Source organism: Corvus moneduloides, chromosome 8, assembly GCF_009650955.1.
Source record: "Corvus moneduloides isolate bCorMon1 chromosome 8, bCorMon1.pri, whole genome shotgun sequence".
NCBI classification, from domain to species: Eukaryota; Metazoa; Chordata; class Aves; order Passeriformes; family Corvidae; genus Corvus; species Corvus moneduloides.
Window position 1 is genome coordinate 5,145,652 of NC_045483.1, and position 72,089 is coordinate 5,217,740.

At 39.6% G+C, this 72,089-nt stretch overlaps 1 protein-coding gene across 1 annotated transcript; it reads right to left on the reverse strand.

The window, feature by feature from the left end:
* Positions 1-3,129: 3,129 nt before the first annotated feature.
* Positions 3,130-51,713, reverse strand: PLPP4 (phospholipid phosphatase 4). Its single transcript, XM_032116451.1, has 8 exons — positions 51,572-51,713; positions 34,665-34,773; positions 30,302-30,392; positions 26,948-27,011; positions 25,574-25,698; positions 10,312-10,482; positions 5,910-6,098; positions 3,130-4,579 (listed from the first exon to the last, which is right to left on the reverse strand). Exons 1-8 carry the CDS (start codon positions 51,625-51,627, stop codon positions 4,569-4,571), a joined length of 816 nt encoding a protein of 271 aa, XP_031972342.1. The 5' UTR covers positions 51,628-51,713; the 3' UTR covers positions 3,130-4,568.
* Positions 51,714-72,089: the final 20,376 nt, after the last annotated feature.

Sequence of the window (72,089 nt, forward strand, 5' to 3'; positions counted from 1 at the left end):
CGCTCACTGATATAGAGGATGTTTAAGGTGCATTATATTTGTCGAACAATGCTGCAGATATGAGTTCCATCACATTCACTCCCTAGACAAGTTTACACCTCTTAGATTAGAATGACATTGTGACATTGCTGTAATGTTCTTTCCCCCTTCCTTTTTTTGCAGTGTTATATTGCTTTCAGCAAGAACCCACATCTGAAACTTTCATTGTGGCTTCAATCCGTTGGACTGGAAATGAAGATGAAATGGGTTTTTGTGTACACAAACACTCTGTAATGCTGATAAGGGGCGATGTGAACAGAATACAGACAAATACAACAGAATTGTGTATTCAGCCTGACTGGTAAAGGAGATATTTTCTCAACAGCCTTTTAAGCAGCAATAAATGATTTGTAAATATCACTCTCAACAGAGTGGGAACTCCTTTCTCCTAATAACCCAGACACACACAAAAATATTAATAAAAAGGAGATTTTTGGCAATAATCTGACTCTTGGGAGCCTTCAGAGTCACCTACCCTCTGTGTCCAGCAAGGAGCACTGGGCAAGCCAGTTGGGACTAATAAATCAAACTTTCCCTTGCTTAGATCTCTTCCAACAATTATGTGATGGGCTTGGATCTTAATTAGCAGATCTTCTCTCTTAATCTGAATGGTGTCAGGTCACTTTGAGAGTGATGCTACTTAGAGTGTTTTGAATTGTTGTTTCCAAAGCAGGTGTGTGACACTGCACTCACCAGACCCCCACAGCATCTCCCAAAGCAGGTGTGAGTTTCCTCAACCTATAACCTGAGAAATGGGAAAAACAGAAATCTGCTTTTGCTCCAGCTGTGAACCAGGGGGAGAATTCACTTGAATTTGAGAGTGGAAGTGCATTTGGAAACTTCCCTTTACTTACTACCCTTTCTCACTGCAGTGCTAAGAATTGTAAGAGCCTAAAAATTCTTAAAAATGCACTTTGGCTTAAGAGGGAGAAGTTCTGTGTATTGGACAATGGCAACCCGAGTCCTCCTGTTGGAGCTTGTCTGGATTCAGTCAGGCAATTCTGCAATGACATCTGGTCCTTTTTAGAGCTGCATTCTGTGTTGTGGGTGAATGTTGCTTACACAGAAGTGCATTAATTAGACTTGCAAAGTCTAATTAAGATGAAACAGAGGGAGACAGACACCATCCAGGAGAAGGTGTGTGCATGTCACCATCAATTCTCTTCTCTTCCTCATCACCAGGAGAGAGGCTGCTCTGGAGATGGAAAGAACCAGGGACCAAAGGAGCTCTGAGAACACAGTGGTGGGTGTGAGTGTAATTAAAAGACACAATTACATCTGTGAACAAGAGGCCAAATAATCACAAGCCGTAGAGAACCACTGGAATAAAAACCGGAGCCTCCTTGTGCCCAGCCCCATCTACTCCTAGAAATAAACTTGTTTCAGACCATGTTAAAATCTAGTAGCTTGACAGAATAATGCATGGCTGCCATAAAGCTGCCAGTGAAATTAAGAGCTTTTTTGGCAAACTAACAAAGAGACTTAGTCCAAAGGTTTAAGGTTTATGGAGCTGCTTCAATGGTGTTTCATGCTTGACTTTGTGCAGTCCTCCTGAACTGGCTGAATGCATCCCTGCGTTGTTTTTATCAAGTCAAAGCACAGAGACTTTTCTATTTCACGCCCCATTCATACCTTGCTACACAGACTACATAATGTGGGTTATCCCAAATGCCTCTTGCTTTTCCCTTGGGAAAGTTTTTTTTTTTAGAAAATAATAATGGGCAGATCTTCAATTCTGTAACTTCAGCATACAACTGTTGCAGCTCAGATGTCTTATTATAGTTATCTGGGTTCAAACACGGTCCAAAGTTGGCCTGAACAGTCTGAATGCTGATTTTTTTGGTTATTTCTGCAAGTTTAAGCAAAAATCCCGTACCATCTGCAAAAAGAATCTCAGTTCAATTCAGCGCATCAGGACTTACCCGCTCAGTCTTGTCATTTTAATTTTATACATGTTGAGCAAATTTTAATTTAATGGCAAAATGATAATGATTTTCCTCTGTTCAGAGCAAGTTCCTGAGCAGGGAGTAATTTGCACACCTGTAGAACAGGAGTTCTCTAAATAATAAACTTAATTAAACTGGGTGCATCCTAGCGGAAACTTCTAATTTAGTTTCAGCCTCTTAGGACAGCAATGTAGGCATTATGTTTATCAGGTGAGTATGGAGTGTACTCTTAGATATCAGATGAGACTCTATATCTTGTAAAGATGGGTAAGAGTTATAAGAAATATGTTTTCAGATAATGCTTGTGGGTGCTACTCCTGACTGTCCAACAACATGATCCTGCTTAGTAATTTTAAGAAAAATTAAAAATTTAAGACTGTGAGCAAAACCCGTGTGAAGACTTTATTCCACCTGTGAAATGTGTGATGTGCTCGGTGATCCAGAGCAGTTCTCCCAAAGTCATTAGAATTTTAGTACCATAAAACAAAAGTGCAGCTTTTTCAATAGCGTTGGGGCTTTTTCTGCCCCCAATCCATAGCAAAGTATTTTTTGCCATGGATAGAAAGAAGGAAAATGAAGTTCTCTTTTCACATTCAATAGAAATAATTTGTTCTATGCACAGGGAAAATAAAATAGAGGGCCAAATTAGAAAAAGCAACAAAATCTGAATGAATCAGCATAAACTCTCTGTTCCTAACCCAATGCCTGAGATTTGCATTCACCATGGGGACGTTTTACTGGTTCCCAGTCTCATGGTTTCAGGATATCCCTGCATTGTTTGATTTGATATTGTTCTCCTGTTCTAGTCTAACCACTTTTGTTATTAAATACAGCACTTCCAGTGTTATTTGAGATATGGAATGGGACCAGGAAAGGGACCCAGTTTAGCTGGGTAACAATTACAAAATTTCAGCCTTTTAGACTTAGACTGTACCTTTTCCTGGAGGAAAGCCAAAGAGCATTATTTTGGTTAAAGGAGGGAGACTGTTCCATTTTAATGGCATCAGTAATGACTGTTTATCAGTAACACAGTTGCTTCAGGGCTTTTTAATTTTTTTGTGTGTGATGCTCTACGTGGTTTATTAATGAGAATAACTTGCTAAATTACATCCTTCCCAAAAAAAAAAATGATAACAAGCAGATGTACAAACCCACATTCATGTGTTGTTTTATTGGTGCATTACAACATTACATTTCCTTCACATTGAGAAAGCATGAGATTAAAGTACATTGATCCACAAAAATGCCTTCCCTACACTGGCTTCGCACTGGTGATTTCGGCACCTACAGATCCCTCCACAAGTCTCATTCCATTAAGTCTTTCGTAATTTTACTTACATTTTAACCAAACCCTTTACATTGTCTGCTTTATGACTTTCCATTTAATTATTCCCATTAAAATGTGTTATTCCTTACTGCTTTTCCAAGCTCGCCAGTTACTCTCACGGTTTCAGTTTTTATGCTGTATTACGCTTCATGTTCCAATCCTTTAACGGCCACTACTCTCTTGAGGGCTGTATGAGCTTTCCCCATCCCAAAGAAGACAGCTTGTTTGTATCAAAAGCCATTAAAATACTGGGAATGTGTACAGCACAGTTAGGAGGCCCCACTCAATTTTGAGAATAAGCCAGATCTATATAAAAACATGCAAAATGCTCTATGCATCAGTATTAAACTCCTAATTTTGATTGAAGTTTTGGGTTTTTTTTTAACATTTGCATATAACCTGGAAGACTAGGGTTCCTGCTGAAAGAAAGAGCTAATGGCTAAGCCTTATCCTGACTCTAGGGCTTTCAGTAATCCTCCCACATGAAGTAATAGAAAACTATATTTGTTACAGAATTCTGTAGGATGGTTTAAAAACTTTGTAGGAGGATTAAACCTCCATTAAACTCTGTGGATTTCTAGAATAAGATCTCAATCACACCAGAGGACTGTTCTGTCAAATCCAGTGCAAATGCCAAATAATTTTGCTTTGCTGATGCTGGTATTGGGAATTACTGTATATTCACCAGGAAAACCACAGCTAAGTTCAACCGCCTCTGTTGCAGAGCTCAGAATTCTGTAACTGCCAGTGAAACATCTTCTCTGACACAGCTAAACTGGTACCAGCTTTACAAGGCCTGATTTCTACAGAACCTCTGGGGCTCACGCCTGTTACATTCTGTTCCTTGATCTCATTTCCTATTTATAGACATTTTCAAATACCATATAAGTTTATACACAGCAAAGTTGCATCGTCTCGTACACAGTTATTAGGTTTATTTTTAATGGGATCCTAATTTACTTGCTTTTTATAAAAATTCAAGTGTTGCCAATCAGGAAGCAGCTCTTCTCAAAAAAAATCTACAAAGCTTAGCTTTGAGGAAAGTAAATGACAAGCCTTACATGAAGACATTGAGCTGTTTGAATCACAAAATGTCTACAAGGCCAATGCGTATTCCAACAGGAACACAGAAATTATAATCATGGCAGCAGTCTCCTCCAGTCTGAAGCACCGTAATTGTGGTCGTTGATCAACGTTATCTTGATTGCTCCAAGAAATGTTCAACTGCCAGGGTGTGGAATATTTTGCCTGAATTTTCACAGGAAACCTAAGGAGAAAAAACCTGGAATCTGACATTCTGCCATCCAAAAGTACATCATTTCACAGGAATGGGATGTATACTGCATAGTGCATACATAACAAACAGAATTCTACTGATAATACATTAACTAAGGTCACACCTATTAATCTTCTCCATACCAACAGTGGTTTGATTCAGGTGAGTTCCAATTCAGGTACCAAGCCAATCTTGGCAAACACCATGGCCAAGAGCATGGTGAGCTGAAAATGTGGGATGGGATTAGTGGAAAACTGTCTCCAGCCTTCCTCTGGATAGGTTACAGTGCTGGAAACCACCACAAGCATTCGTAGTTGTGCCCAAAGTCACAAATGAGAACATTTGCATTTCTTTAGATCACCAATGCTGCAGTGAGTCACTACACAAGAATGAACACGGCACACCGAGATCCACAGAAAACTTTGTGTTTCTTTATCCTCCCAGTTTTAGGGGTTTTAAACATTTGTTTGAAAGACTTCAGCTTGCTAAATGCAATGGCTGTTCTTTTCTTTCGATTTGTCTTGACGGTAAATGCTGCAAGAGCTCTCAAAAATTGCTGATGATGTAATATCAAGTTTCTAATCCATCCTGTGAACATAACATGTTGTTCTAAGTTGATAATTTTAACAGCATGGAATTTCTTGAATGTGAGAATCATCCTGTGGAACTACTAATGCACGAGGCTTGGCTCTTACAAGCACTTCATCATCCACACCTTTCACCTCCTTAGTCATTCGTAGCTCAGAATGATCTTGGCAAAACTTGACAATTAATGCAAAGTTCCACCAGACTGTGGAGATTTTTGTTAATGTCAGAATGCAGCAAGATAAATATAAGGATGACGCCCTAAATTATCAAGTTACAGATGTTGAACACCTGATGAAAATTGCTCTGTGTACTCACTACCCATCAAAATCAATGAGTGCTGAAGATGACCAGAACTTTGCAGAAGATACTCAGTACTTCAGAAAATCTGTTTCCAGATCTATTATATCCTCAACCACATCTCAAAATTACTCTCTTAACCATTCTCCACATGGGATTGTTTTTAATAATGTCCTTTCCCCTTCCCTCAAGTAGTTCTACCTGTTTGCAGTAGACTGAAAACAGATAATTCAGCAAGTCAATATGAACTGAAAATTTAACTTTAGAAGTATGATGGTATAATGGCATTAAAAATAAAATATTTAACTTCCCTTTATAAAAAGGAAAGAAACAAAAGAAAAAATGTACAGTAAGGACCACCATTAAGAGACCAGTTTGGAGGAAATGTCAGAAGACTAAAAGTTCATTCTGCACATTTCTCAAAGTCATACGGGACCTTCAGTTATTCCCTCCAGAGGCAGCCCAGTAGCACTGTCTGCTGTAGGTCTCTCTTCTTTCTTCACTGAGTTCTGATCCAGCAGGCTGACGTAAGATTTGTGACAGGCTGTATTGCCCAAAGGAGGGTAGTGCTGTCTGTAGCAAATATAAGCAAAAATGAGGCCAATGATCCCTCCAACGAAAGCATCTGGAGGGGAAAAAAGCAACAAAACCAGAAGCATGTTAGCAGGGAAAGGGCAGCCAGTAGTGACAACTGCAAATGAAAGACATTTGGTTGACGTGAAAGTGTTTCACACAGGAAGCGTGAATTTTGAATTTTCCTAAAGAATGTGGAGCCAAATACCACAATCACAGGGGGTACACAAAATCAGTCCTTTGTTGGGGACATCTCCAGCATTTTGAACACCCAAAATTTAGATGGTTGGCTATGTTTTGGGAGATGAACACTGGGAATAGAATCGCTTCCATGGGGTATCAAACACTCCTGATGTTCCAGATGACAGCTGACCATAGGTAGGCAACCCTTGGATCTTCTCCCACTTAAAAGAGCAGACTGACAAGAACAATTTCAAGCTGGATGAATTCTTACCAAAACCACCTGAAAGGTCGAAGACAAAGCATGTCTGTTAACTGATTTAACACCTTTTGAGTATCTTTCTTTGATGTCTTTTACTATCCCATACTCCTACCAGAAAATAAAGTAAGATAAAATAAGGCTATTGGACGAGATAGTTGCACTCTCACATGGACGATTTTAAGTTTTCTATAGAACACTGAGAGGATTCCTTCTGTTTCTAGTTCTGCCTCCCCCTAAAATACTCACCTGATCCTGTGTTTCATTTACAATCAGCAAGAGACAAATTTCACTGAAAATGCACACTCTTTGAAAGCCTCAGATTTACATGAAGAATAATGAAGTGAGGCAAAAGGCACTGGTTAAAGTATGACCTGACAACACATTTTATTTTAACGAGGCTTACTCAGCACCATATCACCCGTGTATACCAGTGTTTCCATTCTTTCAATTACTGAGAAACCACAGTGTAATAAAAATGGTGAATCATTGAGTTTACTGGCAAAGAAGGGTAAATCAATACAAATTAATTTTGTCCAAAGTCCTTAAATACAGATTAAATGCCTTACTTGGCCAGTTTGATATATATTAGAAGAAAGGGGCTGTGGTTCAATTTTCAATGGGTAATAGATGGTTTGTAATCATCAGAGGAGTGAGAGTCCTTTCATCAGGAATGGCTAGGGCAAGAAAACCTGAAAAAATTAATACTGAGGTTATAAATTTAAGAAATGTGATTATAAGCCACAGTTGAGGAACAGGACTAGATGAAATTACCTAGGAGATGTCTTCTAATCCTATGTTCTCTTCCTCCACATGAAAGAACATAATGAGTCTATCACAAATTAATGTAACAGAGGCTCAAACAAGAATCTAAAAGGTGATTGTGTGCAGACAGTATTTGCAAGCAGACACAAGCTTATTCTACCCACACTGGAAGCTGACTGATTTCATCAGCCTGTGCCTATCAGACTATAATGGTATTAAAGGTACTGAGGACAAGAATTTCACTGTACAGCATCAATCAACTTCTAAAAAACTTAGTTATTGTGACAAGATTAATTTTCTATAATCCTGTGCTGGGTGCAATTCTCAGATTACCCTACTTTAACTGTGGTTGACTGAATATTGTCCCAGCTGCTTTTTTATTTTGCTTAACAATCAGGTCAAGCCTATAATTACTATTTTTAATTATGGAGAAACACCAGATTTTTGCCAGACTTTTATAAGTTCCCTGGTATTTTAAGATTTGCTGAGAACTTGCCCAGATAATTTTTTTCAAAACCTTTACACAAATTATGCAACTCTGGGCCTCAGCTTGGGCACCACAGTAGCAGAAATTCCCTACATGATTTATGCCAAAGATTTCTAACTTACTGACCTTAACTGGGGGTAATAAGCAAAAACTCAGGTAGCTATTTTAACTCCTGTTATTGAAAAAAGCAATTCTGTCTTATGTTTGATATCATGGTAGAAATAACTTTCCTCATTTTTTTTTTTTTTTTTTCCTTTGTCCATGAAGGAAAAAGAATGTTCTTTCAGCCTCAGTACTTAACTTTACTTTTTTCCATACAAAATTTTCCCTTATTCCATGAGTAAATTAACATTTTCAGAATTATAGGACTACACAGGGACATAGGAACTTAAAAGCAGTTGATATATTCAGGATTCACAGTGAAATATCCTAATATTCACCAATACCAATACTAAGGCCTTGAATATTACTCTCTGCAGCCAAATTGAAGGGAGCTCATAAAGTTCTCACAATATTAATGTTCTGAGCACACTCAATGGATTTTTAATATAGGGGTACTCCACTCCATCTTTCACCAGCACTATGCTGAGTCTTGGACTCAAAACTGATGGTCCTTTTTCATTTCCCACAGCATAGTTAAAGCTCCATCACAAAGCCACCATAAATAATTTACCGCAATTAGCTGACTCTGCTGAGCATGAAAGCCAAGGCCCGAGGTTCTGTGCTGTGTACAGAGTGAACAAGTCTCTCCCTTGGGAGCACAGTTCTTTCAGGGGAAAGCAGAGGTCACCTGCAGGATAACGTCTGCCAGCACTGTTCTTGGGAAGAGATAAATTTGCAGCTCCATCTCCTTAAAATTCAAAGGCAGAATAGGAGCAGCTGTGATGAACCGAGTCACAACCCCTCGGGTGCAGTTTTCCTCCACCAAGTATAAAACACCCCATCATAACCTGCCTCATAACACACGTTTCAGTCCATAAATAATTCCTACTCCTGGCAGGAGATAGTACACACTGTAAACACGTGCTCCAAACTTGAGAGTAAACCGCTACTCTCCACATTTTTTTCAAACACCTCCTTTTCTCTTCAACAGAGAGCTCAAGCCAGCCAAGTGTCAAGTGTTTTCTCTCCCTCCTGCCAGCCTGGTGAGGCAGCACCTTGTGCTCAGCAGTTTCATGCTGGAGGCTCTCTCCAGCTCCAGTGCCACTGAGAAAAGGAGAGTAATGAGTCCTGAAACAAGACAAGGCTCTGCTGGAAACCAGGAGACTCCTTAGAGAACATGTCAAGGCTAATGGCTGGTGATTAAGCAGCTGCAGGAGAACAGCAGGAGCACAAGAGAGAAAGAGAAAGCGTGGCTGAGCCAGGCTCTGGTGTGCTGGCTGCTGGGTGAGAGGGGGATGCAGCCACGCAGCACTTGATTGAAACTACGTAAAGGAACCAACAGAATGCTGTGACTTTGTACTGGGACTCGGGGCCAGGTTTTGGTAGCAGAGGGAGCTGCAGGGGTGGCTTCTGTGAGAATCTCCAGAAGCTTCTCCATGTCCAACAGAGCCAACCCCAGCCAGCTTCAGGATGGACCTGTCGCTGGCCAAGGCTGAGCCCAGCAGGGATGTGGGAGCACACCTTGGATAACAGATTTAAAAAATGGGGAAAAAAAATCTGGACAACTGCAATGGCAGCTGGAGAGAGGAGTGAGAGTATGTGAGAGAAACAGTCCTGCTGATGACATGCACGTCAGTGAGGAAGGAGGGGAGGAGGTGCTCCAGGCACTGTGACAACAACTGCTGAGTTATCTTTCCCTCAACTCGTCTCGACTCATGAACCTTTCACTGCATTTTCTCTCACCCATCCAGCTGAGGAGGGGAGTGACAGACCTGGTGTCCAGCCAGGGTCAACCCAGCACAGTGCTGGAAAACAGGAAACAGCAGGTAACCAGAATGAACCAGGTAATTGAAAGGAGCAGAGAGGACCTTGAGGAGAGCTCAATTTGCAAAGGCAGGAGTGCTGTACCAGCAATGCCACAGAAAGCCAAGATGACCTACATAACAGCATCAGAAATTCTGTGCATGGTATTTCTCATAGGAACGTAGGCACAATTAGGGAAAAAGTAATTACAAGCTGGTTTACTTAGCAGAAGACAAGAGTAAAGCAAGGAAGCTACAAAGGTGGTCAAGAGGGTCAAGAAATGGTAAAAGAAATGATTGATGGCAGGGTTTTCTGAACTGTAACTCAGTAATATGAGTGTGTAATTAATAAATAGCACAGCCTTCTACAGCAGTTACGTCTCACACCTGAATTTTAAAGCGCTCTGAGACAACAGTGACAGATGCAGCTGATTTGATGGGTGTTGCACTCCAAAAGTGCCTGCTGTGAGGCAGGAGGATGCCGTGGCAGAGACCTGAAGCTCTGAAGGTCAGTGCTAGCTATTTCAACCTTGCATCAATCCAGGAGCAAGGAAAATCTATAGCACACCATTGTGTTGTAACTCACATGATGTAAAAAAAAAAAAGTCAAAGAAATAAATGGCTAAATAAGAAAAAAAAAGTAGGAAAGAAGGGTACCTCCATGTCTCACCTTGCCAGTGATGTTTGTAGTCACACATCCGAGACAGGGCGATCATCATGGCACAGTAGAGTGGCAGAATTGCTGCACAGAGCCTCCAGCTCTTCCCACGGCCATTCTCTGTGAAGCAATGCAGCTTCCCAGCCAGGTAGAAGGTGGTGAAGCCCAGGCCTGAAAATGCAACTGACAAAGCAAAACACATCACTACAGTAAATTGTCATTAGCACTGGTTTGGTTGGTTGGGTGGGGTTTTTTTTAATTAAAGCAGTCACGATCTTACAAACTTTAAGAAATCAGATTTTTGGGGAGGTGAATGGGAAAAGACATTCTCTCCCACAAGATCCATGACATATATATATATTCTCCATAGCAGGGGTGTTACCTATGGAGCAATGCAAGCAACCAGGCAAGGGAGAAGCAAACTGATTTTTTTCTAATATATGTACTCAGTTTGCACATAATTTGACATGTCTGCAAACACTGTGTTGCCTCTAGACATTCACCTATCCCATGAAAATTTAATTGGTTTTTCCTTCAGCAATTTACCTTTTTCCTCTAGGGGAGACATCAGACACTCAAACACTAAATTAAGCATTTAAGCAAATTTTTAACTTGAGTCACAAAAGCTTTTTTGTGCTGCAACATTCAACATATCTTTCCTATTCTAAAAAGTTAAGGTTCAAAGCAGAAAAGGATTTAGACAGTTTGCACTGTAATTGAATTACATTTAAATGAGATTTTTAGGTTCCATAACCCAGTTTCAATAGCACATGCATAACTGGCAGTGATGACAGAGCTCAGGCACCAAGTTTATGCACTGAACTTCTTTCCTGTTGTAGCTCTTTATGTTCCAGAGAGACACTGGACAAGGGCACGACTTGTTTGCATCATTTCATCTTCCAGCTGTGTAAATGGAGTGATCAAAATGAAATCTGTCTTGGATACATAATATCAAACATGATCCTGAAGCGAAAACTTTAAAATACTTTTACTCTAAAAATACTTTTGTCTTCATATTTCTATTTTTCATCGCAGGTTATTATTTTTCAGGTGAACTGAAGTCTGAAGACAGTATTCCCAGGCAGAAGAATCAATTGCTTCGTGGTTTCATTTTCAGGCAATCTACAATGCCCAGCAATTTAGAGGGCTTAAAGGAATATTGCCCAAACTCTAAAGTAGGTGTTTAGTTCACACAGAGGGATATTCAGGATTACTACCATTTACCAGGCAATTTTACCAGCAATTGTCAGTGTGGTACACAGCAGCAGCAGCAGATTTAGCTAAAAGGCCTTTGGAGAGAACCTGGTGATATTTTAAAAATTTGTGGGGTTCTTTTTGGGGTCTGCCACATTTCCAGAAGGAGGTGCTCATGGAAGAACATGGAAGTTCAGCAGGATCTGTGTTTGTACCAAACACCAAGGCAGATCTTGCCTTAGGTGGTTGATGTGTTCCTCTAAACTAAAAGGCAGGAAGAAGAGACTTACAAACACTCCTCTAGGGGAACCCACACCTAATATAAGAGGGAAAAGTAATATATAATACTCTAGCTTGTGGCTGTGGAACTAATATTGTGCAGAGAAGCCTTACACTGCAGAATTTCAGATTGTCTTCCCTCACCCTGCAGTGTGCATGTCCAGAAAGACCTGCTTGACACAACAGTCCCAGTGCACGCAGAGTCAGCAGCAAAAACCATGGAATTAACAGCAAAATGCTCTGGCATGTGGGATATCCATTATAAAAGTAACTGCAGAATTCAAGACAACTCAATTGCTGTGCACTTCATGTGGGCAACTTTGCTTGATGACTCTATTTTGAAGATGTCAGTCAAGAACATTAAGAAAAACAATTCACTCTTCAAGAGTCCTGGGCCTAAAGGTGATATTTGCACTGAAGAATTGGTCCATCAGTAGAATATATCTGAGCACTTTTTCCTGCACCAGCTGGAGCCAATACATCACTGCATCATGAAGGAAATGCAAATATACACATGCCCTAAAGGGTTACAGCCTGCCTCCTGTCCTAGTAAAAACTATTAAGAAGACAGATCCCAAAGATTCAGCAAAACAGTACAAAAACACTTGTAAGCTGCCTTCTTCCAGAAAATAAATCAAATTCTCTTTATATTAAGTAGGGAAAAGCAATGTAAAATACCAACCAGACCTTATGGAGACATTGATGTAAATGAAAAGAAGAAAATCACTCTGAGTTAGTTTAAAACAGTGTTAACACAAGAACCATGTCAATACAAATTCCAGACACAAATATTTAATTGATTTTAAATGTTGTAAGAGGAGAAAGGAATGAGGAAATGAGATATTTTTAACAATTGGTGTGGCTAACTCAATTCAGAGTCCTGATGCCACAAGTTGCTGAACTCAGGAAAGTCTCCTGAGACAAGCCCCAGGTTCTGTCATTGTTAAAATGCTTTAAAATGCATTATCATTATTGGAATAAATAAAACTACATTAGACTCAATTGTTCAGTTTGGCTCTATGCCATTCTTTTAAAAAAACAGTGAGTTCACAGGCGAAATAAGGAGGATGACAGCATCTGGTGACACCACAGATCCCATCCTGACACCTGATTTCCTCCAGACAGGGGATTTAGGTGAGTTAAAAAACCTGTTTGTACAGACCAAACCAATTACCAAGTTGAAATGCATATGGTGAGAAACTGTAAACAAGAATCTGATCTAAAGCACCCCAAATAAATTATTCATTTAAAAATGTAATTGCTTTTGTGAGTGTTTTCTGAAATTTAAACTACCCCAGGAGGATCTTCAGCTTCTCAAGTTTTAATGGATGCTTTGCTAAGCACACAACAAATGCCTTTTTTACATTAAGCAGTTTTTGAACTAAGAAAAACCCCTCAACTTACTTAGGTGACATCAAATTACAAAACTGCAAAACCACCATTGGAATGGCCCTTGTCAGGCTCAGAGAAAATGGCCCATCTCTTTGTCTGCAATGCTTTATTCTTGCAGTGATTACTGTATATTTCGCAAATGCAAACACAGACTATTCATCTCTGGAATTGCTCTGCAGCCTACTGAGGAATTCCAGCAGCTAGGGCTACTTCTGAATGTTTTCAGTTTCACACTGTTCAAAGACTGTAATATTTATCTTTTTTGAAGGAAAAAGTATGATACCAAATGAGTGCATAAATTTTAATGCTGAAATTCAATTCAAAGAGCATTTTCTAGAAGTACAATTCCCAAAGAATGTTATGAGCTTCTTATCACAAAATATTTTTACTTTTTTTTTTTTTTTTACAAGTGGGACAGTCAATCACCTTCCCTTTGGTTTAGCTTTATTAATTTATTTTCACAGAGATAGACAGTTCAGCAGAGGCAACATGAAAAGCACATCACAAAATACAAATATATGCAGGGACTTGGGAAATAAAAAAGAGATGTTGGAGACAGAGACATGTTAGAACAAAAACAGACTTATATTATCTGAAAAGCAAGAGCGTTAGTCATTAGATTGTTTTTGCACCGCTGTCACAGTGAATTCTTATGAACCTTTTGGGGTTTTTCTGGTGACATGTTTTTTTATGTACCTTTCCAGATACCTCATCTCACCTGAAATACCTAAAGTGGCCTCAGGATGCATCTCATTGCCACCAAAAAATGAGAACTAAGTTTTGATTTGTTCAGTTCATGCTGTCTTTTACAAAAAGTCCTAAAATTGAACCTTTTCCATGGCCTGCTTTTCCACTTCTGTGGATAGAAACCTTGAACAAATCTCCCTTCTCTGAGAACATAGGAGAGGGAAAATTAAACCAGCTCAGATCCTGCAATTACTTTTAAGAATTTCTCTTTTTAAACACAGTATCAAGGCACAAGCTTTAGATCACTGCCTCTCCAGCTCTAATACAAATTACAGCCATGTGGGCATTTATGAGATATCTAACAACAAATAATCACTACCAAGAGCAATTTTTTCTTTTCCAGTTCAACACTGGAAGATACAAAGTCCCACCCACTGGGATCAGGGTAACTTCTTGCTCCCTGCTTTGCCATGCCTGTGCCATCATCCTGGATAAGGATCACATCCTGTGCAACCACTTGTCATTCCATTCACCATGCCAAGTATTTGCATCACCCATTCAGGGATGTGCACGTAAATTAAAACTTGTTTGAAGGAAATTGGCCCAGGCACACAAATTAGCATATAAAATACAGTTAGAAGACAGGCTGAAGAGTATCTTTATGGATGGAATTTTTTTTACAGTGGAGGATCAGAATGCTTCTGTCAAGCTCATGGTCAGCAGTGTCAAGGAGTTTACTGGATTATACCAGTTTTAGTACTGCAAATACATAATCCCCCTAAACACTTCAAAAAGAAGCTGGGGAAACCCCAGGACTATGCCCAGCCTGAGCAGAAATAGATCTCTGCTTCTCTTCTCATGGTGTGAGACGCAGCAGGAATAGGAAAATGTGATTTATTCCTGCAACACTGCAAAGTGCAAAGCAACGAAACCTGAGATATCCACCAAGAGGAATTTATCACTGGGGTTTTATGTAGAGAAGTAGAGTTTGAACAAGGGGAAGGCAGATGACTTCGAGCCTTTTCAAGCCCACTTTCAAAGTGAACCAGGACGCCAAGGAGAAAGAGGCTGCACAGCAACATTCACTGTCACTGAATTCAGTGGGCTCCAAACTTGCCAAAAACTCTCTTGAGAGAGACTTTTAAATAACTCCCTTGAGAAAATCAGGGACTGGACAGTCGGACATCTTCATTTCCAATTCAGTCTAGAACGAAGAGTTGCTCTCCATTCTGGAGTATGCAGTAGGTTTCGGATTAATCTCTTTAATCATGCAAAGAAAAAGGAGAAAATATAATTTTTTAAAGTGTTAAATAACTGAATTGCTCAGCATGGAGAAGAGAAGGCTCCTGGTCTAGTGGGAGGTGTCCCTGCCCATGGCAGAGGGTGAAACTGGATGATCTTTAAGGTCCCTTCCAACCCAACCCCCCCATTGATCCTACATCCTACAGTGTAAAACAAATGCATAGAAAATGTTGGCCAGGTGGGATAAATCCCAGTGAGGAACCACTGTTTTACACTGCCAGGATTCATGTATTAAAATCCTTTTGGTTTTGGTTTTTTTTTGTTTTTCAATTCAGGAAAACAGGAAAGTCTTTTGGAGGCCTGCTTGAGACATACACATAGTCTGAACCTCAAACAGGCTTGAAAGAGTTGATTTATTATTAAGGCTGGAAAACTAAACTTTAAGGAGTTCATTTCACAAGCCCCTCATGAATTCCAACAGCCCTTGTTGTTGAGTATTCACAGCTAATTATGTCAGAGAAGAGGTAGAAGCATTAAACATCACAAACATAACCATTCCTGAGTATACTTGAAATTTGAATTAAGAAGCCAATAAACCACACAGGACTTTTTTTTTTTCCCTTGCGCATCTAAGAAATCCATTTCATATTTCCCTGGATTCTTTTATAAAAGGATGAAATATTTTAGTGGGACAGTGCCATACAGCTGTTAATTAAGAGATTTATCTTGAAAATAGGGGAGTAGCAGCAATTACTGCCAAAAACCTGTGGCTTGTAGCTCATTTGTTACTTAAAATGTTCATTTTCAAGTGAAGGAAATATGATTATCCTCCATGAAATTGCTAGCTAAAAATAATTAACAGTTCAAATTTAGATACCCAACTATAATTACAAGTACTGAGGTAATATTTTATAAAAATTATCACGGGATAGCAAACATTTCTATTGAAATTCAATTTTTTCACTCTGAAGCACATAAATCACTTTAATTTTTCAAACAAATGGATGTCTTTTAACATGTAAAAATATTTTCATTCTTACAACTGACTAATTTTAATTATTTAGCAGAAAAGGGGAGGAGGAGCTACTTGTCCTTTCACTCTAATGGCATAATATTTCCCAGTCAACTTTTTTCTTTGTAGTGGCACAGCAAGAAACACCACAAATGCTATGTTCACTTAATTAGTGCTTCATCAAGCAAGTCTGGTGCGAGTATAAACTATATAATCAGCTTTAATATCATCAGAGAAGGCAACTCCTCGGGGATAATACAGCAGTAATGCTTTATACAGTGACAATCACTGAGTGGAGCAGTCAATTGTCAAGAGACAGAGACTATGGAATATTAAGAACCAGCCAGTCACCAGCAAAGGTGCTGGGATGTTCTGAGAGCTGTTCTTACCTGGCTAAGAAGACAATTCACCCCCAGTCTGCTGTCACAAAATTTGTAACTGGTTTAGAGAAGGAAAAAACCCCAAGAGGCTTCTCTCTTCTTCTCCCAAAACCAAGGAGGGGACTAGACAGAAACCTAACGTAGGAGTAATCTTGGCAACGTTTTCTGCCCAAATAAGCAGAGTCCAGCTGGGAGGAATGGGACACAGCCGAGCAAATGCAGACACTGCTCTGTGAACCTGTTATCAGGACCATAACTGTTAGAGGTAAATTCACATTTCCAAGGAACACCATAGAACAATACATAGAATCAAGGCCAGATCCACCAATATTCACGTCCAGATTATTCTCCTGCTCATCATGTTTAACACCTACACATCACCTGCCCTGCTGCAAGATGCATTCTCTGCACACAATGATATTTTTCATTGGGATTCCACCCTCCTTGCCATACTAAACAATACCAGAAAGTGATATCATATCCTATTGTTTGATAGCATAAATATCTTTTAACCATTGGCTATTCACTTTTTTCTTATTTACATCAACTAGCAGTTCCATTTTTCTAGACAGGATCTTCCTGTGCTCATCCACACAAACTTACTGAATTCAAGCAGGTAATGAAGGAAGACAGAGCAGGGAACTTGGGGAATGGAACAGAAAATAACAGAATACTTCACTTGGACGGGACCAACAATTGTCATCTAGTCCAACTGCCTGACCACAGCAGGGCTGAAGCTGAAGCAAATTATTAAGGGCAGTGTCCAAATGCCTCTTAAACAGTGACAGGCTTGGGAAACGCTGCCCACCTCTCTGGGAAACCTCTTCTAGTGTGTGGCCACCCTCTTGGTAAAGCCATTCTTCTAACATTGAGCCTGAACCTCCCCTGGCACAGCTTTGAATCATTCCCACGTGTCCTGTCACTGAAACCCAGGGTGAAGAGATCAGCAAAGACAGGCTAATAAAACGGAGAATAAAATAACTTATCATATGATAGAGAATTTCTGGCATGACAGAGCAAGTGATGCTTTAAATATTTTGTGATATTTAAATATTTTTAAATAAGATTTCATACTACTCAACAGTCATACTAAATCATATTTAGTCCCAAGTGTCTGCAGAAATGCTACGATAACATAAACATCTGGTCAATCATTCTGATTTCTATCTGCTGATTAATTCCCTCAGTAAAACCATCCAGACATTTCTTCCTTCCCCCCGCCTCCCCTGTGAGTGATTTTTTAAAAAATTCTTCCCATGCTATTTCATCCACAAATCCAACTTGCATTGCCTTCCAGCATGATCAGAAACTCCCAAAATAATCATTCTCCAAAAGTTTCTGGTTACTTAAACAAAATGTAGGAACCAGATTGAGAGACTCCCATAAGCACTGTCTTGGTTCAGGTAGAAACAAAGGAAAACCGAAAGTCTCGAGAGAAAACCACCACACAAATCAGTGGATTTCAACAAAGCAGTATGAGTTTTAAAAATATTTTGCATAAATATTTGTCACGTGGGTTTTGTTTGAGAAAACACTGGTGTCATTCTTTGCTCAGTCTTCTGCAGAAGGAATGGGGGAAAAATTACTATTCACTTACCTCCAATAGCTTGTGCTTTCTACCTTGAACTGACAGCATTAGCAAAATCCAAATAAGGCTTTCTGCAGGTGCTTTTTTTTTTTCTTTCTGGCATAAATAATATACTTGATTTCCTGCATTTATCTCCTAGCTTTTATCTCAAGAGCCTTTTAATATCCCCTTGCTTTCAAGAGACCTAAATTAATGTTTTCAGAAAATGTTATGACTGAGATTTCTGCCTTTTGATAAATCAGTCAGCCACCTCTAAAGGAAAGTGCCTGGCATTTTAAGTTCATCATTCAATTTCAAGGGTTTTATTGAGTTATTTTTCTTTTGCTTATAGCAGAATTGTAGCTGGTACTCCTGATTCTAATGAAATAGTTCTGGATTGACTCCGAGTTATTTTCATTAGAAGAACATGATCTTGTGTGTGTCAGGTCTATCCCTTTTGCTGCTCGAAGGGGTTTTGAGTCTGCAAGTAGGATTTGGAGACTGATCACAACTAACTCTTTTTGGGTGGAAAAGACCCACCCAACTTATAAAGGTGAGTGCTCTGTGGAGTTTTAAAGTCCTCATGGAAACAGAATGGTTGGGTTTACTTCCAAGTAGCTCTAATATAGGTAGAACACCCTCACACATATTCTGATTTATTCTTACCATGGGCTGGAAGACCACACCATGTGCTGCAATGGCAGCTCAAGGAATCTCAATATTTGCCAGTACAGTAGTGAGATTTCTTCCTTAAAGATGGTCAGAAAGTGATGTTCCAGCCTCCTCTGAGTTAACAGCCTTCTGTTTTCAAACCAGACTTGTGCTTTCTGACCCATTTCACTCCAGAGAAGAGCTGTCACTACAGTTCACTGATGGAAATTGATCTTTAGATCTCTGGTGTGACTCAAAGTCCTTTTAACTGAAAAGGTCAGGCAGAAGAGCAATGGTCTTTACTTTAGATACAGCTGAAATCTACAGCATCACATCAAAATCTTCTGCAGGCTGTGAAACCAAGCATTTACCTTAACCTTAGCTTATATATTTTGCCTAAAAAGCTAAAGTTAGGCAAGAGGAAAGGAAGAATTAGACTGAAAGGTAATTAAGCTCCTGCCCTGCACAGATAAAAGCAAACTGAGCAGATATAATAACCAAGAAACAGCAGTAGCTGCTGGGAAAACTGGTTTATTTGAGCTAAGATCAAAGATTTCCTTACACTGCAGTTCACTTTAACTTCAGCTTTTTACATATTGTAAAAAGTAAATATTTTACATATTTACCATTTTGTCTGTGAGGTAAGTGTAAACTATAGCTCGAAAGGCAAGGAAAAGAATTTTCTTCTTCACTTCTAAAGGGCCATTATTTCCTCAAACATATCAAGACACCTTCATTCATCAAGGAGGTAATTAAAAAACATATGACCACATAAGTCACTGTTATTGTCCCCACAGCCTCTGACTGCGTTCTTCATTTCAGATTTCTTATTAAATTCTCTGATTTCTTCAGCAATATTCAACAGTAATCTCTGCAAGCCTCTCTCAGCCAATATAATAAAAAGAAGAAAACCAAAAACACCCACACAAGAAATGAAAGCTCTCACCAGCTCTATGTTAACATTCATTCTATAAAAATAAAATTGAGATGCTACCACAAAATCATTTCTCCAAAATTCTATTTTTTCCTTGCAAAGAGGAATCTCTAGACTCAATAAAGATTTTTATTAAAAAAAAAAAATCAATGACACAATTTAGCCAAAAGTTAACTTTTCAAACTAATTTAAGTGACTAAATTGCAGCTACAAAAATGAAAATCACATGAGGGTTTTATTTATTTTGCTGTTGATACAGAAATTTTATACAGGATATGGTAATTTTTAATTGATTATGTTCCCATAAACCCATCCAATCCAATGTGAAATTGTAAGTTCAATAATCTTTGCAGCCACTATATTAAAGTGATTAATTTTTAGGGAGTTTGGCTCCCAGTCATTTGATGGGATCTTTCTCTCAGGGACCAGTAGCCAGCAGGAATCTCCTGAATTCCAACAGAGGGAAATACAAATTCCTGTACTGGGGAAGTACATCCCAATTCTGCCAGTAAAAGGTGAAGAGACAATTGGCACCAATTAAAGCACAGGAAATTCCATTTAAACATAAGAAATAACATTTTCACTCTGACCATGGTCAGGCATTGAACCAGGTTATCCTGTGAGATAGGCTGTGGAACCTTCATATTAAATCAAAACTCAACTGGAAATCATCCTCTGGAACCTCCTCTCCCTGACCCTGCTGTGAGGAGTGGCAGGAACTGCACAATTTCCAGAAGAACATTTATCCTAGAAGTTGGTGGATCAAACTATAAGCTGATACAAACCAGACTAGCAAGTGATTATTCATTTTTTCCCAGCAGACACATCAGGTTGAAGATGTTGGTGTGGCTATCCATGGCCAACATGGGCTCAATCTCCCCCTGACCACCAACACACAGCGCGCTCCAAGGAGCTTAAATTAACCTCTCACCAAGCCACTATTTTTCCTTCAGTACCAAGGTACCAAAACCAGTTTCATGCAAGTTCCTCTAATCAAATTCCTTAGCTGAAAAACCCAGCTTCAATAGTTCTGGCCAATTCAGAAATAACACATTTAAAAATAGTCCCTAAATAAAGTTGAAGCCAAAACTGGCAACTGCAATCTGCTTGCAAATGTTTTGAGCAGAATAAGAGCCTAAAGGGAGTTATATCATGAAGAATTAATCACTTCCCTTAAGAAAGGAAACAAGGTCAAGAATATGGCATTAAATTCGCACAGGATTTTTGGTGTTTCTAAATAAATTGTGTTGTGTTACTATTATTTACCCGTACTTGCTTGTACAAGGACTCCATTACTACAATCACAGCAGCATATGGGATATCTCCCTGTCTAGGATTTTTTTTCTTTTAAGCTAAACAGCCCATTCTGCTGAACAATATTTGAAGCAAGCCTGTATTGCTGATTTGCTATTTACTGTTCTGATAACAACATATGAACATAAACACTTAAGATGTAGCCATGTCGTGGTTTTGGCAATGCCAAGACTCATTCATTAAACTATATTAACACAAGCACAGTCTACTTTTGCAGCATGCTTTTTTGCTTGCTGTTGGTGGCCTGTCCTCATTAATACAGGTGATATCTGGGTCAAAGATCCAGTTAAAACACGATGGACCAGGTATTTATTCCTTTGATTTAGAGCTCTGTATCCTAAACTTGGTATCACCAACTTGGAAAGATGATCTGGATTTATATTTTAAGCCAGAATTCATTTCAGACAGGAACTGGGAGAAGACTTGGACAAAACCCAACTCATAAAATTTGGTAGAACCAGTTGATATTTGTGCCATTGCCAGGACATAAAGTGAGAAGAGAATTTGCCCCTTTAGTTCCCAGCTCCTTACAGCCACCTGACTGGTGATGTGGCAACGTCACAGGTAGTTTACTGCTCATATTCTTCTGCTCTCCTCTGAGAACTCTTTAGAGGTCCCAGGGCATTGCAACATTTTTAAGCTGCAGCTCACAAATCCTACGTGCTTTCAGAAATGTGAGCTCTCACATGGAAAACATGCTCAGTATTCCTGTCACCTTAATTAAGCGTGTTCTTGACATATGGTCCTCTGCTTACAAGTGGAATCAGTCTTCCTTGTGCATGAAAAAACCCTGGTGGCTTCTAGGCTGAACATGCTCCCTGAAAAAATTTAGATATATTCTCCAAACAAAGATATTTACCCAATCATAGCAATTATAACCAATTATAGCTAATTGCAATTTAAGACTAACACAGGATCTAGAAAGCTGACATTCTCCCTCAGGACCCCAGGATAATAATACAAATTCTAAATTCTGTCACCAAAATAAACTCAGACCTCCCAGTCCACACAAATACCGATCAAATGCTCCCTTCTTGTAGCCTGTATAAAGAGTGGCACGTTGTGAAATCTTCCTTGGTCTGGCAAATGCATAAAGCTACTCAAAGTAACAAAGAACTGTTAATTAAAAGAACCCTACTGATTTCTTTTCCATTTTTAATTACTGAATATCTGGCTTACCTGGGACTGCTTCACTGGATATAAACCTGGAATTACAAGCATTTATTTCCCATGCACATGATTTTTAGATAAATAACACTCCAGGACTCGTAAGTTCATATTTTGTTTGTGGAGAGATCTTGCCAGCCTGACAGAAATGTCAAAGCGACATCAGACATGAGATAAAAAGGAAGAAATCAATTACAAAAAGCTTTCTATCCATCCCATTAGAATAATGTATGCCTGCAAATTCAGTGATCTTTTCAGGTCCCAGTTGTGCACGTGGCTCATCCAATCAACTGTTCTGTGTTGGTTCACCTTAATTTTCCTCTTGCATTCACTTAAATGCTCTTTATCCATACACCACATTTTTCATCAGCTGGTGTGCTGGGTAATCATTAGCAATAAAAGGTTTCTACTGATTCCTGCACAATTTGTTCTCTTTGTTTCATTGAATACACTCAATCATTCTATCTGTACGTCCATCCATTTGGTTGCTCATTTTTGATCTGTTGCTTGCTGCTGCTGTTTGCATGTTGTTGCAAGGAGCAAAAAGTACATCTGGAGAGGAGGGGAGGCCAGGAGGTCTCTCCAAGGCAGGCTGCCCAAAGGCTGCCTGCAAGAAAACTCTTCAGAACGCACACAGGAAGGACAGAGGCAGGAAAAAATGCTGCATTTATGATCTTCATAAACATCACTCTTTTGATGAAGTATGAGCATAGGAAGCTGCATGGTACCGTCACAGGTGGTAGCTTTAAAGTAGTAAAATTGCCAATGGATTATAAAACCATGGAAATGCTAATTATGGAAAAAACAAATCTGTATTTTGGAGTTATTCTGGGTGTCAGAATAGCAACATTTGCGTGACTCAGGAACACCTCTGAGCTCCTGGACACAGGCAGGAGTCTTGGATCCCTACATACAAATGTCCATTCCCTCACACAAGATACTCTGGCAGTACACTGGAAAAGAAGCAAAACGGGCTCCAAAAAATCCAGAAGATCCAGAGATTTCTTTGATCCAGTGGAACATGCAAGCCACTCTCTGGCTTTACAAAACAGTCTGTACTTCACACATTTTCCTTCTTTGTATGACATTCACTCCTTGGCCCAGGGAGGTGAAGCCAAGAAAATCATCTGTGCTCCAATAAAGGAGCACTCTCCCTCAGGGCACAAGCTGGCTCTGAGAGTGGTAACAGGTGGTTCACAACATTTTTATGGAGGAAGCAAGGTCAGGCCAGGCCATCTGGGAGTGCCAGTGTTGTCACTCTTGATACACATCCCTGCATTACGCCCTTGTAGCTCCCCATTTAGAGCACCACACACTTCCTTGTTAAAGGCCTTGTCTTGCTTGGATGAGGTTTTAGATTCTGGTGTAACAAAGCTTGTGATTGACAGCCTAGCCTAGAAATGCCTTAAGAAAAACTGCTTTGAAGATGAAAATGGCTCTTGACTGAAGTGTCTAACCCTTCTTTATGAGCTGCCTGGCAGCTTTTATTTGTGATTTATTTTCCTTATGGGTTCAAGTGAAGTAGGAAATACCAAACTGTAGTGGGCTACTTGTAACCATCATACCAGGAGAGGTAGTAGTTTATGTCAACTCTCATCCTCCCCCCCTACATTTCTGTAGTCATGAAAATAGAAAAAAAAAAAAATCCCACAAACACTAACAGAAACCAAAAAACCATTTTTGGTGCTGTTCCATGAATTTCACAACACACAGAGAAGGGGTGGCAGAAATCTGAAGAGTGGAACTCCTTCACTTTACCTCATAACAATCTTGTGCTGAAGGAAGGGAGAAAGGTGCCAAGAAAAAATTTTGGACTGATATTATGGAGGGAAAGTTTGCAAATACCTACACATTAAGAAGACAGGAAGGACAGTTTTTAAAACTGAGCTAAGAAAATGGAGAATTATAGCACAATTTGCAAACATGAATTACTATATCCCAAACATCCTCATAGGTGTAGGAAAGCAGTATAATGGTGCACTTCCCATACCACTTTTTTGATTTTCACTCTTTATTCTACTGGGAATGAACTGAAGAAACTAAATTCATGATCACAACTATAAACTATTCTTGATAAAACTGACAATTCTGGTCATCGAAATAATTTTTCTGCAGAGAAGGAGTAAGGGTTAGCATTGTATGATTGTCAAATTAAATGCTTTCCTTCTCCATTAGGAGACTAAACTATGAATGGATTTTTAAGGCTTATCAGAGACTTAGATATTATAACATCAGGCTTCAAACAGCTAAGCAGTTCAAGCAGCTGCAGAATTGCCTCACTCCAACATACACTTACCAATTGATAAAAATTACTGAATACATAATATCTTTTCATTCTAATCAGATTTTAATAAAAGGCTTTGGGGTGGGAAATAGTTGACTCAGCCACATGCTAATCTTATGTCAGTGATAGAGAAAGTTGCTCTCATAATTTTGATCTAAGTACTCTGGGACATCATTCTGCTCCAATAAATTTGGTGTGAGCTGCAGCACCATAACTCAGTGCTTATGCAGCCAGGGCCAGGTAAAAGGAAAGCCCCAGGACTCCTTCTGTGGCTGCCCCACTGGCTTAGAACTAAAGCTTTTAACTTATCCACAAACATCTACTACTCTCTTATTCATTTCTGGGCCTCAAACAAGAAAGAAAGAGCAAAACCAGCTCACAGTTTCATTCCTCTCATCATCAGACTCATCTGCAATATATACTTCTGCACAATTAGGAAATTTGAAGTTACTACTTTCAAAAAAATTCCATAGACACGACTTAGTGGTTCTCATTCAGCAGTTCTTAGAACAGCTGAAGGCAGCAAATATTATTGGCCAAAAAAACCCCCAAAAAAGCTCACAGTAATCAAGTTATTTTACAGATGAAAAGATATTTTATTAGACATGACATAAAACACACTAGAAGTCATCTCCTCAAAACAGAGAAAGGAACCTTTACAAACACCTAAGTTAGTAAAACTAATTGAATCAGATAGATGAATTCTCAAAAAGCCACCTAAACATCTGTCAGGATACAGCACAAACTGGGAGTATCTGATCAAACCATGAGACCTAGATTGAGGACCACCTCAAAGCCAAAAGAAGAGTGATTTTACTGTCTTACTTTATATTCCAGTGGAATATAACAAAATAAATACTTACTATATAGACAAAGGTCTGCACTGGGGAACAGATGCCCCTCAGAATCACAGTGTTCTGTAACCTTGAATATGCTTCACTCTACTGACAATCCTGCTAGGACTCTGCATGAACTCAGGTGGTTCCCAAGATAAGGAAGGGTCACAGGCTCATGACTTTATTTCCAGAAGGAAATTTCTGACTTTCTGAATGTCAGAAATTCAGACTCCTCCAGTAAAAATCAGGTTCACAATCCAGCAGAAAAGGATCAACCCCAAACCACAGAAAGGACAGCTTTTTACAAAAGAGGCATTGTGTTTAAATGAACTTACAGGAAGAGTGGATGCTTGGAAAGCTTTTCCTGCCTTCAGAGACCAGGTCTGGATCACCTGTGCAGTGCATTTCAGAGTTCATTACTCCATCTGGAAAGCAGCGGTAAAAGAAATCGGGACGCGGTCTACAAAAAACACCATGGATATTAAAAACACAGAAGCTGTAGTAACAGATAAACCTCAGAGTGATTATTACATTTACTGCTTATTACACACATGCAGGTTGCTTTTTCCTAGAGTGATCCACCTTGCACAGAGCAAAGTGTAATGACCCCCACATTTCACAGGCCTTGCTAAAACGCCCAGCTCAGAACATCCTCAAAACAACCACCAAAATCTAAAGCCAGCCTTGATGCTGTCTCAATGAATTGAGAAAACTTTTGAGTTTCTTCCGACCCTGCTGTGAGCTGGGCCTGTAGGTTTGACTGGTGTCATACTGATCCTGAGCTAATAAACCACATGGAGAAGAAAAGTGAATGATCACAGATTCAGAGACAAGCTGACAAAAAAATACTTGTTTTGAGCTTATTCCTGCCTAAGGAAGAGGGTGTATTCTTAATTATTTTAAAAGCACCCTTCAAATAAAAGTGCCAAGTGCCATTACTGTCAGGGCATCAGCACTGCAGCAGAGAGGGTTCATCAGAAACCAAACACAAATACTGCTTCCTCAGTGCTGCAAAACATCCCAGCAACAAAAGCAGTGCTGGACTCTGTCAAATAGTGGGTGAATTCAAGTCAAATGTGTACTTTTCAGCTGAAATTATTCCAAATTTTGATAAAGAGGCAAAAAGTACCTAAAACCATATTTTTCAGGGAGTTTTGTTTGCTAGATTTTTCTAAGCCCTTCATTCAAAATCATGCTTCCCTAAAGAAATGGTCTACCTAGGAATCCATTTACTTCTTAGCTCCCAGGTTTGGTGTGCCACAGATGTTGATGTCACCTGGAAATAGAATATGCTTCTCACAAAACACAGGCACTGGGTTATACAGAGACTCAACTGATTCCTATTTAATCAGATAAGGGGCACTGGCATCTAAACTCCCACATGCTGCGACTCTTCCCTTCAGTGTTGCCAATTTAATGGACTGATTTCAGCTCCCACCACTCCTTTCAAACCCCTCGCTTGTCTGGATCTGCCAGCAAGTCAAACAAATAGCCAAACACAGGGGCATGGATTCCTGCCACAGTGGGATGTCACATAATGAAGTTGTACAACACCTGCACCAGGCAAAGGACGGCTCCACAGGGGCCCCCTCTGACTCCACGTGCTCTGGAACCGCAGCTCTCTATTTACTGAGACGTGTTGTAGTTGCCAGTTTGTCTCCGTTTCTCTCAACAGCTAAACCCATCATTTATAGCATGACACTACTTACCTTCCCACTATTAATTTAATAGTGTTTGTGCAGACACCATTCAGAGCTAGAGCCAAGGAAACAGCTACAAAACAGAATGAACAAACAGAACAATAATAACCTAAATACCAAGGAATAAATTGCAGCCTTACAGCATTTGATTTACAGATTTAAACCTTTACTGGACTGAAAATTGAATGATCTTTTTTTCAGCCTACGTTTTTTCTTCTTAGCCAGACTAAGGGCAGACCTCAGAGCATCATAATAATCATGACTTTGTTCTTATTTCCCTACACAAAGCCAGTGTTCCTACCATTCCATTTTCACAGGCATAAGTCAAGAAAAGAGAAAAAATTAGAGAATGAAGTACCGTGGGTTTGCAATTTTTTAGTTTTGTGATTTACCAGATTAAACTCTCATGCTCTTTGGGTCAAGCAAAATTCCTGTACAGACCAGTATGTAAGATATATAGATATAGATATGTATATATGTACATATATATACATATAAAATGTATGTGTATATATACATATATAATTGATACATGATGCAATTAAACAGTTCACTTCCAGACTAAAGAACTGGATTTTGGCTAAAACTAGACTTGGATGACTTCATTTATTTCTCTTTCAAAAGGATTTGGATGTTTTGATTAAATATTTCAGTGTTTTCCCCTTACATTTCCTCCTATGATTAAAAAAATTTTCAAATAAAATTGGAGAATAAGCAGGCACTGTCATATTAGGTAAGACTTAATCATCTTTTTTATTTGTGCTTGCATGCCAAGTCCCTAGACTTTCCAAAGAACCTCATCTCAAGCCTATGAAGATCTCTGCCTTGATTTCACTGGTGCTTTGATCCTGCACATACACACATTTTAGATTAAAACTGATTTAATTTTGCAGTCCACACCATAGCTCCCTGTTGCAAAATGGGAGCCAATGAATTTTACTTCCCATCAGAAAAAAAATTATCAGGCAAATGTCTGATTTCCAGCAGAACATTTACAGTAATATAACTTTGATTATGACAGCCACATGAGCTATTTCCTCCTTGGGCTGCTGCCCCAGATGCTGCACTTCAGCAGCACTCATCCTGTCTCCATAAAACCTTTGCCTGAGGATATAACAGATCATAAAAATGTGTTATAGGGTCTATTTTTTAAAGTTAAAAAAAAAAAAAGTGGGACCTTCATGAAAGCAAAAATAAGGGTTTTCTCAGAATATAACAATAGCTGCCAGCAAAAATAAAAGAACAAGTCAAACCTAGAGGCACCCATACTGTTAAAAAGTCTTCCTTTTTCAACACCTGTGTTCACAGTGACCACCCAATCCCATGCTCTGTTTTTCCCCTGTATTGTTTTGTCTCAGTTTTTAATGGAAATTACATGGGGAAATTTTCCACAAAGTCAAATGCAGATGACCAGCAATGCCACAGCACTACACTCTCCTTTTTAAAAAACATACCTGCTTTCGAAGACAGGCAGTAATATTTAGTCTTTTTGCTGAGCTTTTTCTTGATTGTTCATTGTACACCTGACTGAGCTGTGCCCTCACTGTTGCATCTTCCTTACAGTGGCAATCCAAGCATCAAATGACAGTGTCAATGTAGGATGGTAAAAAAAAAAATTATTTCCTCTGCTGTTTTTTCCTTTAAGAGAGATTCATATTGCCCAGCTAAAGTCATGTAATCCAGTCAGTGAGAGATTTAGGCACTTCCAGGGGAAGGCTTAAGGGCACCTAAATTAACTTGTCCTTACTCCAGGTGCACTGAATCCCCTTCTTTGTATTAAACACTATACGAGGGGCAAAGAATTTTCACATCCTTTCTCCCTTTTCTCTCTTCTATGTATCATGCTTAAAGAAATCCACCTTTCAGGGTACTCCCTGAACATTCTTTATGAACATTCTGTGGCAGATCTCAGCAAATCAACAAAGGCCCACCACACCTGATGAGCATTCACATCACCAAGTACTGAATCTTATTAGTGTACAGGGCACTTGAACATCAATAAGCCTCAAGAAGTTCCACACTTATGGCACAAAGTGAACAGAACATCAAGGCTGGTGTTTCCTCAGTCTGGGTAGCAAGAGGAAGATTGGAGAAACTGGCAAGTTTTCTCCTGGACCTTGTAGAGGGAATCACAACAGAAGGCAAAACAGCAGGAAAAAAACAATGTCTTTTCTGATGGAGAAACTGACCCTAAGCTCCTTTCCTTCTTACACAACAGAAAGTGAGGCTCAGAACTGACTGTATGCATTTTATGAATGAAGAGTTTTTCGCACTGAATGGACTTGTCAGTAAAATATCACTCTAAGACATTCCAGAACTTACAACGAATGACTGGCAGCAGTCAAAACAAACTGAGGATCATTTCACACTTGTGTTAGAGCAACTGGAGAAAGAATAATCTATGGGAAGGCAGCCTTGTCTAAAAAAATGTTTCCAATTACCCAGTGCCATTTACATCCAATGCTAAGGCAAGGCTGAGTATTGCTTTGATTTTACTATGTAAGGGACAATAAATTAAAGTGTGAATTAGCCAGTAAAGCAGAATTTCAGAATTATGCATATTTCAAACATAAGGCCAACAAAAACATTTGCAGTTCTTAGTGCTTCAAGGTATGCCTTGCCAGTGAAAGTGCTTTAATCAATGCTGGTCCCTGGCAATATCTATGTTAAAAGGATCTGGGCGTGTATCACTGTAAGATTTCAAGAGATAGGCACAGCCAAAATCAGCTGGAACAGCTTAAGATTTACCCTTCCCATTGTCCTCTGCTTCTCTGCTCAAATTTACTGCCTACAACTGTAATTAGACCTCACCCACAGCACAGCCACTACTGTTCACAGTCCAGGTTTAAGTGCACATCTAATTCCATTGGCAGTTTAAGATGAAACAGCAGCTTCTAATTAGAAAAACTGAGCCAAGAGCACGGATTTTGCAATGGGTAGCAGTAAACTCCAGGAGAAGATCAGAGAAAACAATGAGGAGTCATTTCCTGCACTAAGCAGCTGAGTCCCACAGGACTTTCCAGTCCAAGCCTTGATTTAGAATAGCTGCAAATATAAATAAGACATAAGTAAAAGATTGGGTGTGACAGAAAAATATACATGTGAACAGTCTCTCAGATGGACTTGTCTTTGCTGATCAAATTCCACCCTTGGGGGCTGAATTGTGGAATTAAGGCACAGAATTTGTACACCTAGAAGCGCATATAAACCCAAAGGCTTGTGTGAGATGCCCTGAAACTGCACTGAAAACTGCTATAACGGACTGTAACGGAGACAGGTTTTCTTCAAGGCTTGGACTACACTTGGAACCAATCTCTGAGAGCTATCACACATTTTTCCACCTCGAAGTATGACATACTTTACCTAAGAAAGCCTCCTTAATTTCGGTCTTGTCTGTTCGACGGATTATTTTCACCACAAAAATGACTGCAAGTGGCGTGAGGAACGAAATTGCCTGTGTGAGAGAGAGCAAATATCATGTGTGAGAACATCAACTCCTTCTCAGTCCAACTGATTAATAATTAGCTGCAGCCATTTCCATTTAAACCAAAAGGCTGAATGATCTTGATCAAACTCCTGACCTTAAGCAAAGTGGGATGATTTGTCTTTTGCAACTCCAGGGTGACGAGCACATTAATATTCCAATATAGCCCTCGGTTATAATTGATTTGTAATTGCCCAGAGCTGCATTTAAAATGTCAGCTTCTCCAATGAAAAAGTAACAGTCCATAAGGTCCACAAAATTCACACACTGATCCATATGGAATTTGTACATTTTTTCCACAGTGTGCGTTGCTGCAGAAGGCACCACGCTCAGGCTGAGTGCTCAGTAAGACCCTACTCAACAGAAGAGACTGCAGCACCAACTTCCTGGCATTTTAAAATGCTCTTCATCTTATTTTTTGTTTTCTTTTCAACTGTCATGCTTGAATGCATTGGGAAGATTGTGTCTTTATGATTCTTTCATTTACCAGTGTTTGGATGTGGACCAAGCTGCTTTGTTTTGATCAAGCCCAGAAAAACAACAGCTGAGCATCTACAAGTTTAGTCACTGGTTAAACAGAACCTTATTCTGTAATTGTCAGTGCTGGAGGACAGGAATCCTCCTACAGGGAACCTGAAATGGCATCTCTGCCTCAGTGCACACTCAGTTTCCATGAACAGCACTTTTATTATCACAGAGCAATCTGGGCCATGATGATTCACCAGGAATGTCATCCAAAAGTCATCTTACTGCATGCAGCGCCCAGTCTGGCCTCTCAGGGCAGGTACTCATTGCTTTTCTCCAGAGACACACATCAGTTTGTCCCAAGCACAGCACCAGGGAGTTTCTCATTAAGAGCTTGCCATGGAAACTCTGATTCTGTTCTCAACCGGTCCTTCCCTCATCTCTTCTGTCTCAGACCTTCAGTTGCAGAGGTAAAAGGCAATTTACAGGCAAGGTAGTACATTTATGCTTCTTGCTGGTTCCAGTCTAAGTTAACCAATTCCTTTCTAGAACCTACAAACCTCTTCACAACCACATTTGGTCAAAAAATATCAGAGTCTTTCAAAAACATTTATTCTCTTAAACAAAAGTGAAAATTACTGGTTGAGGTTTGGAGGGTTTTTTAAACAAGGCAAAAATTAAGCTGTAAATAACACAAGGGGTGCCAGGTCTTAAGTAAGATTATGCTTTCTTTGCTGAAGCTGAACTATGCATTAGTTCTTAAATAGCCCCACTGACACAAAAACCAGACCAGACAGATATATTATGACAAAAGACACGACTCAATCTTCTTTTTATACCACAGATTAATCCCAGCCCTCACTTTACGATTTTAGAATATTTGAGTAGAAAACAGTATGAGAGTGCACTATGTTTGTTATTTTCCCTGTGCATCTTGTACCAGATTGCCCTCACCTGCATCTGCAAAATATTATCTAACTCAGTGAAACCTGCAGATTAAAACACAGTCTGGAATCTGTTCCCCTTTTCTACATTTAGGAAGGCAGGGACCAAATTTTGTGCAAAAAGATGTGTTGTTTCCACTTCAAATCTCCCTCTAAATAGGTGTGAGATTCAAGTTTGGGTGCCAATGCCACGTTACTGCTCCAGAAATGTTCACTTGTCTCTATCCTCATCAACAGTTTCATTTCTGCTTTCAGAGAAAAGTGTGAAATAAAAAAAAAAACAAGTCCTAAAATCACTAGATTCATTCTTAAAAACAAGGATTGCCACCAGGAAAAAAAAAAAAAAGATGAAGAAAAATATCTGCATTCCAGTACTGAAGAACATGTGGGAATATAGCCAAGGCTGACAGGCTGATAGTGGTGGTTTAATGGAGGCAGAAATCTTTTGAACAAGCAGGAGCAGCAGAAATTATCAACAAAGAATAGCAGTCAAGTGGCAGCTTTTTCCAAACCACTTCCCCATCCATCTTCAGAAATCTGGTAAAACTGCAGATTTCATCATACTTCACAAGCATGTGAATTTTTGAGAGAGATGAAGAACTATTCATGTTTGTGGTATATTGCTGCTCCTTACACAAAAGCATTACCTGGAAGGTGCTTTTTATTCTGCAGCAAAATGCACACACAAAGAAATTTTGACTTGTGACAGACTCCTTTTTATTTATTTTGAAAAGGTTCCTCTATGGCTCATATCTATACCAGATTTGGTGACATTCTAATGAGCAATACTCTCCTCAGATGCATCTCAGCAACATTTCCTTTTCCAGCAGTGAAATATTCCAGCATTGCCAGGCTTTTGTGAAACATGGACAAAATCTCTGTCATTTATTATTCATCCTGGCAAACCAGAGATGTGCTGAAGTTATAGGGACTCCCACACACTTCCATGCATCCAAGGGAAAGCTGGCAGTTACCTGCACTTTCCAAGGCAAGGAATATTCATTGATAGATAGAACCAGGCTCAGGTCTTGCCAGTATTTGCTACCCATGCAGGAGTCAGCTTTGTCTAATTTGGATGTTCATTCACAACATTTCCCTTGAATTCAAGTCTCTCATAGCAAATAAAATAATCCAGCAATTGATAAAGTCTCAGAGGTTTCTTTCTGGTAAGCCATAGTCACATGTTTCAATATCAGAGTACATCAGTGGCAACAAATTCTGTCCGTAATGAAAGCTTGTGATCAGTGCTAGAGTTGGATTTTATTTCCTTTAAATTTGAAAAATAAGAAAAGAATATAGAAATTACCTATGTTTCTTAATTTAAGAAGCTGTTCACTGTTTAAAGTCTGAGCCAGAAAGAGAACACAGGCCATACAAATGTTACTGACACAGAATTGCCTGAAAGTTCCACCCACCACAAACTTTGCCAAAGTCTGGGGCTCTGGGAACAGGGGAATATTATCATTATATCCCAGAATTGTGCTTCCCAGTGCCTTCTGCCTAGAGAACAAGAGCATGGACTAATGATTATCCCAACTGGTTTGAAAAATAGTTTCACCACTGCAGCAAAACCCTGTACAATGATTCAGCCTTGGTTCTTGAACTCTTCAGTTATAAACAGATCAGAGAAACCGCATAGCAAAGTAATGCTGAGCATAAGGAAAAATCACACAACTAAACTCAGTCTTTCCCAGAACAACAATTTAATGTTTGGCTTGGGGGTTATTTTGTTTGTTGCTTGATTTTTGGGTTTTGGGTGTTTTTTTACACAGCTGTCTTCATTTCAGGAAAAATATACATTTTCACCCATCCAGGATGAAAAAGTCCATAATAGGGCTGCTTCTTAATGCAATATAAACAAAATGTTTATTGTTTATAAGGGCAAATTTAAAAACCAGGCCTTCAGCCTCTGTCTTAGAAGGCTGGGATATACGGTTGCCTCATATGCAGGAGGCACCTTTAAGTTGTTCCTTAATTAAAATTTTTTCATAACTGAAGGGTTAAACCTTCATAAAAAAGCTGAATAGAAATTATATCACTGATTTTCATCATCATCATTTTCATATCACTGAATTCAAGTTAGAAAAGCAAAACCCTGGCCTCACTTAAGACTCAGGAAAAGATGACTTTGAGGCAGCTGTGGAAAAGACTGAACTTCTATTTTTACAGCCTGAACTATACCCATAATTTCTCAGCACTTCTGAGATGGTCTGTCTTACTGCACTCTTATATACAGAGATTATTATGATTGGTAATCATTGCTAGTGAGGGTTATCAAAGCTACAAAGTTTGATAACCAAATTCAGCCATCCATTCTGCACATCCTGAGCAGGGAAGAGCCAGAAGAGCAGTGACAGCAGGGCAGCTCTGTGATAAATTCAGTGTTGGCAGAAGCTAAAACAAAGGTTTTGCCTTTGGGGAAAAAAAAAAAAGATTATTCAGAGTCAACTATCTCAGTGCCTAACATGCCTAAAACAAATTGGATTTCAAAATTTAAGCACTTAACCTTATAAGAGCATGGCAAGGTTTTGTCAGGTCACCCAACCAGCTAATTGAAAAAGCTTCTCTACTCATTTCTCTCACATCCCTCTAAGCTAACACTACTTTCATTCCTAAACTGAAAAATCAACATTCATAAATTCAGTCATCTGATAATGCTTTTTTTTAAAGACTTCCCGTAATTTGGTACATTTTGGACAACATTGGTTTGGAAAATAATTGCCTTTAGGATTAAAGGAACATCCTCTACTTGTGAAATATTTCCTACTGCTTATCAAATGACAGTACACTCAGCTGACAGCCATCAGATGACCCAGAGGCCTTTAGTACTTACAAACATGAGACGTGTAGGGATGTTGTCTGATTGCACCAAAGGATTTTTGTACAGCCAGATCTCCTCTGGCTGGATCACCCGCTGGAAAGGATCCAAAAATTCTGTAAAACTGCAAACAACAATCAAAGATACAAATTTTTCACAATGATGACCAAAAACACCCAGAAGAGTTCTGCTGATTTAGAAAGTCCCCCAAATTCGACATAGCCTGCATGAATTATCATTATTACTAAATTGCTACATTGCCATCCTACCTCACTGCATTTTAGTAATACAAACTTTATAAATACACCCTTCAGAAAATGCGTTTTAAAAGTCTACACTTTTAAAGCTGTTCTACAACTTTATAAAAGTTCCGTGAACACTACTGTGGAGAATAAATTGTCTTTTTTTTTCTTCTTTTTGTGGAAAAAGTGTGCAAATAATACCATGAGGTTAAATAAATCATGTAGTCATTTATTATCCATTTACAACCATGCAATGCAGTCTTTTACCCTGTAGAAATTCTATAACAAATATAAAATATAAAATGTTTTTCAAATGTCAAGATTTTGAAGCATAACAGTTGCATTTGCAGGATCACAAAGCAAAAGAAAGAGAAAGAAGCAGCCCAGAAAATTTCTTCTACTGACAGAAAAGAGGTAATTTTAGAGAATATCTCCAAAAGAAACTTTCTCCTAAAAAAGATGGGCTGTCAAGCTTAAGAAGAATCTGAGTCTACCAGAAATGCCTCATTCTACCAAAACAATTTAAATTTCATTATTATGTCAATTAGCTATCTTAAAAAGCAAATCAAAAACAAACCCCCAAACAAACTAAAATCCCCCATGGTTCTGTAATTAGGTTATTTTGAAATTAAGAGTATCAAAATAAAATGTTGAGGTTACATTGTCTATAGAAAATAATTTGTGTGGGTATCTTTTGTCATGCACTGAAAGCAAAAGCAGGAATTGTGATCCTTGACTGTAGTAGGAAGTTTCAAAAGCTTTTCTTGACTACCTAAATTGTCTCACTTCATTTAAACCATACTCCTTTTGCCACAGAGTCCTTCAGTGCTCTTTAACTTTTCTTGGCTCTGAATTAATATCAGACAACCTGGGAAGTTTGGCCTTTGCTTTACATTGTTCATTTTAGCTCTGGTTTATTAGGACTTGAGGAATGGCTGTTGAGGAAAGACACAGGGACCAGTTTTCTGCAGATTGCTCTCACCTAATAAGCCCATGGAGCCAGAACTTGGAGATGTAGCAGCCCAAAGCTTTTTTTACTGTAAATTTTCCAAAGCCTAGGGCTTTAAACATCTCCAAACCCAGGTTTTATACCAGTAGCAGGCATGTCAAGTGACTTTGTAAAGAGAAAAAGCCCAAAGCAATTTGTAGAGCAGAGTAAAATTAAACCATACTCACATATGCAACCCTCCCCAGGGAAGACAAGCCCTCAAACCGAGCTAGGTCAGCTATTTCCTAAACAACAGCAAACTTCTTATCCTACTCATGGCACAGGGGTCGGAACCAGCTGCTCTTGAAAGGCCTCTTCCAACCCAAACCAGTCTCTGACCCCCTTTAGCTGAGCACACTCAGACTCCCCCTCTAGACAGAACATCCAAAAGAGCCCAACTGACCTCTTATTCCTCTCCTTTCCTAAAGGAAAATAACAAAATTTAAGGACCAGAAAAGGTCAAACACAGTCTTGTCACTTGTAACAATATTTATGTTTCCTATACTGGCCTACATGGACAACAAGATTATTCTGGAAGCTTAAGGAGTCTGGTTTTGCAAGGGGAATATTTACTGTTATGCTCAGCTTCTCCAAACCCAGAGTCTGAGCCTGCTCTCCCAAGAAGGTGAACTTCAGAAGTGTCAAAACAATTTGTTTCAGTGTTTTCAAAATGAAAACTTAAAGCTTTTTTGAGTTTAAAAGACAATGGCTTGTGCATGACATGAAAATAGGAAACAATTCTAAAGAAGAACAGTTCCAGGTAATGTATCACCCATATGAAAAATTCATTTTACAGTTTTCAACTAGAAAAATAAAGGTCAACCCCTAGACAATACAAGTAGGTTTGGTTCCAAGCTTCAACTAAAAGAAAGTCCTAAAGTGTATTATTTGAAGCATTTCGGGTAACTGCAGAGAGCAAGCAACACACAAACATTTGTGCTTCAAGGTGACCATGATATATCTGTGCACCAGCGCACTTTTGGAAAGTTTGTCACATTGGATCAGAAATTTAATTAAATTGATGTTAAGACATTTGACATTATGAACAAATGCCAGCAGATTTAAAGGTTTGGGGCTCTTCTTGATCTTTTGTTTCATGTCCCCTCGTGATGTAAGAAAGCTAAAATTATAGTTAAGTTTGAGAAATTAAAATAAAAAATCAAACTCATTTCTCACAGGAAACAAGCTATGACACCGCAGATACACACTGTCATAAGATTTAATTCCTTTAAGAACATAATAACACATGCTAAAGAGATGAAAATATAATAAATAACAAATAGTATCTGATTTCAGATGAGGACTGATTTTTTGATTAATACATACTCACCTGTACTCGTATTAAGAAAGAGTAATTTCAGCAAATCTATCAATGACTGTAATCATTATTATTTTATGCAACAGCAGCAGTTTTGTATCCACTATATATTAAATCTGATTATGTATTCATTTATTTCTTGGACTAGTGTTCTGATATCTTCCAAAAACAGTGTTCAAATTAAGTGCAACATAATGCAAAAAAAAAAAAAAAAAAAAAGTTTTCTGAAACTGGGCAAAATAATTTCAAAATCACTGTTGAAGGAGAAAAAACATAGCTGCAGAAGGCAGCAGATGTCTCTGTGAACAATACAGAAATAGAAAGTAAACAGTTAGAGGATAGTGACTGTAAAAAAAGAAATCACTTTCTTTTTTTTTGTCTTCTGAAAGAGCTCAACTGCTAATTAAATTTTTATGCCAAGACTCATAAGAGAACAATTCTCTCCTTTTTTTGAAGCATCACCAATGGGTGACTGGATATGAGATTTCACTAGCTGGAAGGCAATTCCCTTTGTACTGTATTAATCATGAGGACATACTGGTTTCTAAGCTGCCTAACACCTGGTGATTTACGTTCCTTTGTCCCAACGAAAAGTACAGCTTATCACTATTCATAAGTCAGCACAAGCTTGTTTAAAGGACTGGATGTTATTAGAAATGAATGCAGTCCTTGGATAAAGAAAACTGGTTTTGATCATTTTGTGTTATGGCCCAAAATACAACCTCAGTCCCCTGGCAGCAGGTGGGCAAAAAAGCTTCCTTTGTTTTAGTACAGAAAAATTTAGTCGTAGCTTTTTGGCCTTACATTTCCTTCATTTTTCCATATTCACCCAATGTTTTTAACTGCTTAGCAAGCAAGATTTCGAACACTTCAGCCTAATGATGTGAATTTAAGGCATAAAAGGTCTTCCATTAAATTCGAGAGCCTTTAACTGTGACTTTCAAGCAGCCCAAGGGAAACAGGAGCCCAAATTTCATTAAAAACATCGGTGAGCAACAGGTTCTCCAGTCCCTGGGGTTGCTTTGGCCATGCCAACACTGCTGCTTACAGCACCACACTGAGGAAAAAAGCTGCTCTTTTCTGAGGACACGAGCACTGCGAGGTACATTAACTTCATTTCCATTTCACAGCATGCAGCCCTTTAGCATCATTTCGTGCCAGCACCACATCACAGCCAGAGCCAGGTAACAGTGCACTAAAAGCAGCTTTGTGATGATATGGACTGAAAACTTGCAGTTATCCTTTTATGAAACCATTCACTGGTAGTGAACGAATCAAACAGAGCACAAATATCCTCACAGAGGTTTTGACCTGAGCTTCCACCGTGGTTTCCATCTCCCATAAGTCACAGCAGGATATTGTTTAGCACCTCACCTTACGGTTTCCACCACTACCTGGCCCTCAGCTGCATGAATCACACTGCAAGGTTTAAATTTGCTGCCTGCTCCTGAGCATCAACTAAAGGGTGGGTGGTTGGCAGGAGAGAGGGGAAATTGGGGGTTTTTTACCTTTTACTTTTTCCCTTGCAGACAAAGCTTTCCCCAAATACCAAGTGTCAGTAATTGAGAGGACAGAGCAGTACACATGGTTTGACAAAGCAGTAGGAGAGAATGATCATGAACTTGTGATTGTTCAAACCCAGACTTTCATCCCAGATACCTAACGAATGACCCTCCTCTTTTCTAAGCTTCATCTGTTGATAAGCAGATTTTATCCTCAAATAGGTCTCTCTGCAAGTCCCCATTGGGGCAAACAACAAAAAGATAGCAGATATTAATGAACTTCTCTTATAAATCACCTCTGAGGGTCTGTGAAGAAAAAAATTGGCTCTGACCACCATTCCCTGCCTGTAGAACTCTGTGTGAGCAGACCTTGCTGCCTCTCCCAAAAACACATATTAACTGTGGTTGGGCTGTTGGAACTCCATTTTGGATGTTTTTACATGGATATTTCCCCTAGTATTCCCCAAACCGGGTATCAAATCTAGCAGTAAAAGCTCTTCTAGTGTACCTGCCATGTTAAATTGTGCCATCAGTTGTTCTGCAAGGTTGTGAGCGGTGTCAGTGGCGCTGAAGTTGGTAATAGTTGGCCTAATTACAGAATTGGCCTAATTGGGCAATTCGCAACTCAGTGAGAGATTCCCGCACCAGAGACTCACTGCCCCAACATTTTGGATGAAGAGCCATAAAGGAGAAAGAGTCATAAAGGAGAACACATCATTGGGCCCAACAGCTGTGGAGATAAGAAAATTGTATTCTAAAAGACAGGATTTGCTTTAGGAGCTTCCTACAGGTGATCCAGGCTAAAAGAGAAGGAGCCCGGAGTTTGCATCATCTGGGTACATTGCATTGACCACTGTTTGTTCACATCACCTTGGCTCGCATTTGAATTCAAGACTTCAACCTCGCCTTTCTGAAACACACTAATAGTGGGGAAAGCATTCATGTCTTGTTATTTGATAAACCTGGAGAGAATAACTTATTCTCAGGCCGTGAGAAAACCTAGCCGTGTTTACTGCCTACAGATAATATTATGGAAAAAACCCTCTAACTTCCTGGTGGTTATTTTACAAACTCCTGCAAAACCAGACAAAATCTGAAAAGCTTGAAATGGTCTGTGTCTGGCATGTAAAATTAACAAAACTGAAGCAGAGGGGATAGTGATGAAGGGAGATAAGAAGCAATGCCTGTGGTTTATCACCATTATTCTGCTCTCCACAGAGTTGGAGCAGTTCAGACTCTGAAATGTTGCTGTCTGTGTGTATCAGCATGATGAGATAGCTTTGTGTCAGCTCAGAGGTTAGCACGAGCAAAGAGATCTGAGCCATTTAATATCTAAAGTAATTTGGGAAATCCACAGCTCCTCAGCCACCCAGAAGGGTTTCAAAAAATATGGCCAAGACTCAATTATGAATGACAAGAAAGGAAGAAGCTGGCATGAATTAAAAGTATAACTTCAATGATATAAACTCTGATAGAAAAAGAAACATCCCCTGTAGTTAAGGCACAACACTGAGTGTCAAGAGATTTGATGCTTCCTGACATGGTTTTACAAAGCAAGGTAGGGCAAACCATTGCAGTATCAGCATCAAAGTAACTCCTAATGCTGCAGCTTGTTTATGAACTGGACTGGTACCTACACGTGCCAAGCATGCACTGCTGACAAACACCCAGGTAGGAAAGCAACAGCTTCAACTCCTCTGAAGAAATCGAAACGAAAGAGTTAATTTAAAATATATATCAGAATTTATATTGCAATAGGTACTGAATGCAAAAGAGTGCCCATCAGAATAGGAGCTAATGTTTTATTGGTTCTTCATAGGCTTTTTTTAATATCATTTTTTAACTGCACTAAAACCAGCTAAGTACTGTACACTCACACTGACACAGAAGCACCAGCATCCATAAATTTTCTCTCTACCTTTTTAACAGCTAAAAACTTTTTATTTCCCAGTCCAATGCCATGCAGTGTATGCACCTACTATTTCTGATTAACAATGTATAACCCCGATACAGAGCTTTATTGGGACTGATAAAGACAAAGGGCAAGGGCAATGTTTTCAGGGGGTTTTATTTAATGCTACTGGCAAATAGAGGGCTGGTTCTTGAGGGTAGGTTTGGCTTCAGATGAGTCAGTACAACTTGATGGAAAATATTTCTGAATACTTTAAATTAGCTAGCAATTGCAGTGTGACATTTAATTAGCACATATGCCTCCATTAGCCCTTCAGACATATGAGAAATCATTTTGATTAAGTAAAGACTGAAAATAAATTCTGATGCAGTTTTAAAATACACACATATTACCACAGCTGTCATATTTCCTTGAAGTACTACAAAAGGAGAGTTTCTGGTATTTTTCTTCAGCCTTATTAATAGGTTTCCCAGATTTGCCTCACATATCCACTGATTTTACAGCTATATCTCAGGGTATAACTTCTCCCAAAGATGAATGGCCACCCTCTGTACTCTCCTCCTTGCGGCCAACACTGCACCCAGCAAGGAGGCAACAGCTGTGGAGCCTGGGATCAGTTAAAAGCACAGATCTCGAGCTAGAAACAATACAGATTCACAACAGGAGTCCTGCGGCTTATGAAATCACATATAAATGAGATATATACTTAGAATACCTAATATGAAAGAGCAAACCAACAATCTTTTCACAGTGCTGAAAAAGATAGAACAGCCTGGGGTGGAGTTTTAGAACCTAATGTGAGTTTTCTTCGCACTTAAATTACATTGTCACTGTTTTCTCAGTCCCTAGCATTTGAATTCTCTCTAAGTAAACTATTTCCTTCCTGTGACACAGAGGAAAGGGGAAGGATTATCTGAGCATGCATGAACAGCACAAGAACAAGGAGTTAGCACAGCCAGGCAGTTGTTCTTGAACATCTGAAATATTCCAAAAACTTCCAGTCCATGCATTCTCCTTGTTAGGGGCTGAGCCTTTGAAAGTAAGTAGAACTAAATATCACTGAGCATCATTATAGCCACTGTGATTCTAGAAAACTCCCATTCCATGGGAATAAAATGGGTTTCCAGACCTTAAATTACTTAATTATCTCTAATACAATCTTTTCACCATCATGTCTTCCTCACAGAAGTGGAATATTTGGAAATGAGCAAAGTGAAAGGAAGAAAGAGGGAACAGCTGGTCACGCTGCATTGCAGCTTTGATAAGAAGAGCAGGAGACAAGAGTGACTATACTGAACTATAGAAAAAATCCCACTGCAAAATTAGTCCAAGTCATATACTTTGGCTTGTTTTTAATTTTTGCAACTTTGCTTGACCTAATATTGAAAGCGATCTTTGCAACTTTGCTTTCTGGTCAGCAGAATATAAAATAAACCATTCTGAAACAAAAACAACTTTGTTTTGGCATTTAGCTGCTCCTGGGGTGAAAGAGCCATTCGGTCCTTGTGATCCCTGCTCACATGGAACAGTGCTGCCCTTGGAAAACAAGGCAAGGCAGTCAGAGCTGCTGCTTATTGTGTCGAGGTGCAAGTCTTCAGGCCATCCAGAAAAGTAACAGAAATAATCAGCAGTAGTTTTACAGAAATAACCAATACCAGCCAAGTGAAAACCTATTAGCTCCTGGTTTCATTGCATTATCTCTCTTTTTATTTACTAAAAAAATTTATTTATGGTATTAATTGTTGCCTCTATCCTCTGTTTTTAATAAATATACCCTATGATACCAGATATTTCACAAAAGCCATTTTAATGTGTGTTTGGGGAGGAGAAAGTAGAAGGAAATGAACTCATGAGTTCTGCTGCCATTAGAAGTGTCAAAGCTGGCAGCTGTACATTATCCTAAAGTGAAAAACTGAATTCATATTAAAGGCCTAAATTAACTAAGCACATGCCTGAATAATGAACCCAAACACACTACAGACAGTAAAAATTTTCCTCTTGATGTTTTTAATGCTTATTTTGATTACATCTCAAACTGCTTTCAGTCAAACAACCCTCAAAAGTTCCCTGCACAACTACACTGCTTCACAGCAATTTGATGGAGCTGAGTCTAGTAAAGTTCCTTTTTTTTTCACATCTGCATGTCACAGAGTATTGATTATGTTTGGATCTGAAATGAAAGTTGGGGTAAACTCACAACCATGCCAAGTTTCTCTCTTAGTGACAAAGGTCCCCTTCTCAGTTATCTCTGTCTCTCCTTCATTCCTCCTCCTAATGATACTCCCAATAAAATCCAAGTGTATTAAAATCACTCAGTCCAAAAACAGTTCTGTGAGAACTACATGTTCCAGAGTCTTAGTAATGATTTAAAAAATAATAATAATAAGAGAAGAAGATATAGTAATGGGGAATAGGAGCATCACTTTTTGCCTTTTGTAGCACTCACTGAGGTCCAATAGCAATCGTTACCTTCCTGCAAAGCACCTTGGACACAGATGAGCACAATTATTAATGGCCTCTCTGTGGGCTGTGAGAGTACAGACAGGCCATTAGATCTGTTCTCCCATTAGTGAGAATTGGCAGCTAATGAAAATATAACGCTTTATATCGGGTGACACTCCCCTCTGTTGTTCTCCATTTGCAAGGCTCCACAACACTTGGCAGGGAGCCACAAACTCTTCAGAGCTGAAACATTTCTGAGCTAGCATTTTCACCTCCACTATACAGGCTAAAGGAGTAGTAAAACTTCTCACCCAGTCCAGGCTAAAACGTCAGATTGCAGAGTAAAACATTTCACCTAATCTAGGTTTTCAGTTTTCCCACAGTCTGGTTAATGCAGAATATTTAGCACACAAACTTTGGCGGGGCACTGCCCTGCAGAAGGGACCATCAGCTTCTGTTCAGTGATTGCTGAAGTACTCTCCACATAATTTCAAATTGGTACCACTGTTCCCTTTCCTGCACATCAAGATGAGTCAAAAAACTCTTGCAAGAAATTTCACTTCAAACTTTTACCCACACACTGGGACACTCTCAGGAATATCAGTCCACTGAGTTGATTTGTGCCAGCTTACAGGAGCACCCAGTCTGCCTCCTCACAGCAAAGCAAAATTTGATGTAAAATACTCCTAAAACACTTGAGTGCAACTTGCATTTCAAAACTTTCATTAGTGGAGGCTCTACCTGTCCTCGGGCAGTCTATCACAGTGTTCTAAGTCCTTTCAATTAGAATATATTTCCCACACTCAACCTAAGTTTCCCTTGCTACAAATTTAAAAATCTTTCCTATCTAATTCCCGGAGGATGTGAAGAGCAGCTTATTGTCTTCATACATCTCAAAGGAGCTGCTGACCTGTGAAGATCACTGCCACATCTCCTCAGATTTCCAGATTAAACAGCTCAATTATTTCTACCTTTTCCAGGAAAAAAGAAAACAAAAGATGTTTTCTACACCTCTCTTACAATCTTCCTCACTCCTCCTCTCAACTCTCTGGAATGCGCCTGAATAATTTATCTCAATCAGCCACTTACTATGAAAACACCAGTTGTAAACGCTGTTACCCACCCTACAGTAAAACAATTTCCACTGACTGCATTCATATGAAATTTTAATTAAAAATTTGTATTAATTAAATTGGTGTTTAATAAAAAGTGGTATTTTAACAAGCAAAATATTTAACCATATAGATAGTAAAACTAGAAGTGTTTTGTAATACAGAGAAACAAACAAATACAATACACAGTGACGGTAGCAATCTGATTTAAAATGAAGAAACATTTCCAGTCTCATTTTCTACAGAATCATATCAATCAATCAATCAATCACAGTTTCTTGCATAGCAACGACCTCTGGTCCAACGATGACAAATCTAACATTTAAAAGCAAAGGAAAAATGTGAATGGAAGGTACTTTAAAACCCATATAGTCACGAAAATCTTAGTTCAAGTGCTACAGCTGACGACAACTTTCTGTCTTCCATGCAGACAACACAATTGGATCTACTGTAAAGCAGCTGTTCTGATCCAGAAATGAGTGAAGCTTTCCCTAACCATCCCAGCCTAAGTCCCTGTTGCTCATTAGTGGATCACAACCAATACTTTAATTAGGGATGTGAGTGCTGCCTTTAGCTTTCTGTCCTTGTCCGGTAATCCTTGCCAATACAGATGCAGCACTCAGGCATCCCCTGTTCGGTACCAGCACAGTCCTTACTACACAAAAAAGTTACAAGACACACTAAACATTACCCTTAATTCATTTTTAGCATCAATAATTCTGCCAGCTATTTCCAAGTACCGACTTTTCAAAGTCACTGACAGATTGGGAGACCATAAAGATCTTGATTTACTGTGCCAGATATGAGTACATTCTCAGCAGTAAGGCTGTAATTTTTATTAAATTCTTTCCCATAAGAATCACAGTTAGTTGTGCCTGATCTTGACTGTGCTTAGATCAAAGTATAAGAATCAATTTATTAAAGAAAAAATTTTCCCCCAGGAACCCTATCAGTCTTAGTAGCATTCTCACTATGAAACATCCTCAATCAGGCTAGAAGCAAATAAACACAAAGTGCCAAAGTCTGTGAGTAAATGGGATTCAACAAGATTCAACAAGACACACAAAGTCATCATTTACTCCTCAAAAAATCTGGAGCAGATGCTTTGGCATTTACAATAACGTCCTCTCTTAGCATGTGTTCAGCTGTGAGTTTAGCCATGGAGATCAACTGTAAATCCTATCCTATTAGCAGGACAATTAGAACTCCTGCCATTAAATCCCCTTCCCTCTTCCCATCCTTTCAGCTCCTCTTTCCCCCAGACTCAGGGAAGACAAATGAAATAACTCAGTTCCACAAACTGTATTGATACAACAGTCTGTAGAAACAGTCTGTCTCACGCGCAGACCAGAGTCTGCCCAAAAAGACAGGTAGGCACAGCTTCTCCTGGATGACTGTTATCAAAGTCAGTAAAATCCAACCCTATTTCAATAAATATAATACAAAAACAACAGAATCTCAAGCTTCAACTAAGTGAAACACCAAGTAGCTGAACACCAGCATGACACTGAGTGGATGCTGCTTCATCACTCCTCTCCCTTCTCAGCTGGATGGGGGAGAGAAAATAAATTGAAAGGACCCTGGGTCAAGATAGGAACAGGGAGGGATCACCTGACAGTTACTGTCATGGGCAAAACAGACTTGACTGAGGGAAACTAGTCTAATCACACTAGAAAAATGAGAAAATCTAACTCTTAAAACAGCTTTTCCCCGCCTCTCCCTTCTCCCCAGGCTTAACTTTGATTTTTCCTCCCTCCTCCCCTCAAGTGGTACAGGAGGATGGGGCCCCCTCGCTCCCAAACCCTGGCCATAAAACCCAGTACAGTACCAAGTGTCCCTGTGAGCTCCCTGGTCATTCATACCCATCAGGACAGGCACACGGTTGTCTTGTTGTGTGCTTCATGTGATGCCAGGTAGAATTGGTATTTAGGTATTTATTTTGTTTTCACAGTAACCTGTCAAGGACACAGTGCCAAGCAAAGTTAAAATTCAGGTTACTTTGTGGTGTATCAGGGAGTGACAGGAGCTCCATGTCATTCTAGCTCTCCCATTACTTCAAAGGTGTGACCCACTCTGCTGAGCACTGGAACAAGTCTGTTGCTCAATATGCAACCTTTGATATGTGTTCTCAGATCCTAAGCACCAGAGAGGCTCTTTTCTACAGCAGGTCTTTCCCTTAACTCTTCCTTAACCCTACTCAGGGAATTAGACTTCAACCTGCACCACAAAACGAAACCTTTCCCTCACTTTAATAATGTGTAAATTATGGCTTACAATAATGCACCTATTATTAAACAGGTCAGCAAACACGTTGATGTTCTCATTTCTTTTTATCACTACTATTTGTGAAACACTGAAAAAGCTCCAAGAATGTTCAGTGAACCCATTGGCTGCCTCACGACAAAGAATTTACCAATTAACTGAAGGAAGGGTGAGAAAAAGAAGGATTGCCCTTGTTTTCTTGATGAGAAATTGGGGTACTCAGGAATGAAGTCCAAGACTCTTAGGATCAGAAGCCAAAAATCAGGTTCCAAACAGCCAGAATTATGGGATATCCAAATCAAGAACAGAGGACACAAAACCACGAGGAAGTGGCCAAATACCTACTTTGAAAATTCAACTAGAGAGCCAAGGCTTAAAAGGTGCTTTGAATTCTTGGTCCAACTGATTTGTGTAAATTCACAGCATTTGAGCCACAGTGAGAAAATAAATCTTAATGTCTCAGTCTGGTGATTTCTTCTCAATACCATCTTGCCCTTGTTACCTACACAGCTCTGACTGCTCACAATTCTCAGCTCAGCCTGTCCTCCAAAAATCCTGTCCATATGAGAGAGAAAAGGCAAACACAATCTGGGGGAAGAGCAAAACAAAAGTGCAGCATTGTAGAATTTCCTCGGGTAATTGATTTTCTCCCTGTGTTAACAAGACAATACACAGTATCATTTATAAAGGCAACATATGCAGGATATCCAGCAGACAACATCCCCTGACAAAGAAAGCTACTTGAAAGAGCTTTCCACATCAAATTATTTCATGCATATTCATAACTCGATTAAAATATTAATAATGTAAACTTGTAAGGAACACAACAGGCACAGAAACAGCTTTTATTTACTTACACCAGAAACTGAACATGGCACACACACAAGAGATGTCAGCATTAGTCAATGCTGCAAACTCACACGTGTGCAATATATATCTGTATATTAGCCTGCAGATAAACATTTATTCCTCAGGGAGGCTGCTAATGAGGCTGTGCTCTGGGGAAGATATCCAATTACTCCAAACGACATTTATATTTTAATCACATCACGTGCACTGAAGAGCTCGAGGTTTGATGAAGCAATCCTTGAAAGACGTTGTCTTTTCATTCAATTAGCTCTCTATAAACATCAGTGATATACTTTTGACAAGTCATTGGGCTAAATATACTATAACACACACAAATCCTCTCTTCCTGCCAAGAGGCAGTGGTGTGGTCTTCCAAAACTTCTGAAACAGGTGCAAAAAGTTTTCCCTTAAAAGACACCTGAAACAGAACTAAGAAATAAAGAAATCTCTCAGGCTCATTCTGAGCTACCCCTCAGTGAATTCTTTTTAGAACAGATGAAAAACTTTGTTTAAAGGCATCAGTCCTCTGTAAAACTATCAGACTTGCTCACAAATCCCCTTATAATTGGCTTATCTGAATAAAAACAAGTCAGTCAAAACAATTTGCTTTCTTCAAATGCCACTGTACAGACGGAGATGAAAGTCTGGCCACTTTTAACACGTTTTAGCAATAATCAGGCATTTTAAGATGCTCCAAGTCAGAGAAATGAGTACAAAAATGAAGAAAAAGAGATACAAAACCCTAATTTAATCATTCTTCAATTTAGCATTGGATTTTTTCTGCAAACAGAGTACATCCTCATGGCTGTTATATTAAACAATAGACCGTTTCCTCTTCTGAGAGTTATATGAAAAACCTCATTTTAAAACTCAGATCTATACTCACAAATATTTCTTAATAAGTAAAAACCTAAACAAAAATATGAAGTGAGAATTGATTAAAGGCAAGATTTGATTGGACAATATTTGAAACTACATAATGTAATAGTCAAAGCATGAGAATTTTCTTCACCTTGGAAGTAACAAATAGCCCGTGTTCAATCAGATCAGTTCAGCCCAATCAAAAGGTGCAAAACTACGTATTTTGAAAACTATAAATTAATTTGTTAATTTAAGGAACTGGGAAAAACTGTGAGGCAGAACAGAAATATCACTATCCTTGCAGTTTGTAACCTGCAATTTGAGAGCTGTTTTGCTGAAGGTACTCAAAGAATACCTATTTAACTTTGCAGTGAAGTGTGCATTAAGCATATTTTTTACTGCAAACACTTGTTCTTGGGTTTTGACTCTTTGTTGTTTGGGGTTTTTTTAACTCCTGCTTCTCAATTTCAGGTAGACACAGTCCTTCTAATAAATCTCTTCTAACTAATCCCTCCTTCAATACTACTAAATCCTGAGGGTTAAAACGCTCTTTAGCACAGGTCTCTGTAAATGGAAAGAAGCTTGAGTTGCTAAATTTCAATACCTAATCTGGTCTTTAATTGCTAAGTGAGCTCTCAGCAATTGCCAAGAACACAACACTTAGAACTGAGTCAGTTGTTATCATTATCCTCCCTAAATGGCTGTTGAATTCAACCAAATCAATACTCAACCATAAAAAATGTGCACTGCTTCTAAGGGTGCCCATTTGAAGGATAGAACAGATCTTATATAACAAGTATAGGTTTCTGCCTTTGATGGAATGACTGACGGTGATAATTATGGCAACTGGAGGAAAAAAAAACATTGCCAGTCTTAAACATAGAAAACATGGTTGTTCTTGCTGTAAAATAGATTCGGATTGGCAATACATTCAATTTCAGCAATCATCAACAGCAGTTTTCACACCTCCATTTTTATGAAATGACATTTATTACCAAGCAAAGCTCCAACGTGGAATATACCTTTTTCTCTTGCATTCCATGGTACAAAATGTGCCAGATTATTGCTGTGAGTGATATGAACTGTTAGGATGAAGCTCAAAGACATCTGGGAGGCACAGATGGTTCAGGACTCTCAAATAGCTGTGGAACCATTACCTTCAAGGTCAGGCTTCTGACACTACAAGAGTTGGTAATGACCCAAAGCCATCAAGACCTTTACAGAAAGAACCCCTTCTCTTCTGTCCAGTTCCTCTTGTCCTGGCACTCACAACAGAGATGAGCTCAGACCCAACCTTAACTCATTTCTGTTAATGGCATTCCTTTCCAAGGGAGGTGGAACCTGTTCAGCCTTTTCATTCCTAGAAATCGCTTCTAATTCTAGAAATTAGAGCTCAAGTCGCTGCTGCCCGGATTCCTCTCCCAGGGCTTCCAAATAAACCAGTGAAAGTTCATTCTTGAAAAGATATTCCACTGAACTCAATGCTCCATAAAAATCCTTGCACTGGCTGTCTAAAAAACCACAGGAAACAGAGTGTTTAAACCTCTGCAACATAGACGTTTCAAAATGTGATTGCCGATTTAGGAAACTGAGAGAACTATTGAATACTGTTGCAATAACAAAAGATTACTTTGGTGCTAAGATTATCTGAATATAAAAGCTCTTCTTTTGGTCTACCTAGGGACTGTATTCTTGCAACCATTACAAGCAAATAAAATGCAGTTCTTCATTAAACTAAACACCAACCTGAATTTGGAACACTACCGTGCCCAGTACTTTCAGATGTCAATGAATGCTCTGAATAACCTACTGAAATATCAGAATTATTCCCCAGAGTCCCAACGGGGCAGGAGCTGAGCTACACGAAAATATGAGAAGTTCTTCCATAGGCATTTGCCGTTATGGTGACTCCACCAAGAGCTTTACTGTTAGCTACCCCTCCTCAGTGGATTTTGGAACCATGCAAAGAGCAGAGAAAATTATGGAATCTTTTAGAGAGGAAATAAAGGCAGAAGAGATGCACAACCAAGAAATGACTGATTCTGATGGGTCATGATTTACACATCATAGTAATAAACTACATGAAGAGATCTCTTACAGGGGTGGTGTAGGTGATGAATTACACACACAATCATAAGGAAGGGAAAGGTTCTGATGTAGCATCAGCTTCTGAGGTCTTTGCTCACCCTGTAGCTCCATGTATTCCAGAAAGGAGTTCTGTTGACAGGAACAGGTCTACTTTCAAAGCGAGATGCAACTGAACTGACAGATTTCAAAGGTACCTCACAGGGTTTTTTTGCAAATCAAAAGATTTGCATCAATATTCAAGAGAAATGAGCGCTGAGGAAAGAATCAAACACCAGAAAATTGTACAAGTTATTAATTAACCATGAGAGGTACAGAAAGGACTCATCAAAGCATTCAGTTTCAGCAGCTCTAAGTTACTATCACAGCTTAACAGATGTCCTATACTGCCTGCACCTGTGACCAACAGCATCCATCCTTAGGAAAACAAACGAGCAAACAGCAAAATCTGATCCCATTTCTGTGATGCTCCTGAGAGATCACAAAGGCTGAGAACACTCATCTTTAAACATTAAGCAATGGAAATGCAAACTTATATAGAGTGGAACTTTTCATTGCTCAAATGTATTCAGACCACAAACTGCCTGAAAGAAAGAAATGAATACAGCACTGAGAAGAAAGGGCTGAAATACACAAAGCAAAAAAAATGCATAACTGCTTTCCCCTAAAAAAAGGCAAAGAGAAAGAACGTTCCTGCAGCGATAGCTGCACATCTTTCAACAACCAGATTTTCATTGCTTTCCTCCCTGCCCAACAGCGTGCGGAGAAGCTTCCCAAACCCGCTCTCACACGTTCCACCTCACGTTGAGCCGGCGGTCCTCGCTCAGCCCCAGCACCCGCGCTGCAGCTCCCCGGCCCGGGGCTCCCGCTGCTGCCAGAACCAGCTGTTGAGGCGCATTCACAGCCCCGGCAGGTGAGACTTCACCCCACAAACTACAGCCGGCCCAACGAAACCACCAGCACCTGTGAGGTTGCATTGTTTTGGCTGGTCGCTTTTTGCACACTTCTCTCACAAACAGCAGCTTCTCCGAGAAAAAATTCCCCTCAGCTCTTCGACAAAACCCCGGGGATGGGAGAGCCCCTGCAACGACTCAACGCGGGGAAATATTCTACCCCTGAGCATCCCGAAGAGGGGACCGGCGGCAGCTGCCGCTCGCTCGGGCATCCCGAGGGGGCTGCCCCGGCGGGGTCCCCTGACCGCCGGAGCCCACGGGGCGAGCTCAGCATCTCCATCCCGCACCTTTCCCCCGCACTCCCCGGCCCGGTGCGAGAGGCACTCGGCTGCCAGCGGAGCAAAGTTGCCGCGGTGCCGCTGGTGCCTTTGGCTGCCGCTGCCCGGCGCTACTCACACGAAGACCCCGAAGAGCAGCACCCGTATGCCGATCTCGATCGCCAGCTCCCGCATGGTGGGTCCCGGCGCTCCCGCAGCCCCGCGGCGCCGCCTCTCATGCCCGAGGGCAGCGGGGCCGCCTCACGCCGCCCGCCCGCAGCCCGCCCCGCAGCGCCGGGGCTCCGAGCAGAGCCCGGCCGGGCGCAGCCCCGGCCCCGCCATCCCTCGGCCGCCGCGGCTGCCGCGCTGTGCGGGGTGCGGCGCTGGCGCGGCGGAGCCGAGCGCCGGGGGAGGGTCCCGGTGACTAACGCGGTGTCCCCGCTCGGGGGAGGGTCCCGGTGACTAACGCGGTGTCCCCCGCGGGGGCCGGGGATCCTGGGGATTTCCCCTCCCCGCCTCCCCGCCCGCCCCCGCGGCGCTGCCGAGCGGAGCCGCAGCCGGAGCCGGAGCCGGGGCTGTCCCGCCCGCCCCTCGGGGCCGCCCTACGCCGCCGGCCGGGTCCCGCCGGCACCGGGATCCTGTCCCCGCCTAACGCGGGGAAGGGGCGCGATGAGAGCGCTTTTTCTGCCCCATTTAACGCAGCGCTCCCCATCCTTCCCTGGAGGGCCATGAACCCATCGGTGCGAGAGCCTGACATCCCAGGGCACCGCCGCCACACGCTGGATTTCAGCTCCGACCCTGGGCTGGCGTTCCGGTGTTCGTCTCTGGCTCGTAATGATGCCCCGCGCTTCAAAAAGATGGAGGAAAAAAAAAAAAAAAAATTAATGTGGCCGGCGGGAGGGAGCATCACCGCACAGAGATAGCATCGGGTCTTCGTACAGGCTTAGACTGCCGGCCCGTTGTGCAAAGGGCAATCACGCACCAGACCACCCTGCTGGCGCTGAGCTTGGCCCGTTTGCTTTATCTTTGCATGAAGGATTAACAGCGTTTGAACACCTTCTACGGGATGTATTTATATAATGGGCTTTTCACCTGCTTACACGTCCGTGCCATTTCAAACCGTGCTCCTCATTGTTAATGCAGAGAACCCAGTGTGTCACTACATTGTCCCTTGGTCACATTCTGCCCAAGATGTGATATTATAGTGTAAACATGTCATTAATTCAGTGTCTGATCATTCCCAGAGGTGGATTTAGCTAAACACGCAGAGGTTGTAGTTATAATGGGACCCCAAATTGCTGCGATGGAAGAAAGGCAGGAAAACAACCAGTGACTTGGTTTACTCCTTTGATTCCTCCAATCCATTCACCATGCCTCTCAATGGCGTTCTCTGAGCTACCCTAGACTACCTTTGCACAGAGTTCATTTAACTTCTGCGTGGAGAGACTCCTGAACATCTTTAGCATAAGAGAGTTTCAGCCTTAAGTCATGAATTGCAGCAAACTAATTTACATTAAATGTATTTAATTATCTGCTTTCTTGGGGCCTTTGAAGGGGCATGTCCTTCAGGAAAGTGTTCATAGCTATTAATACTGCACACAGCTACAAAACAGCCATCAGGATTGCAGCAGGAATCCAATCCACTTTACTACATGATTATTGTTGGACAATTAATGCCAGAGAGGCTTTGTTAAACCTATCTGCCTAATAGATGCACTGCGCATTAAAGGGAAGCCTTGAACTCTAAATTAACTGCTAAGTAATAAAACTTTTATTGACCGTGTTTGTGGAAGAACAGAGGCATAAGATTCTGTACTAAACTCATCTAGAGAGAAGTACATCAGTGCTAGATTTGTTGCAAGGGGCATGACTGAAGCCCAAAAAACCCAGGTGTGTGACTGGCATTGGAGAGAACACTTAAAATGTTACTTGAAATAGACCCTTCTCCCTTGTACACCTCATTTCATTAATTTTCAGACAAAGCTCCGCCAACTATTGATAGTTTGGATTTTAAAAAGGGCGATTTACTCTAAATTGTGAAATCTCCATGTTAAACTGGTGGTGGTGGTAAAGGACGTGTCACCTTCCTTTGAGGACACTCGGTTGGTCTTTGGTTGTCAAATACTTGTACTTCCTCTGATTTGTGCCCCCCATGACTGAATGTGTACCTACACTCTTGATAGGTGTGCACAGGAATAATCTTTGGTTTTATTACTAGAAATAGCCTAATAATTTGTGTGAATCAAGCCAGACATGACACAAGGAGTGCTAGCTACAAATGAAACAAAATTTGTCCTGCTGCAGCAATCTGCTTGCAGTGTTCTGGTTCTCCAACATGTATCAGCTGATGATGATTTATGAAGCATAAATACTTCAGATTGATGGTTTTTTAAAGCTAGACCCAGCTTGCAGCTGGCTGCTGAACAAAACTTACTTTGACTTTTGAACTGAATATGAGCTGTAGTGGTAAACAGCAAGAAAGAGATTTTAGGCTACATTGTGGGATTACGCTCCAGCCCAGCAGGAGGTACAGCACAATCACTGCACTACAGCACATTCTTAGAGCAAACCGCAGTGACCCTGGGAACATCCCAATTTTTTATTTGTCCCAGCCCTACATCAGGCACAGCAGGTACCCTCAGTGCTATTTATGTTTTTCAGAGTGACTGCAGAGAAGAGAGAACTGATCCCACCCCGATGGAGGAAGCTATCAATCCTTTTAGGTGGCTAACTCCAGTCCTCACTATTTTTCTCTCACAAAGATTGGTTTCTCTTTGAGCCACCTGCAGCCAGCTTTCAGTCCACAAAGAAATGTTCATAGCCAGAAAGAGCAGCACAGCTGATATGGCTTTTCTGGAGGTTACAGCCCTTTGCCAGGATGTGTGCAGGCTTCTTGCTTGCCTTGGAGCAAAATCTTGCAGCTCATGGTAAGCTGAGCTTAAAAGAAACTGATTTTTCTATCAAAGCAGGTAAACTTCATCCTACCAAAAGGCTGTGGAAAACAGCAAGCTTGCAGCAAAAGAAGCATGACAAAAAATCCAAGTGGTAGTAATAGCTGAAACTGCAAAAGCTGGTTTTCCCGACTTTTTCCTAAGGGATGTAACTCTTCTGGGACCTTAAGGACAAAAAAACCTCGCTAGAAATGTGTGCTGTCTGTCCAGTCCTTAGGTCTCGTAGCTGTGGAAGCTCTTAAGGCCATGGAGTTTCATGGGCTGATGAGAGCTTTTGTTCCGTATTAAAGATCCTTGAAAAGGTTTCATTAAAGTATTTTTTTGGCCTTATATGGCTATGCATAGTGGTTCATCAAAGAAAAAACAGATCCAGACCAAAACATTTATTAAATAACTCCACCATCTTTATCAACATATTTCTTACGGGTTTGTATCAGAGAAAAGTATTATCTTTAAATATTCATAAGTCAAGCATTCCCAGGTGAAGAAAAATAACCTGAGAAGAATCACTGGTGTTTCAGGAGTTCAAGACAAACTTCTCCATCCCAGGGCATGCATCCTCAGTTGCAGAATTCATAAGTTTCAGTAAGGGAAGTGATAGCAGAATTAATTTTGAAGGAAGAGTATTGTTTCATTATTTCAGACTTCAAATGAATACTTTCAAACAACCTCTGTTTTTCATATCACTGCAAAAATGTAGAAGATTGAAAATAATATTTAAGTCCCTAAGCCAGTAGGAACCTTTATAATGGTTCAGGATATTAAAATCTGAAATATATCTCCTAAAATGAAACATTGGAAAATCATCCTGAAAAATTCCAATCATTGTGCTTGCTCAAGAAGTTCCACTTAAAACTAAATTAAACTAAAATAGCTTATTATTATAATTAATAGGAAACAGTGGATGTTTACTATTAGGATGTTACATGTATTCATTCTTTAATCATTCAAAGCAATAATTATGTTTGTTCTGTTTATAACTTCTGGGGGAAAAGCACACTTTTTTTATTCTTTATCATTAGTGTCTAATCAATGAATATAAATGTAAATACTTTGGTACCATTTTTACAGAATCACACAAATTAGATGATAATGTCAGAAATTAAAATAAATTTCAGACAGAAAATCCATTTAGATCCCCAGAGTGTACCTGTTGATTGAGAACATATCAATATAGAATATCTCTATTTTAAATTTTGTCCCTTTTTTCTTTTTTTTATCAGTTCTTTTACCCAAAAGAAGAGCAAATGGTGATGACAGTACCAGTGTCCCTGTGCCACTCCACTAAAGCACTGAAAGAGAAGAGGCATGTCCCAGTCCTGCTAGGGAGGGAGGCTGAAGCCCAAGGTCAGGAGAACTTGAGCACTTCATCCTGTGCAGGCAGCTCCTTTTGTGGGCCTGGACACCAAATGAAAACCAGAGGGCTCTCTATAGATTTGGGCACCTGCCCAAATCTGTCTCATTGATTCTGAGCTGATGCTATTCACTATGTGAAACTCTGCCATTAAGTAGAATCAGTGCCACCACTTCACATAAGTCAGAGAACAAAAGTCACAGCTTTTTGTATTTTTCTTCACTGAACTTCCTCCGAAATGTTGTAATTCCATAGCCCTCCTCTGTCTGCCATTCACTATTTCAGGTGACTTAACCTAAGCCAAAATTATGATGAGAAAAAGAAATTTGTAACATCTTTAAGTGCATGATTTATTTCTGAGCCAATCTGCATGTATATGTATGAGTACCTCATGGGAACCTTAAATCTCCATAAGTCATTTCTTAATCACTAGAGCCCAATCCAGAAACAATGAGCCAATATTTTTGTGTAATTTCTGTGGTAAAAGGCACATCTACACAATGCTTTAGCTGCTTGCCCACAGAAAGATTATGTGACAGGTTTGCAGTACAGATATACACAAATACTTCAGAATCACCTTACTTAGCAGTGAAAAATGGCCATTACTTTGTGTTATTACTAATAAATTTAGGACTCCTGAGGATCTAAAGATTCTGAAGAAAGCCAAACCTAAAATGTTTAAATATGGTACAGAGAAATTTGCCTGAAATACCTGAAACAAGCATGTTGTCTGTGGACCAAACACCCCTTTGCTTACCCTGTATAACTTTACTGAGGCTGTTTACTGATTAAATGCCTCACTGTTGAAACCATGAAATCACTGATTGTTATTGATACTTTATATATTAGGGGTGTAAGTGAGAGCAGAGGATTTTGGTTTATATTTCTTCACAGGCTGTACTATGTAACCCAAATGTAGGGCTACCTGTAAGTGATACAGGCTTTTGTTGGACAAAGGAGGCAGAGCATTAATTCCTTGTAAATCCGTGTGAGGAATTTGCAACAAGCTCTGAAACCAGGCAAGAGTCTCAACACAGCACATAAAAGTGAAATAATTTTGTCTGTTTTAAGAAGGATTCAAGGGATGTTGACTAAAGCTTTCTTACCTTTCGTAGTTCTGATACAAAATTGAGAACTGCTTGGCAGAAAACTTTCATTTTGGAGTGATTTACACTCAGATTTGTCACAGGACATAAAACTGATGTGGGTTCAGATCCACTGAGATCAGGTATTAAGACATACCTGGATGAACAATATGTCCAGTTTTCCATTGCCTGAGTCTGTAGATAACCAGATGCTGTAGCAAAAACCGCTGGCCAAAGAAACATTAAAATCCAGCCTAACATGACACCAGGGTAGCTTTTTATTCTTCAGCAATTACAGTCCACTAAACAACCTAGTTATTCTTTCAAATACATAAATGAATTTATATTTTAACTTCTTCTTTTACTGTCTTCTGTCAGTATTTTTTCCTTTTACCTTTTACCACTTCTTTTCCTGCCTGTTTGACTATTTAAATCTAGGTCACAAAGGGGGAAATCCCTTTTTTCCTTTGCTTCCCTGCATACACATTCCCTGTGCATGGTCTGATCTGTGCTGCACACCCAGATGCAGTGCACAGCTCTTGGCTGCAGATTCAGCCCTAGAGGAACTCCAAAGTCGTGGAGGGTTTCGTTAAAGAAAGCAGATTCAAGACTGAGATCATTTTACTTATTCTGTATGTGTCTACACAGATACATATTGCAATGGGAATTTCCCGTTATAATTGGATTTGTCTACTATTCCATATGTATTGCTGCTAGTCTCTTTCCTAAGTAGTTACTGGTACTCTGATGGACAAAAGAAACTTCAGGGAATAAAACTTCAAAGGAGTTACAAATCTCAGTCAGCATGATGCAACCATGCACATCTTAATTGCCCTGGATATCATATTTAAAACACTTATAAAAGCAAATCATTATTGCTTCTGTTTAGTTACTGTGCAGGTGCCTACAATTGGCTCCTGATTGTGCCTAATTAACCAGTTCTAAACATTAATGCATCAGCGAGTTTCAGCAGTTGCCGTTTAATGAAGTTGTGTCAAATGTTTCATCTGGGAATTCTTTTGGGGGTGAATGTATGAGCTTGGGGCCATCTGGTGGAGCAGACCTACAGTGCACTGAACGTGCTGCTGCCCATCCCGGGGCACGGACACACCTGGCCATTCCCAGACATCCCATCCCTACAGGACAGCCAACCCTGTGGACTCTCCTCTATCTGCTGTCCGTGGAATTTCTCTACTGAACCCTGACTCGTTTCAGAATGTATCCTTTATAACTCTTCTACACCAAGAATTGACAGGGACATATTTTCAGCCAGCAAACCACTGTCCATAGCAATCAGCAACTTGGGGAAATTTGATTAGTCTAAACAATTAAATTAACGTCTACATGAAGCTGATATAAATTATTTATGAACCAATTGACATTTGCAGCACTGGTGCTTTTAGTGCTCAATATACTGTGTATATTGTTACGGGGTTACAGCTGTAAAAGTATTCATGTTCCCATAATAAACTTGTGATAAATTCAAGTCTTTAACCTTTACAATATTTAGTGCTCATGTGCAGTATTTAACAGGAGACTGTGACTTAAGGCAGACATCTGCTATTTTTAATCTTGAGTAACCTTCCATGCCAAGAATGGCCTTATTGACTTCAACCTAAATTGTTGTGTAATTACTATTTTCTCTTTTTCTTTTTTAGTAGAAACTTGCCAACCGTTGCTGCAGCCATTTCAAATTGCTTTTGACCTGAAAGGGAGCATAATGATGCAGGATAATTAAATAGAAGAGGTAAATGGAAGAACAAGCTCTACCCGAGCAGAGCAAAACAAAATAAAATGGCCAATTGTCCTGGACAGGAGTGAGCTGCAAAACAAACACTCCAGAGTTTGAACAGGGCCTTATGGTTTAGTACTGGGTAAAAATAAAGGACTGTTTGTTCATGTTTCACTTGGATTCTTGGAAACCACAAGCCATTTCTCCTGGATTCTGTGTAATAAAAAGCCGGAATTTTAAAGCTGCTCACAGCAGGAATTTGTTCTAACCCAAATTTATTGGAAATAGCCCCAGGAAGGGTAAAGTAGGGTGAGACAATGTACTAATACAATTTCAGCCTGCATTCCCCTTTAAGCATGCCATTTGTTGCTCTGTCTTAGGAATCACACACTGTCAGTTCTGGGGGCTGTGCTCGCTGCAGTGGTACCTGAGGGCTTCAAGAACAGTGTGCCAGGCGTTTCCCAGCAGGAATCATGTCTTGCTGCTGTTCTGGGGGCTTCCTCAGCTGCTGATCATGTCAGTGATCTGTAGGAGGAGAAAAATAAGATTTTCTGCTTGATGGGAATGAGACCAGTTTCTAAGTCATAGCTGTGAGCAACTGCAAAAAGTGATTTCCTAACCCAGGAAACACCACCAGGGACCTAATTCCCCTTTAAATTCTGTGATGCTGTGAGATTGGGTGCACTGTGGCAAATGGAACAATTTACTTTTTCCTCACGTCAATTGCATGCTGAAGTGCCTGGTCAATAACTGCGGAAGTGGAAGCACCCTTAATTCCATGGCTAATTGGTCTACATTGGTGATGTTTTGTCAGACCCATAGCACAGGTCAGAGTAGTGCTGAAACATCCTGATTCAGTACCAGTTTCCATGAATGCCATTGAAGGCAAATAAAAATTATACATGAATATTCATGCTGTTTGGAACTGAAGTGGCAAAACTTTGTTTCCCAACCTGAGCCCTGGAATTCATTCTTCGCAGCTTTTATTAAGTCATAATTTATGTGCTTATTTAAATACCAAAGTCATTTCTGTCTGGCCCATCTAGCATGATGTAGGCTACTGTCAAATGAAGATACTTGGTTTAATTTGTATCATTTTCAATATATAATAGAGGATATATTTTACAGTGCTCAAGAAGAGGAAGGACAGAGAGAGCATTGAGTATTAACTTCTGGAAGCCTGGAAAATGCATTCACAATTTCATTATTTGCTGAAAGATAGGCTTGGTGCTTATTTTTGCACTGTGAGAGCCTCATTTTTTTTGCCTTCTGTATTATCTATAGTTAAAAAATCAGCAGCTCTGCAACTTGAGTAGGCTAAGGAGCTGATTGGGACTGTATATGTGTGTGTGCTACTGCCAATTTTGCACATCTTACTTCAGTTCCTCGAAATAAAGACCACTAATTAATTAAAGGATGGTTGAATCCCAGCTTACACCATCAAGCAGTCAGTGTTCCAAGCCAGTTTGGTCATTAATGCTGCCTAGCAGGGGAAGTGTACAGCATTCCTGTAATAATCCTACAAATTTGGACACGGGCAGCTCCCTGAGCTGGCAAATCTAAATACACTTCTCTAGGTGAGCCAAAGGCTGCCGACCACATCTAAGTGGAGAATGATAACAGCTGTTGATAATGATGAAGTCAAATCACAGGCAGCTGATTTGGATTAGCTTGGTGTCATCAGCATGGATGCTGGTCACTGGTTATGTCACCAACATTCAGGCATCATTTTATGAGGCAACTCTGTCTCCTCTAAGAAGTAAAAATAAGGAATTCTGTTACTGGGCAACTTTCCCTCAGAAAGCCAAAGGCAAAAATTAAATATTTATTTGACTTTTAAAACATATTATGCAATTTTATGCATTGAGTTGTAAATAGAGATAATTGAACAAACTCGAGCAAAATCTGTTCATGCATATTTTACTTTTTAAAACTGCAGACAGATTTTAATCAACTGGTTTTAAATAATAAGCTTTTATGCTGTTTGAGGGTAGAAAGAAAGCTGTTTAAAATCACACCACACCAATACTGCTGTGTGTAAATATTGAACTGCAGAACTACTTTTGGCAAAATGATGCCTTTCTGCTGGGCAAGCACCCGCAAAAGGATCCTGTTGCGGATTCAGCCACAAATTACATGGTTTTGAAAAGGATATCGACTCAAACTAAATGAAACTAGTACAATTCCTTATTGACCAAAATTAGTTCTGTACATTTATCATAATCAATGTGGAGTCATAAGGGTAATAATGATAAGTTAATTATTGTTGGGGTTTAGGGAAGAACCTAATATTTCTCTGAATGTTTAGTTTCTGCAGACAGAAAAAAACAGGGCAGCTCTGTTGGCAATTCAGCCCTCAAATAAAACAGGCTTTCTGTTGAAGTTTCCAAGGCTTTGAGTGGCTTTGGTATGTTCTGTGCTCTAATTTGTTCTAGAGGGAATATTTAACTCAACCCCAGTGGCAGTGGGCTACAAGAAAGCAGTAGGTTCTTACCAGGGTTAGGTGAGAGGTTCTTCAACTGGGTTGGCACTGAAATTGCAAAGATATACATGAGCTAAAATGCTTTAAAATCTTCAGGAAGGCATTTAATTAAGCACACTGAAAAATCCCTGTGTAAGGAATAAAGTTCTTTTTCTTTTTTTCCTTTAGGTTGACTTCACTGATTATTCTGAGATATGGTTTTTTTCCATTTCCTACTGAATTTTTTATTGAAACGAATACTACAAATAAAAGAGAATTCTACTTTTAGAGAAAGACATGAGAAAACCCAATGTCTTCAAGTGTCTAATTATACATTTTTTTTCTTGAATAATTCATCCTTCTTCGGTCCCCAGTGTAGTAAATTATAATTTTTGAATGTGGTGAGTAATCAGTTTTGCTAGATTTGTGTTGGATATGACAAAAAAGGAAAAAAAAAAAAAAAAAGAATACATGAACACACCTGATGACTTTGTAAGTATTAAAATTATTAAAACAATTTCCTTTTCTCAGGATCCTCAATCATCTCATTTTGTCTTCCAGTCTTGTAATTTTTAACTCTTAAAATTCATATTCTCTTATCTTCTGCTAGTGAAAAATAATGACTATTTTCTAAATAGTGGACATGAGATATCCATTATTTCTACATACCAAAATGGAAGGCAAACTTTAGTAAAATAATGAAAAAAGTACTTGGTTTTGGTTTTTTTTTTCCCCAGGTAGTTCCAAATCTGTGGATCCCCATTTTGCCCAACAGTCATGAAATGTGGACATGATTTTTTGGGTACTGGCATTCCATCCAACTTTCCTACACTCAGGTGGAATAAATTAAATAAATGCATTCTGTGAGCCAAATATAAAGTTCATTTATGCTTAGTTTTCATCCTCTGTGATTTTTTTTAATTCTCTTTTTTTCATGTTTCTCCTGATTCTCCCTTTTTCTTCTTCTTCATTCTTCTTCTTCTTCCTCAATCTATTTTTCTTTTTTTCTTCCTTCAAAGAGTTAACATCTCCCAGCCCCATTTTCTTGCTCTGGATAATCAAAACATATTTACTGGACTGCAGTTTAGGTTTTGATGAAGAAAGGGGGTAAAATTCCAGCTGATGTTTTCAATTCTGGTATTAAGAGTTAATAGCAGTGATCTTCTTCATGCTCCAGCATTGGAATTGAAAAAATTTTGATTTATAGTGGTACAAAAATATCAAGGCATTCTCCCATCAATATAATCCCAAGATGACCTCAATTTCTCATTACTTCCAAAGGGACTATGACTTACCCTGCATTGTAATTTTCTGCCACTGTAAAGAGCAGTTGAAAAGCTCTAATTCCTGCTGGCGGCAGGGAAAAAGAAGTTCTTTAGATTTAGAGTTGCCAACAGAGGGTTTAGCAGTGGAGTGGAGAAGGCCACTCGAGTAAGGGAGTAATCTTGTGACTTGTTTCAATGCTGCTTTAATTCATGGATTTGGGCTGAAGATTCCCATCCCTGCTTTCGGGACTAGGTCCTTTAGATCCTGGCCCAGAAAACTTGCTTGGGTTTATTATTTCCTTGCTTTTGAAGGGAGCTTCTGGATATATCATGAAGATAATATTTCGTGGTATATTTGTTGTGATGTGAGGGTATAGGTATTTATTTTTAATGAAAAGCTGCAGTTTTTAACTGCAGTTTGACAAGCTGTTCATGGGCACACCACTGAATCACCAGTGGACTCTGAAGTACTGGAATGCTTCCATTAGTGCAGTTTTATGACATAACAACTGTAAATTTTAATTATTGTGATAGTTTAATTAGTGACTTCTTGAGGGGCACTAAGATCTAAGTTTAAAAGGTTTAAATGTAAATGTACATATCTAAAGCATAACCTCAGCTTACTTTGGAGGGTAAAAATATAGTGATGGAACTTTAAATATAGTGGTGGAAAGATTTAGCAAATACTGTAGAACAAATACATCATTTTATAGGTATAGAAGGTGCATTTTTTTCATCTGCAAGTACTCACAGGTCATGAGCACTGGATATTTGCTCAGAATTTTGCTTTCAGTGAATGAGGACACAATAGTTTTCTGCAATTGTATGAGCTTCACAGACCTGGCAGAAACAGCAATCTGTAACTTTGATTTACCAGGGTTAATCTGAAGGGGAAGTTCAGTGCTGGAGGACTTAAGCCTTCAAAAAAGTGAGAGTGTGCTACCTGCTGTAGTAATGGTGATCCAAACCATGGAATCATAGAATCACTTAGGCTGGAAAAGATCATTGAGGCCAACAACTGACCCAGCACTGCCAAGCCCAACATTAAACCCTGTCTCAGACTCAGGATGGAAAGGAGTCCCCAGCACAAGCCCCTGCAAGGCAGAACTCCTTATTTCTTGACTGTGGTACAAATCTGCATCTCCTTTTGAATTTTCCTTGCCTGTCAAGCTATCCAAAGAATCAGAGAAATATTAAACTCTTGTCAAGAGAATGGAAAAGTAAAGCTGAAGCTTCAAGAGTTTTCCTTCTTGACAATAAACCTATTACAGCAACTTCTTTTGTATCTGGAGACAGCAAATTGGGCTCAGAAAATGTATGAGCAGCCAGTCTGGTTGTTTAAAGTATCTGATTCACTCTCTGAAGTGTAAAGTACCTTGAATAAAGAAATGCCAACAAAAAACATACAAAGGAATCAAAATCAGGTATTTCTTAAAAAATTGTAGCTCTGTATAGATGATATTGATGCATGCAGATAAAAAGGAGAGAGTGAAAGAGAGAGAAAGGCTTAAGTTCAACTCCTGAGTTGCAACTGGATATTGCCATTATGCTTTACAACTTTGATTGTTCCATCCAGCTCTTTTATAAAGCCCCTTCTGCAGCAGTCTGACACTTTTGATGTTCGAGACACTAGACATAGACAAAACCAGTCCTGTGCACAGTGGGCACCTGCGTTACACCAGCACCTTGCAGTATTTACACCAATATTTTAAAACTTAGAATGCTTTCTTTACTCAAAATAGGTGTTTTTCAAAAGAGCTACAAGATGAAAGGGACAAAAAAAAAAAAAATAAATAAAGCTCTTTCTCCTTTGAAGAAAATATCGATTTCGAAGGCACACAAAGACATCACAGTCTAAACTGAGATGAAGAGAACAGTTCCTAACCAAAGCAGCACAGCCTAAGAACAGGAGCTCTTAGGAATCATCAAAAGAAATGCACATATATCAAAGAATTTGAATATTACAGAATGTATCATATACACTACTTTGCATATATATTTGTTATGAAAGTATTGGCTCAAACTATTGGATGAATCAAACCTTGTCATGCCATATGGGAAAGCCAGCAATTATTTCATTTACTGTTATTTCCTGCAACATATCAGTAGTGAAATAACTGCCAGAGCAAGCACCATAATATCTGCTATTTAAAAATTGCATTTTGTGTTGCCTCTGACAGGACAAAGGCACCAATGACATTCAGGGCTATTTCAAACCATAACTGAAATCCTTTCGAATTAAAATTCTGCAATAAATCCAAAAGATCTGGGCTCTCTCCCCAATAACTTGTGTGTCTTCAAAGTAAATCAAGTACCTTAAGTGGGAGCCAAGAACCTCCCAAGGTGATTTTGAGTTCTGCGTGACCTTTCCCAGCCAGAAGTTTGAACTGTGAAACATGAACATAAATATCCCCATATTTTGAAAGTATTTACACATGCTAAGAAATTTTAGAGCTTATCTTACGAGTGTACATAATTTTTAATAAATTTATGTGTCTACTTAATAGATATGAAAAAATGTAAGGCAGAAGTTGTCATTCATATGTGGTCAGTGTATAATTTCAGTAAATATAATTGCTTTGTTTTAAAATTCCTCTCTGTTTCAAAAAATAGTTGAAATAACAACTTGAAGTGTCTCTATCAAAACTGGAAAATGAAGGGTTTAGATTTAATTAATTACTTCACTGAAAGAATCTAATTTCTGGGAAATCTATTTTAATTTTCCCTGCATTGCCAAGCAGTAGAAAGGTTTTTTTTCCTCAGGGAAAAAAAAAAAAAAAAAAGAAAAAAAAAGAAAAAAAAAGAAAAAAAAGAAATTATTTTCCACAAAAATATAGACTTTGCCAAAACAGAGATTCCTCTATGAACTACCAGCTTCTTCCCAAGTTGGCAGATCTTGGCATACACACAGGGAGTAGGGGCAGCTCCTCTGCTCAGACAGCAAACCACCTCACATCTAACCAAGGGACATTACAGTGAAACATTCAGCTTTTCCTCCCTTTTTCAACATCCCCCAGCCCCTGCTCTGTATTTTGCCTTTGTGTGCCAACAGCAAAGCAGAAGAGAGGCTGCCCCTGCAAAACAAGCAGGATTTTGAGTCATGGCACAGTGATAAAAACTCTGAAGGCTGTCACAGGATGAGTAGAATAATGTCCCACAGGGAGATGGAGTTGCACAAGCCACATTTTATCCCTGCAAGACTGTGCAACAAAATGTAAGAATCACTTAAAAAATGAAAGTGGGGTGGGAACTGCATAGGGTGCTGAAATGGTTTTGTATTTCATAGCATTTCTTGAGGAGAAAAGAAAAAGGAGACAGCTCAGAAACTCACAAATTATTCATTTCAGGATCAGGCAAAATTGGAAAATCTTGGGGCTAAGGTGCTGTGCTTTTGGCTGTGATTATATCAGTGGAGCCTGTGAGAAGAGAAAAACAAGTTCCGTGGTAAATAAAGGGGATCCCAGCAGAGCAAAACCTCGGTGTAACATCTGTGTTTAGCATTCTGCTCTTCTGGAGAGCTTTTCATGAGCAATGCCTGGGGGAAGGTTTTGCAAACAGAGCAATATTCCAAACCCTTCTAGCATGCGTTACCTACGGGGATTTATAGGGAGCACAGCTTCCCAGGGGTGGGGTGTGAAATGGTGCTGAGCACTTGGTGTCTGTGTGTTTGGGGGGGTTGTTCTAGAATGTGTCTGAGCTGGTTCTCTGGACTGAATGCCTCTGAGGACACTCATTAGATGAGTTTTTAATTTAAAAGAAAAAGGTCAATAAATGAGTATCCAGTTTATGGATGAGGTGAGTCTCCCTGTTAGTTTCACCTAAGTAAAACTCAGTTTCTGTGCTCTGAGACACGACATCAACCAAAATGTGATAAAAGGGAGTGATCTGGAGATTCTCTGATGGAGCTGGTGCTAACACAGTACTGAGGGCACAGCTTCAGGCGTGGAGCAGTAAAAGATTCTGTATCCATTCAGGCTCTCAGGTTCCCAAAGCCCAGGGTAATTCATTGCTGCCCAGCAAATACTCACTGGAGCTGGCTTGGGCCATTTCACACCCTTTTGCTGTGACCTGGTGCTTTGCTGACTCCATCCACTCTTCCACAAAAAGCAGGGAGGTACCAGAGAGGGAGATGATGGACAGTCCAATAGAGCTTGTTCGTTCACAGTTTACTTCTCTAAAGCCCTTTTCCTGTAATTATCTGTTGACCAAATGAGAGTAAAAATGCTGAAATAGATGTCTGAGGCAGCTGGAGTGATGATTTGAAGACTGTCAAAAAGAAATGTTTTTCCTCATTTATATTTGGGCTTCCTATGCTTTGTTCTTACAAACAAACTGCACTTCTGAAAGGAGGACACCTTTACCAGTGAAGAAGAGCCAAAAAGCTGACCAGGAAATGGGATATTTCAGTGTTATATACAGGTTAATTCCTATTTTCCATCTAACCTTATGCAAACATCTCAGTTAGCGTCTGGCATTATGTCTGCACCAAAAACTGAGTAACAAAAGAAGAAGGAGTTCTGAAGGATTTATACAGATCTTGTTGATCATCCAGTTATAAAAAAAACCAAAAAACAACCCCAGGAATATTTGGTCTGTGATGGCCAGACACCTTTTTGAGAATGGCATAAACAGCAACCATCATTATCTCTTCTGCAAAAAGGAAAATCACACTCAAGTGCAGAGAGAGGTTAAAGTGACAGGTCAGAAGAGGCTCAGGAGACAAGAGGGAATCTTTCAGAGAGGTTTAGCTAAAGCCCTGGGATTGAGGGTCCAAATCCCTGAAAGAAGATGAGAGCAAATGCTGCTCTAATGAGCTCTAATGCCAATTATAAATGGCATCCTCTGCTTGGTCATGAAACTGCATGTGGCAGGTGCAAGCAACACGTGGGCTTTTTAAATCATCTGGATTTGTTCCACAGAGAAAAAAAAATACATCCCTATTACTTCTTTTTATGAGCTCCACCTCTGGTGCCTTCTGCTTAATGATCAGTGCAGTATAAAACATCAGTCACTGCTACAGAAAGGAGCACAAACAAGCCACGTTACTTGGCTGATTTATTCCCAGTGTGGCTGCAGGAGGGAATGTAGGAAATGCCTCTTCCTTGCCCTGTTAGAAGCTACAGATTACAGTAAGCACATTTTCAGTGTTTGCTCAGTGCCTCTCGGCTCAGGGCTGTTGGTGTTTTCAGAGAAAAGCCTTTTGCATGTATTCATAACTTCATTCCTTACTGAGACCCCCTCAGATCTGTGTCAGTGAATGGCTTTTTAAGAGGTTGATACTATCTAAAAACAGGCCTTTGGTTTTTCAAATAGGAATAAATTTTTCTAATTCACTGAAGAATGCTTTCATTTCACATTCATGGGACTCAGAGAAAGGAGAGGAGAAAAATTACGTAGGCGTTTTCTCCTCAGTGTTTCCAACCTTTAACATGCTTGAAAATGCACCAGTAAACAAAGCAACCTACCTAAAGTGCTTTAACAGTTGCTAAAACGTTTTTTGTCCCCTCCTGCACTAACCCACACACATTTTAGAGACCTTTGTGGAAAAGTCAGCTCACATTTAACAGCAAATGATGTTCCTTTTATGCTCTTTTACAAGTTGGATTTCACAGGAAATTCTGTGGAGTCTCTTCCCCTAGAAGCTTCTGCTACTTTATAAATTATATTTGGCCAAACCTACTCCATTTCTGCATTGCACAAGTCCAGAGAAAAACTTTATTCAGTTTTTTTTGCACTTCCATACTGTAGCAGATCGGAGATCGTACAGCAGTTAATAAGCTAATAAATACAACATGAAAATCTGCCATGCACTCTATTTATCGCTATTTACAAATCCTATTACAAATAGCTCTTAGAGAATAAAAATTAAATCAGTGGCTATGTCTTATATGGTGTTATAAATAGGAACAGTCCTAGTCCAGAAATTTTATGTTTATATTGGCAGGTCAGAGAAGAAATAGGGAAGAACTAATGTATTACATCAGGTGTAAAAAGAGGCTTTCTGAAATGCATTTTTCATTTAGTCCAGTTGACTTTCCTAGAAATTGGGATCTTAAACAAACCCTAGGTCTGAACATTTATTCAAGAATCTGAATTCAACACAGCATTCGTTTCAGCCAATTTGGCATTTCATATGTTGTATAATTTCAGATAGTCATTTACACTCCCTTTACAGTCAGTGTAGAAGAGCAGCAACTTCAGAGAGGAGCCCATACTGTCTATTTAGATTTTATGATGGGATAAATCTCTTTATGAGGTGTCCATATGTGGAGATATAGTTGAGTGTAATGCTGTTCAGGACTACAAAAATAAAGGCAGAGGACCAGAAGTTAATGAAAATATTTTAAGACCTTATTTCCCCGTGAGGATTAAAACTCTTTCTAATTTTGTCTTTTTTACTTTTATTATTATTTCACTTTTGCTTTGTTTTAAGCTAGTCTGACAACATTCATTAGTCAGGCTTAAAAATAAATCCTCTGTGAAACGTATTTAAAAATATGCATGGATTTTATTCAATCACCAACTTACATGTCTATTTTATGCCACCTAGGCTCATGAACTTGGCACTAAGAGTGACACCGCACTTGGAAGAGGTACTTCAAGCTAACTAACCACCTCTTGACAGAGGATGCAGCCAAGCCTAGAGAATTCTGCTTTGTCACAGATTTTAGCAGATCCCAAACATTTTAAGCACACAGAGCTTAGTTCACAAATCACTGGGAATAATTAAATGTTGCTGTAAAAGGAGATAGAATTCCAAAAGAGAGCTAAAATTCCTTTTGAAGATTGCCATTTTTAACATCAGCCAATCTCTCCCCTGGCAGGGACACCATTCAAGTTCAGATTTTAGGCAGTCACTGCTTCTCATAACTTGTTGCTCAGTTCACAGCCCCCGTTTCTCACCAGGACCCCCAGCTTGACCCAAATGAGCCTTTTCCTTTCAAAATCAATGCAACATAAATGTGCAGTGGCACCAGGCAGACTCTTATCTATTATTCATTTGGAAGGTGTTATTTTATGATCCTTATATCAGGAGGGAAAAAACCCAAAATTAAATATATGACACTGCCCATCTCCTTGTCCCTTTCTCCAAAAGTTTCAACTCCCCCTCTCTAATGTTCTGTAAAGTAATTCTTACACTCTGAGTGGCAGTCATGCTGTTTTCAGAGGTTCCATTCTCGCCTGCCAAAGGCTAAAAATATGTCTGGTCACCAGTGCATCCAAGGTAATCCTATTCATATGTTGATGGTCCTTGAAAAGCCCTTCATTCCAACCTGGCAATGCCTAAGAGTTACCTAATTCCCTTTGATTCTGCTTTTCCAGAATAAAATTTTCCCCATAGTCCTGACAGCATCAAAGTAAAAGTGTAAAATGAGCCAATGTTCAAAAAGATGAATGGGTATGATGAAGCATATCCATCTTGCATGAGAGTAACGCTAAAATTCACCCTCCTGCCCCACAGCTACTCATAAATTATGCCACTGGTTTAAAAATAACAAAATTTTTTAACACAGAGGCTTGGATTCTTTTGTATTTTCACCACAGGTACCTGTTCTCACAAGTGGGGGTTATAGGCTCTGCCCCAGAGTGGAATGATCCAGCATGGTGAGGGATAGGGAGGCAAGAGAAAAGAAAGTTATTTGGATCATGGAATATAAATTCCTGAAGCTTAATTCTCAGTATTTGAGTTCTAATTAAAAGAGGAAATTTTGTGAAATGTGGGAGAATCCTGAGCATATCCCCTCTCAGGGGGACGCTCAGGGCCAGCTCCAGCCCAGTGGAGGAATGTCCCTTCCCACTGGGAGAGATCCCAAACCCTGCTGCAGTCAGCCCCAGCCCCTGGGAACTCCTTGGTGCTCAGGCCTGCCTGATCTACAAACCACCCTCGCTCACTCTGACAAACTTTTCATGCAGAAAACAACAGCTTCTCTTACAAAAGACAGGAATATGTTGTGTAGAAATGCAATGAAGGATATAGCTCTGAAAAAAAACAGATGTAGTACACTCATAACTAACTACAATCTCTTAGCTCTGATGAATCAGTACAGAAACTGGAGCTAAAAGACTCTATAATATTACCAGAATTACATACTGAACTGTCTAAAGGCTCCAAATGGTTTTTTTTTCCTGCTCCTCACATATTGGCTTCCCCAGTAGCAGCTCAGATCTGCAATGATGCAAAAATTGATAATTTTCCACATGTGAGCTTCTGTTCTGTTCATCCCTCCCTTGCCAGGGAGTGAGACTCTCTCAGAAAACCCTGGGATCCCACAAAAGTGAATACAGGTTATGAATTATTGAAAACAAGTATTAATATCTACAGAATTAATAATATATGTTGAGGCAAAGTTTCATTATTTTTCAAACTTCTTTTTTGTAACTTGACTCATTGCTCTTTGCATGCAAAATTACACTACAGAAACCACATTATCATCAACTAAATACTGTTTCCACAAATCCAAACATTAACTCACTTTTTTTTTTCTGTTACTTTGGATTAGATCCATGGAATCCACCCTAGCAGGAGTCATTTTATTTTTAATCATCCACCAGGATTTTAAACATCCCTAAAGTTTTAGACAGAGAACATTGGGGGGCAGGGGGGGGAAGTGCATTTGGATAATTTACATTTGAAAGGTAAAAAGAAATGGAAAATTAGCCAGAGAAACCATGCCAGTGAGTCTAAATTCTTTTTTTGGTGTGCAGCAAATGCTGTTGTAGTGATGGGTAGCTGAGGATGGGAAAAAGAAGTGGTGAAGAGGGATTGAGGGGATGTCAGTAGGTGATAAGGCTGATTGCATGTTTGCTAACAGCAACATTAAAGCTTTTTGCTTTGTCATACACAGCTCTGGAAGCAGGACCATGTGACAGCTCCCCAGTGCAGCCTTTTTGGCTCTTTGTGGAGACACAATCCTCTCAGGAAAACCAGCATCACTCTGAGCTTCAACATTTGGCAAGGATCCCAGGAGAGGAATTGTGCTAAGGGAATAAATGATGTAGGTTTGGATGAACACGTTTAGAACCACGTGTGCTGGTACAGCAGAACAGGGAAGAAGTTGTCATATGTGAAAATACTTTTGGATTAGACTTTTCCCTTCAAATAACATCATAACCTCTGTTTTCAAGATTGTGCACAGCCTAGAAAATCTTCTGAATTACTCTCTCATACTCAGGTCCAAAGAAGGCCCCATGATGTGACCACCACAGATCCGTGAGCCACAAGTCCACATTTTTAAAGCAACCAACATGCAAAGGCTCAAAAACCATCTCAGAAGACAAGAAGAAGCCAATCCAAGCTGACTCTGTTAGCAAAAGGGACCATCCCATCCTTCCTCTTGATCCTGCTTCCACACAATCACCCTGAAGTTATTGCTGGTATTCTGTGGCCCACGGGATACTTTCAGTTGTTTCACTATCCCAATGAAATCAAACCATTTAATTTTTGGAGGTTACATTTCTGGTTTGATGATTCATGCAGAACTGCATGAATACTAATGCTTGCTCAAAGAAGCAGGAGGGAACTCGCAGCTGGACAAGGTCAAGCAAAAAAACCCCTTGAGACGATGAACCCAGTTACAAAACTGTGCCCTGATAGTCTCAAAAATGCCTTTATTGTGAGTAGTAAAGCCTTGAAACATTGTGCATAGCAATCTTGTGGCCACAAAAAATGTCAAGTAAATAATTTCTAAAGAAAAAGAGATTTTAACACAGAGATTAAATCATTACATCTTTCATTAAAGGAATGGTAATATATTCTGCCCTGGATCACATCACATCAGAGACAGGCATAAAACTTACAGCTGCATATT

What these genes read in the sequence shown, in the direction of transcription:
- PLPP4 (XM_032116451.1), bottom strand. Translation starts at nt 51,627, where the DNA reads ATGCGGGAGCTGGCGATCGAGATCGGCATACGGGTGCTGCTCTTCGGG. An exon ending in ATTAAATTAATAGTGGGAAG is followed by an intron (nt 25,699 to 26,947) that starts GTAAGTAGTGTC and finishes TGTTTTTTGTAG; the next exon opens with ACCGCGTCCCGATTTCTTTT. An exon ending in CTACAAACATCACTGGCAAG is followed by an intron (nt 6,099 to 10,311) that starts GTGAGACATGGA and finishes TTTCCCCTCCAG; the next exon opens with ATGCTTTCGTTGGAGGGATC.